This window comes from Sinohyriopsis cumingii, chromosome 15, assembly GCF_028554795.1.
Source record: "Sinohyriopsis cumingii isolate HCF-2022 chromosome 15, ASM2855479v2, whole genome shotgun sequence".
Taxonomy (NCBI): domain Eukaryota; kingdom Metazoa; phylum Mollusca; class Bivalvia; order Unionida; family Unionidae; genus Sinohyriopsis; species Sinohyriopsis cumingii.
The window spans coordinates 42,231,609-42,303,697 of NC_142975.1; the positions used below are offsets into that span (position 1 = coordinate 42,231,609).

General features: G+C 36.6%; 1 protein-coding gene across 1 annotated transcript; it reads left to right on the top strand.

Moving 5' to 3' along the window:
* Window positions 1-5,491: 5,491 nt before the first annotated feature.
* Window positions 5,492-36,470, top strand: LOC149781690 (actin-3-like). The gene is made up of 8 exons (XM_089935782.1): window positions 5,492-5,709; window positions 16,338-16,503; window positions 18,716-18,955; window positions 19,258-19,396; window positions 20,448-20,555; window positions 29,617-29,808; window positions 33,592-33,711; window positions 35,822-36,470. Exons 2-8 carry the CDS (start codon window positions 16,372-16,374, stop codon window positions 36,025-36,027), a joined length of 1,137 nt encoding a protein of 378 aa, XP_089791908.1. The 5' UTR covers window positions 5,492-5,709; window positions 16,338-16,371; the 3' UTR covers window positions 36,028-36,470.
* Window positions 36,471-72,089: the final 35,619 nt, after the last annotated feature.

Here is a 72,089-nt window from a genome sequence, read left to right on the forward strand (position 1 = left end):
AAACATGTTATAATCTAATTTTGTTAAGCATCTCCATTTTGCCCCAGTTGAATCAAAAATGTACCTATATTAACATTTAATGCCAAATAATGCACTTAACAGCCAGAAGGAATCATATATCCGTCAATACATTAATCCATAAGCATATTTCACGGTAGCACTTGCCATATTTCCAAGACAGAAAAATAAATGTTCAAAGAATCCGTGAACTTGAAAGTTTAGCACGTGGCTATCCGCCAGGGGCCGTATTTGGAGGGTCTTTTTTACACGGGGGTAATTTTACAATCAATATTAAGGACAACGCGAGCATGTCACAGTTTCACCTCCTCACAAGAAAAGGAGTTATATACGATAGTGACACAGATCACTAATTACCCGTGAATAACCCAAGCACGGACACTCATGCTACATGTAAAATTTCGTTATAATAATAGCCTATACACTACAACATAGGCGTGGGCATATTATCGTTTCATTATTTACAATGTAATTTTTTAAACTGGAACTTATGAAAATGAAACATTTTCTTGTAATAAATATTAACTATTCATTGTTAATTTCATATAACATCAATATATTAAATGTGATAATACCTCATTAATATGCAACGTTTTATCTTATTTTGTTTGGCTCACGCATAAAAACTGTGTACTTCGGATGACACGGTAACGCCACAGTCCTAATTATTGTATTAATGCACTGCATGTAAACATTGGCACGTGAACTATATCACAGAAGTGAGAAGTTCTGTTTGATTTTAAAAGAAATTATTAGGTGAGATAAAGAATCTACGTTAGGGTTTGGACCGAGACAAGGAAATCCCAGTCGCGGGGCTACATTATATGTCCCAATCCCCTCGGCAAGCCTCGTGGGGTGACAAATAATATAACCCCTTTACTGGGATTTCCTTGTCTCGGTCTAAACCCCAACATAGATTCTATATTGCGTTCTCATCTTGCCATTTTAAAAGATCATCTTTCAGTTTTATACTAGCACCAGCAATCAGAGCATATATTTTTGTGACGCGTATGCATATGTAAGCTATTTGTTTTCAAGTGCATATATGCCATTCTGTTTGTTGTGAAGGGTATGCATATATACGTCAGTCTATTTGTAGTGTATGCATATATGCGTCTACATCATTATATTGTGATGTGTATGCATATATACATCAGTCAATTTGTTGTGTATGCATATATACGTCTACATCATTCTATTTTGTTGTGATGTGTATGCATATGTATCAGTCTATTTGTTGTGTATGCATATATACGTCTACATCATTCTATTTTGTTGTGATGTGTATGCATATATATATCAGTCTGTTGTGTATGCATATATACGTCTCCATCAGTCTGTAGTTTGTGATGTGTATGCATATATACATGTCTATTTGTTGTGTATGCATATATACGTCTACATCAGTATGTTGTGATATGTATGCATATATACGTCTATATCAGTGTTTGTTGTGATGTATGCATATATACGTCTATATCAGTTTGTTGTGATGTATGCATAAATACGTCAGTATTTCTAATTACTTTGTTTCCCTTTTCAGTATAATAACTTCGTTTTAAACACTCTTCTTAAGAAATATTTTGAATGGCTTTCACTTCAGTTAAGGAAGAAGTCAATTAATTTTGGGGTAAAAATTGTCACTGAATGAATAAACGTGGTTTCTGTGAAAGAACTAGTTCTGCATCATGGACTTGGACTAGACTTTGTGGATGCCCCCCCCCCCCCGCCCCTAGTTGGTCACTGACTAAATAACGAAAAAGGTTTTTGCACAAAAATTTAATTTTTTTTGTGTGCAATATTTCTTCAAAGTTTATGGATTGATTACACTAAGAACAAGAAATGCCTGTTGGTTTTACGGCCAAAAGGTCAAATGACACCACCATGACGGAAAGAAAAAAAATGCATTAACTATCCTTTTCATTTAAATATTTTATGTGTTTTCATTTATTTTATTATTTTGTAGATGATACTCGTTCTTGAAATTTTTCACGATTAAGCAATGATAGTTCCCATTACATATTCTTTTTTTTTTTTTTACATTTGGGGCCTTTAATTAACGTACATAGAGGTCACGACCTTCTTGTTTATGTCAGTATGCTATGTATGTGTATGGAAACATAATACATAATCCGTTTTGTTCTGAATGCTTAATTTATTTAAATACTACTAATTTCATTGAAGTTGTTACATTTACATTTTGGAGGGAAAAATTAAACATTGATGTGTAGTCTATCTAAAGTACCATGGTTTTTGCGTCGCTTTGTTACTTTGTCGGAGCATAGCTTTTCTTTCAACCGAAAAGAAATGGGACTGACAGCCTAATTCATTCCCGCGTGTTTGATTATGGTTGTCTCGTGCCAGATTTTCAGAATATTTTGGTTTATAATCTCTACCAAGGTTTAGATTCCACTGATGCATCTCTTTAAATACGGAAACTGCCTTTTCCTCCTCTTTTTTCCTGTCTTTGTAAAAAGTGAACATTTTATTTATTTAGTATATTTTTTTAATACAGAATTCTTTCTTTCCACGTTGTTGCCGATTATGTGGTTCCATGTCGAAATGTGATCTGTATCAACTGGTGTTGACTAAACAGTGACTGTGACTTTCAAAAGAGAGAAAGAAAGGGGGCAGATAAGGGAACGAAAGTAAAAGGTGGACTATAATGATGTTATGATGCATCTTCGTACATTGGTTTAAAAGTACTAGGCCAATCCCATTGTTAATTTGGTGATAAAAATGCCACCTGATAAAATCATGCACTCTGATAGCAGCATCCAGCTCAATTTATATTGCATTTTATGCGACCTTTCCTCTTCAATTGTTTCAGAGCAGGATATTAGCTTTTTATCTAAGAAATGGAGAGATATAAGTCAGAAAATCTTATCTTGTAGGGATGAAGACATGACAAGGTAAAAGGCGGCAGACATAATACATGTCACTCATGGGTCCCAACTGAAACGTCATTAGCCGTTTCCTTCACATGCTATACAATATATATATATATATATATATATATATATATATATATATATATATATATATATATATATATATAATTGGGTGTAAATGATATCCATTTAAAATACCCTCGCTCCGTGGTTATTAAAATCATCATAACTTCATTGACGTCACAATCACTAGACACCGTGACTTCGGTGACAGCAACAAAAGCAATAGTTTTAGATTGTCAAAATAAAATGATTTTCTTTATTAAAAAGATTATTACACAGTTGCAGGAATGTCACTTACACGTACATGTAAGAATATGTTCTTCGCACATCAGACCGGATATTCACCCAGAAATTTGGCAGGAATCACCATGATTACACCCGAGCCTCTTTCAGAGAATACAAGTTAGTAGAGATGAATTGGAAAGAGACAAAGATGTTCGAAGTAAATGAAGCTCATTGGAGTTCCCTGGTACCGGTCTAATTGGCACGTCTCCCTTTAAGTTAGATCATTCTCATAACTGGTAGTTTGGATGCTCCCCTGAACTGCATTAATTAGTTAGGAGCTTCAGATCAGTGCATCATGGGAAAGAAAGTATAGATTTTCCATACATTTCATTCAGTAGGAGGATGATAGCTATCTGCAGCCTCACAATGTAGTGTGAAATGGGGATTTCAGAATTTAATTACTGGTCATGTTTTAACACCTCTTCCCCATGGCTGTATTCCGTGGAGATTTGTTTTCACAACAGGTGCATCTGTGGTTGTAGCCTGCGTGAGCTCCGCCGCAGGGATCTGAGACAGAGCTGTCTTATTAATATTCTCCTGCGAGAAACCTGATGCTTTTCGATCGCAACTCTGTTATCAACATCAATAGCATTATCTGGGTCATGAATTTGTCCTATTTTTGTATGGAGATTTCGTTTATGTCTGCCTCAAAAAAAAGAATCTGAAAATTTATATGACCGGGTCCACAACAGCCAAACTTCGCCACCGTCTTTTGTAATCTCAAATTTTTTATTGGTGGACGTGACGTTCGATAGTGTTTACATTTTTAGGGAGATCATATCTCTCTCTCTCTCATATATATATATATATATATATATATATATATATATATATATATATATATATATATATATATATAATTCAAGCCAAAACTAAATACAAACACTAATGTCATTCTCATATGCCTGCAAGGAGAGAGAGAGGAGAGCATTTACGAAAAGTTTAATCCCTTTATATATATATATATATATATATATATATATATATATATATATATATATATATATATATATATATATATATAAACAAGTATTCCGTGACGATGGATTCATATATATAATTTTAAACCAACTTGGAATATATAAAATCTTTGTTTCTTATATGTAGAAGAAGACAGATTTTTTAGTGAGGACCAAGCTCTCTAATGTATGATGGAGTGCAAACATTTTTATTTTCACTTTGACGAATATTTCATTTAGTAGTCTTTTCTCCAGCTTCAGCGAACTATTTAATTAATTTGTTTTGCAAGCTTACAGAATCGCTAAAGTACGATATATAAACAAATGATGAACAGATATGTGAGGAATTAAATTATGTGGCGCGTGTATATATATATATATATATATATATATATATATATATATATATATATATATATATATATATATATATCCCTAGATAACTACATGATATATTTCATTGTGTGGTACAAAAAGAAACAAATCTTAACGAGTTGCGAAGACGCGAATTAACATATATCGTTATTTTGATACCGCGAGATGTAATATATCCGGTATTGACGAGGGATTTTTAAAAAAATTATATGTCAGAATTGTCCCAGAATGGAAGCTTATAAGAATAAATCTACTTTTCAGTACAACACCATACCCGTACCTCCATTTTGTAAATTCACCTCACTGTCATCAAAGAGGATCGTATCGTTGCTTAAAATTGAACTGTCAGTCATACATGTAGGATAATTTATAATGATACTAACACATGTAAGACTGACAGACACATTGTAAGCTACGGTACGAACCCCTTTGACCTTCATAGGCTGCTCATCTTAATATAAGCGACTTTGGAGAACAGTTGGATTGGGCTGGCCTAATCTGTCTTAGAAAATTACATTTTTTGACATTCTGTACGCTATCTTACCCAAGTCCGATTCAGCAATGCATCGGAAGTGAAGGTAGTAAGGAGGAATAACTTAAGAGAAACTCGAACGGCGTCTAGTCAAATTTCTAGAGCAAAAACTAATTTCTATGTCTAAAAGATAATGCAGTTTCCATTTCTAGCTGAAATGCTCATTTTTCTTGCTAAGGTATATTTCACACTTAAGTATAAAATAAACCGCTACTTTCAATCTCAACTACACCCCCACCCCCCGTTATCGATCTCCAAAATAATACCCGAATACATAATACATTGATTTCGCATACCTGTATATTCATTTACAGCTAAAAATAGATTTACCGAAGCTTTCCACACGGGTGGTTTGTTTTCAAATTGAGTCACGATCAACGATTTCTTCTTTTCGCGGGACAAATTTATATGTTTTACAGTGCTTTCGATTTAGTACGCAGTGTAAGCTAAGTGTATAAACTGGCATTGACATGCGATCTAGGTGTATATATACACCAGCTTGAGCACTTAGGCAAAAGACCTAAAGGAAAGCGTCAGAAACACGCAGCCAGCAGATACAGGGAGAATTAAAACATTTGTCTTACAGGTGGGTAAGTTGCATGAATCGTAAATTTTATTTTATCTAGGATTTACACAAGTTCCTCTTTTTTTCTCTCCATAAAGCTCTTCTCTCGTTGAAGAGACTTAAGGACGTACTTTCTTATATACTGTATGTGCAAAATCAAACTATGTCCCATAATTAGCATATCGACTATGCTCCGCCCACCTCTAGTTACAAATAGGGATTGGGATCAGCATAATAAACCAGTCATCGGGCAGGTCAAATATGGCTACCGCGAACCGAGGTCATCGGGTGACTTCAAATATTTACCCAATTTTAAAAAATGATTGTTTATTGATTAATATCCATCCTATTTGCCATTTTAAAAAAAATTCACTTGCACTGAACAAAATTCAGTGGCAGTAAAGAATACTATAAATAAAATTATTCCAGGGCCAGATCAGGTCAAGTGTTTTTAAATCTTTTTGGTAAGTGTTTGGCGAGGGATAGTGGTGGTCCAAAATATCAAAAGGGACCTGCGTTTCCTCGAAAGGACACCAAAACAAAAGTCTGTGTCTATTTGCTCAAAGTATGCCTACTACCCAATAAACGTGCACAAGAATAAAACCATGGTCAAATTTCAAATGACTAATGACTACGTTTGTGTATGTGTACCTTTTCGTAGCCTTGGAGAGGGTCCGGAAAACCCAAACACTCCCACGACCCGGACCTGTTCTCTCACCCTAATCCAGTACAATCATAAGACACGTACACATATCACATGCAGTAACTATCATAGCTGTAGCTCACATGGTGTGCAAAATCAGGAATAGACTAAGCTGGTGATTCAGATACCAAACTTCATAAATATAAATAAGATGTAGAAATAGAAATCTCGTAGACAAGTATTCCTGCGTTGACAGGCTAAATTATCATGCATTATATTAATCGTTATATCTGTTTATTTGACATGGAACACACACACACACACACACACACACACACACATATATATATATATATATATATATATATATATATATATATATATATCACAAATCATATGGCGAATAACAATCCTTTCATGTGCACTGTATCTAACAAGAGATCACGTGTGTCAGGGATTGATTAAGATAAGTGCAATAAGCTGACAACGAACAGTGCGAAAACTAGTATCTAGCTAACACGAGTCTTTTTCAAAGGCAACTTACATATATAGACAAAACAAACAAGTAAAACAGAAAAGCGGCTATGTTTGCGAAACTTTACATGGCTGTTTCTACAGGAATTCAACCTTTTAGCTTTATTATGTTTCAACTAGTTCATTTCCGCTTGTTGCTGATACTGGAAAATATTGAATGTGTCTTTACTAACTCTTTTTGAAAAATCTTGCTCAGAAGTTCGGTGCCTATGTATATTTGCCATCGGAGAGGGTGACGACCACTTGTTTTCAAACAAGGTATAAAACTCGCACTACTTCTGAACTTGTTCTAGAAGTTAAAGGGACATACCCAAGCTGGTTTTGAAAACACGTCAATGACACAAGACAAGTAATTGTAACCACGACTGTATGCACTGCCAATGATGATCAGTATCTGTTACTTTTGTTTGACTTCTAGAAATTGCGCCACGTGCGTCGATTGTTCTTTAAACTATTGGCGTACCTCTGGCAAATATACATTTTTAGATTTGGTGTTAGCAGCACTATAAAATTCTGAACTCCTCTGTAACCAGCAGCATGAGTAGAATTATAGTACATGCTGGCTAAACATGTCTCCATGATTGGGTTGGTTGTGCTTACTGTTGTTCCTGCTCGTAAGTTACCCGCTGTTCGATACTGCTTTAGATTCGCGTGTTTTTTTTGTTTGTTTTTTTCGGGGGTGGGGGGGGGGTGGGTGGTTGTTTGGGGTGTGTGTGTGGGGGGGGGGGGGATTTCGATGAGGCCTAATGTGTCCAACGAGTAAAAGCAGTTGTTGTCAAGAGTCGGATTGTAAATTTTATTTTCTAAATTTTATTTTTTACTTTCATCTTCCCTATTTCTTTTTTTTTCTTTTGCTGAAGAAGATGTCGACATAGTTTTTTGACCCAAACTTTCATTTCATTTCGTCTGTGAGTAGAGGACAGTATCAACAAGCACGTGGAGGAGACGGAATTTGAAACAGTTTTATTCTCTCTTTTTCTTCCATCCCCAAGGCTGTGGCTGTCTTGGTGTTTTTTATTCGCTTTTCATGGTAGTCTCGAAATCTGTCAGAGCAGGTGTAGCTGTCGCGTTCAAAGCTCTTGGGTGAAATAGTTGAAGAAAGTTGCAATAACTATCCATACTGTTTTGATTTATCTGTTTCGATACGATCGACCAACAACTAATTCTTCTTGTAAACGTGCCGCCACTGTGAGATAAGGATTAGGAGGTAAATGAAATATCCATAGTTCGTAACAAAGATGGAGTTCCATCCATCATTTGAATGGAACTAAAGTGTTGTTTTAGACCTTCCATAAGACTATAAAGGTATCAATGGGATGTCTTTCCAGGACAAAATATACTTCTAGCTTCTTTTGTTCCTTTTTATTTCGTTACCCTTTCTGAAAGTGGTGCAGCAATTGACCCTAACAAAGGAGCAGCCACTTTTAACAAAGGTCTTATCAGCATAAATATCTACCATTATCTTTCAACGATTTTTTTTTCTTCTTTAGTTATGGGTATTTTCAGTTTCATCTTTTGGCAAAGAACGTTCTGATTGCTTCTTAATCGCTGTTTCTGTATCATGGACAAAATTACCGTGCCTCTTAGAACATTAAAACAACATTCATACACAGCATGGATGATTTCTTTTGGTGCCTTATGAATGATCTGGTTCGCATAAGAGAACTGGATTTGGTCAGAACTGATCAAGCATATTTATTTTTTCCCTCTTTCTTTGACCGTCTTGTACAATTTTTCTATGCTGAAAAGGACGGTTTGCACTTTTTCGTGACATTTCTTGTTTCAGGAACAAAACACTGAAGTGAAACTTATAATACATTTCTTTTTTATATTGGAATTCGCCTCCACTTATGGCTGGTACGGTGTATCAACTTCATTATTGGTACACTCGACGGTGAAGCGTTTAAACAGACGAAATCGTATACGTTCTTGTCTGAATAAATTTGGTATATTTTGTAACGTATCTTGTTCTGTCTTGGACTTATGTCTTTGTTGAGGCCACTTTTTTAGTTGCAGAATCAGTTGCTAAAGCAGCAGATGAAGACTTCATCGGAGTGGTAGAAGTTCCTATTGAAACGGGTTTCCATTTTTTTTTTATCAGACTATGAAACATGGTCTTAAATCAGGTTTTGCAGGCATGATCATGAGCGGCTAAGAAAAACAATAAGAAGTATCAAAAGGCTGGACTTGAACTGAGCGGCAAGGTTTTCTAGAGTTCGTACGCGTCCTAGCAACAGTGTCTCTCTTTTTGGCAGAATATCCTTTTCTTCTTCGCTTTATTGTCTCTTTTTGTGAGTATGATCTTGCTGCACCACTATCACCACTCACTCTTTTTGATCTGTCGTCTTTTAGGGGATTTGGGTTATGTCTTTTTAGCTTCGACATTAGGGCTCCATTTTAAAAGGGAACGAATAATGACATCACTCAAAATGCTACTTCCATCAGGTATAAAAATGATCTTTTTTAAATATGCGTATCTAATTTTGATCTGCTAGTTGTGACAACGCTGCTTTATGGTTCAAGAAAAACGTTTTGTTTGATGGCGTATGTAAAGTACGCTTTTAATTAATTGATGTGCTGTTAAAGTAAGCCATCGTAATACTTCTCTGAGACTGGCTTCTGACATATGTGACAGTACTTATGCTTTTATTTCGCGACTGATGGCACATTGTACGTATGGATTTGGCAGAAGGACGAGATTCAAAGCAAGTCATGTTAAGGTATTTGAGGGACATAGTGGTACGCATAATTCAGCATATACCCTACAATGTGCATCGAGACTGTTTGTGCGATTCGCTATATTGTGTTGAAATCAATTTTGAATAATGTAAATGATACTAACATTACGATGATGTCCTTAAAAACCAAAACTTAATTTCATCTTCGTTTTCTCCTAACATATCATTGAAGATTACAGGATGCGATTGACTGAAGTCAGACAAGATCCAATCGTCTTGGCTAGGAATGCCTTCCTAAAATGGAAGTGGATTCTATTTTTTCGTTCTTGAAGTAACTGTAAGCTGACCGCCACCTGCGATGTTATTTGTTATTGAAGAATAACTGTAGAAGGCGTTCAATACTATTTATTAAATACAAGACATCAATACAGATTGGAAGGAGAGTAAAGACTGCCTCGAGAGTATATTTCCCATGGAACTTAAACCCTAGTGAATGTATAACATAAGCCAGCTGTTGGTGTGTATCAGTTCTAGTCCAGTGTGGTATATCTGATTATTTTACTGTCAAGTAATATTTCAAAGCTAATTAGATTAAGGCTTACACAACACCACCCTTTGTAGCACCACACAATATGTTGTGGCGGACGATCGAACAGTTGTGATTTGTATAAAATCAAACGTTTGAAAAATTTGGTGTTTTTTTTTTTCTGTGCCACTCGGTCCAGCAATCTTCATGTTAAAGGGATGGTGAAGATAGTCGCTCCAAGCTTTGACGAACAATCAGTTCGTAAATCACTTGAGTACTACAGAGGAGGATGCAGCCATATTGAGAATGCTAAGATTAGTATCAAAGGCCCAATACATTTTATACATTTGGTACACGTCTAATGTTTTTCACAAAGTGTAACCACAAATGCATATTTACATTTCACAGTCCATATACAAGAATTTAAACACGAAATCGCGGAAAGTATAAATGACTCAGTACTGCACAAATTACAACATATAAGCAAGAAAGTGCACAAAATTCCCGATCTACTTGGGTCACATTGAATGTGCATACACGTTATTGTGTTCTTGTGGTATCTGTGGAATTCAATGTTTCTTATTTCATAAAATATTTCTTCCTGATTTTTATGTATCTGTACACTACTGTGTGCGTGGACTTATAGTATATCTTTCTCTGTTTCAGGTTCATCTACCAGTTTCTAAGCTTGTTTCTAATTTCATTTTCGCTTCTGACATTTCTTCTTTCACTGACTTTATGTCCACTTTTTTATCGGACTAGTGACAAACAATGTCTTTAGTATAATGAGCCCCTTCTTGTATCCAAGCATCGGAGTTACGACCTTTCCAATCATGAACGTAATTTGGTGTAATCATGGTGAGCATGAAGTGTGGTTAAATTTTACCAAACTGTCTTCCTCACACGGAGGTTAAACATGTCTCCATAACTATTCTCAAAGCTTTTAACACGATTTATCTTTCATGCAGAAATAAAGTGTTGGTGGTAAGGTCTTTTCTGCTAGTAGTGTTCATAAATAGTCTAGAACGAATTGTTGGTAAACGAAATCAGAGAAGAAAACTCTCTCACACACACACACACACACACACACACACAAACATCCTGATCTCAATGGAAACAGTTTTTGCAAAATGGCTTGGCAGTCCTCTAAGTCATGAACACTGTCATTGAATTCCACGGAATTTGCGGCAACTGAGGGCAAAAATTGCGGCGTGCTAAGCGTTTATATCAGTCCTTTACATGTATATCTTTGGACGAAGTATTCTCACGTTTAGGAACTGGAATCTAGTGGTAAAGGATATCGAAGAAATTCAGTTGTTACATCACCACATACCACACGCCGTAAATTATTGTAATGTTGAGGCGATTCTTCTTTTTATGTTTCGTTGTGGAAAACAGGTGGGGCATCCGTGGAAGAAAAAAAAAACATTCATGAAATTCGTAGACAATCTGATTTTTTCCTTCTAAATATCAGCCTTCCACAGAAGGGGTTCCCAGTATCTTTCCACCGTTTCTAGCATGTTGTTTCCATTTGTCTTCAGTTTTAAACAAGTAATGCAGCTATCGCAAAGCTTTGGTGGAGTATCGACGACTGACAAAGAGGTATGATTGAAGGTGTGTGGTAACTAGTTTGTTTTTTTGACATGGATATCAATAGCAGACCCACAGTCTATCAACATCTTTTTAAAGCTTGTGGAGTGAGTTTGTTACTAAGCATATTATACACCTCGTTATTCTATTTGCATACCACCAGTGTTGTAATAGCGAACATCAGGCAAATGCAGCAGCACAAGGAATTGATTCACTTCTGTATTGAAGACGTGTGTAAAATAATATTTGGCCAGTTCTTTCATTCTAAACGATTTAGGCATTCTCCTGTGAAGCATGACCAAATAAGCATGCGGAATCTTTAAACTGCACTTGTTTCACTTTCATGTAAATGAGCTTGGCTGCAATCATGGTAACTGTGGGACATTCGGTACCATGTTCTGAAAAATATTTCAAAAGAAATTGTACATAGTATCCTGGGATTGTTGAGCGTGTTGAAACTCGACCTTATAGGAAACTTCAACCGGCGGTGATTGAAGGAGAATCTTAAACGATCGTCGTCGTTAAATTTGCATTGTCGTTAAGTCTCTAATGAGAAATCTCACAAATATGTAATAACTTGCTGCTTTCTCTGGTGGCACTTGAGACTTGAAAATTGCACTGTATGGACGTATCTCGTCGTTCTAACTTTTCTGGAAGTTACTTCTTGCTTCTCTAATGTGAAAATAATCTTCGGGAGTTACTGAACGACTTTTGTATGGTTCACCTTGACTATCTTGTTGGGTGAGGTAGAGGTGTTGATTCCGACTCGCTCGTGTCATCTTCGAAATCACTAGTATGCACTTGGACTTACACTTCAGTATGAGGCAATACCCAAATGTTGTCGTTGTCTCTTCTTTTTTTCTTATGGTTTACAAATTTGCTCCATATAGACAGAAGGAGCTTCGCGTCATAAGTGTATGTATTCATTCAGCTTTCCGATTTGTAGAAGGTGGATGTGTCAAAACCGATCACCTTTCTCGTTGGAGATTTACAGAGAATCTTTAGAAAGTATACTTAATAAAAAAAAGAACTATGGCTACTCCACTCGAGGCACAAGTCAAGATACTTGCTATATCTGTCCATAAAAAAGACACTGCTTTCTAGAATGTTCACAACAACAAGGACATGGAAAGACAGGAGAAAGGAGGAACATGGATAAACATACCTGTTATTGAATCGTGACAAAGGGGTTTCAATTTTTCTTGATTTGGAAGTCTCTGAGCATTATCTCGTTTAAAAGAGATATAGGTGACCCTGAAAAGGACCGTTGGTGTTGTTTTGAATCATAGAATACCCCCACACCAAAACATAGACTTGATCTTTATCAACCTTAACTGTCTTAAACTTTCTTCACAAATTATTCCCACTCCTATGATTACAGCTTTGGTAGTAGTAACTGCTGCTGCTGCTGGCATCTCAGTATTTGTTAGATGGGATTTATCGAGTGACTGTTTATAAATCTAAGCACGTAAAGGTCTCCTTCTAGTGGGCTGAGTTAAAGAAGACTGATACATTTCTCTTAGGTGGTTTAACCCCTTCAAAATGTCCTGCAACAGGTTCATCGTTTTATTTTCACTCCCCTACCGACCGCTCTGGTGGTTTAGTACTTAGAGCGTCCGTCTCGGATGCGGGAGTCATGGGTTTGAACCCCGCCTGTGTCATAACAAAGACTTATTAAAAAAAGGTGACAGCTGCCTCGTTGGGCGCTCAGCATTATGAGGTCAGTGTTAGGACTGATCGGACTGGTATCAGGATAATGTGACTGGGTGGAACATCATGCTACCTGTCTGTGGCATGATGCCCCAGTACTAGACATCACAATAAACTGCCACACTGCAGACATCGTAGTGATATGATTGAAACATTATTAAAGCTACGTTAAAATACAATCACACTCACATACTCCCTTACTTCTGTTCTCTGCTAAAAGATTTCCTTTTTCTCTCCTTTGTCTTCTCGATTTCTTTTTTCCTTTATCTTTCTTCTTCTTGCTGTTGTTCAATCAATGCTTCATCTGCTTCTTTCTGCCGTTGCAATTATCACTCAAATTCTTCCATATGTTTCTTTACGAAGTGATCCACCAATGGTAACGATGGAACAGAAGGTGAATGTAGTTCTACCGTCACAAGTCAAATTCTTGTGGAGACGATTGGAAATCAGGTAAAGATAAATTGAAGTCATCAGTAGTAGTTGTAGTCGTGGTACTATCACTTCGATTACACAATGTATCCACAGCAGGCGTGCTCAAATAAATTGTATTTGTTTTTTTTAGCCATAGGCATGGCACTCAAATTTTTTTATACATGATAAACTTTAGGAACGCTAATGCGCCTATATATTGAAAGTGACGTCACTCGTCCTCTCTCTTCTGATTAGAAGAGAGACCCCATGGTCCGACTGAAATTGTTTAATCGCCTTTTGGTTTATGAAACATTTCAATCCGTTTCGATCCGCTCCTTTATAAAAGTGCATTGTCACATGGTTTTCAGCTGTTCTCATGACAACTCAAGCAAGATGTGGACACTGTATCTCCATCAACCAACGTTTTCCTGGATGCAATTCAACCCGCACTATCTATCGTGGGTCATTACCAGGATCACAGACACATCGATATTGAATAGAAGAATTAATGTGGGGTGACAAGGTTTCTGAAGCGGATCTTACCCGAGCCGAACTTTGAGCAGACCAGTGAAATAATAACCACTTATGTTAACTGACTTTGGTTAACAAGCACCAGCCGCCCTCGTCTCTAGAAATAAGAGATACTGATTGCATTATATATATATATATATATATATATATATATATATATATATATATATATATATATATATATATATATATATATATATATAAACCCATTTGTGGCGGGCTTTTTTTATCGCAATGAAAAAGTGGTCAATGGATAGTATATGTGGTGTGTGTTGGATTGTTTATATAAATTTTAACATTATATTTCCCTTATGCCGCATACCGTCTCATCTTATGTCAAATTCCCGTTATATCACATATAGGATTGCCCTTTTAAACCTATGGGCTAATGTTAATTCTCCATATGTCCCCATTGCGCTCATACAACAACCGACAACCTACGCTATATTTGATGAAATGACAACCGATTTAATATTTGACAAAATAAGACCCAGGTGATATTTGATGAAATGACAACTTAAACGATATTTAATGAAATGACAGCCATCGTGATATTTGATGAAATGAAACTCACACGATATTTGATGAAATGAAACTCACACGATATTTGATGAAATGAAAACCTATACGATATTTGACGAAATGAACACTGACATAATATTTGATGAAATAACAATCCATACCATATCTGATGAAATAACAAATCACAAATATTTGTTAAAGAGCTCTGTTCCCTCAAAAGAGTGACACACTCAAAGTCTGAATCACGAACATAAACTGATATGCCAGCATAATGTATATTTGCTGATTGTGCTAGGTATTTGACTCTTTAAAAACATGTTATCTTTTTTAAATGAACTGATTTGACGTCGACCTTAATTTCTAAAAGCCAGATTGTATCACAGTAGCTTTCCTTGTCAAACATTGAATTTTCCAGCTAAGACAGTCCCCGTCCGTGTCAAACGTTGAGTTTTCCTTCTAAACCAGTTACATTCTGTGTCAAATGTTGAATTTTCCAACTAAATCAGTCACCTTTCATGTCAAAGGTTGAATTTTCCAGCTAAGTCAGTCACATTCCATGTCAAACGTTGAATGTATCCAGCTAAATCAGTCGCCTTCTACGTCAAACGTTGAATTTTCCAACAAAACCAGTCACATTGCATGTCAAACGTTGAATTTTCCAGCTTAACCAGCCACCTTCGATGTCACACGTTGAATTTTCCAGTTAAACCAGTCACTTTCCATGTCAAACCTTGAATTTTCCAGCTACATCAATTACATTCCACGCCAAAAACATTTAATGTTCCTGCTAATCCAGTCATATTCCCGCCAAACGCTGAAAGTTAGTGGCTTTGATTGTCTCTTCCTATCCTCGTATTATTGAGCTTTGATCGTATTCCAGCAATTTTCAGGAGCAAGAACATGTTTTTTCTTAATCTAGTCTAATATATATATATATATATATATATATATATATATATATATATATATATATATATATATATATATATATATATATATATATATATATATATATATATATGTATGTATGTATGTATGTATGTATGTATGTATGTATGTATGCATGCATGCATGTATGTCTTACATCAACGTGTCAAAATGCTTCTTTCCATATTCTGTAACCTTTCATCAAGGTAGGATGCAAGTTAATCCGGGTTCTACCCACTAGAAGATGAAACTCTTTTAAAGTCTGATCATGTGGGTTTGGGTAGACGGTTTAGTTGGATACTCCATCGTTACTCTCGTCATCAGTAAAATTTCAAGTCTACATTTTCATTTCAAGTATTATAATAATAATAATAATAATAATAATAATAATAATAATAATAATAATAATATTGTTGTTGTTGTTATTATTATTATTATCATTGGGCTTATAAACATGATCACCAACAACGTTGATCGTACATATTTATTCTACGTTTGAAATGGATACACATATTCATATCCAGGAATAATATAATCATTACAGGATTAACATTGAATAATAATGTTTCTACTTCAGATATTAAATTTCTACACGTAGAAGAAACAGAACCATGTCTTCCTGTATAGACGAGTTTTCTGCTGTTGTGATTGACAACGGTTCGGGCATGTGCAAGGCTGGCTTTGCTGGAGACGATGTACCACGCGCTGTATTTCCCGCCATAACTGGACGGCCACGACACGATGCAAGTAATTAGATGTTAATTGTATGAAAACAATCTACTGTTAGACGTAACAAACAAGGGGTCACTCTACTGAGCCAGTCAAACACTCGTGTCAGTTTGGGCTGGAATTTCTTTGTTTCCCTATTTTCCAAGGACTACTGGACAACTGTCGCTGTCAGCTGGAATTTCACGTATTGTCCCAAGACTGCAAATAATTTTCCTCTAATCAATGACCACAAATATCATAAGTTCACAATTGCATCGCTTCTCCAAGCAGGGAACTACTTTCCAATTCCATCCCCGGAACACAATTCTGAACCATATTACACATTTGCCTCTCTACCAAACTGTCTTCACATCAACAATAAAAGGCGTTTCCAAATAAAGGAATACCCTCTCACTGATTCCATGGCACAAAATATCTGTCACGAGTATTTCACATGAAAAGGCACAATAAATCACCACCTTTAGATTACGATGGGGACTACTTGGCGACATGCCCATCGATGCGGATCTGACCTGATTTCAACGACGGAAATAATCCGTGCCATCATAACATCTCATAAATATTGTATATATTGATGTCTGTTTATAGAAATCGGTGCTAATTACATGGGCTGAGGAATATTTCCTCAGCACCGACTTCCCATAATCAAACAAGTAATCACTAAAATCTAACAAAGCTATAACCGGAGACTTAAATACAAATGGCACATACCCTAGATTTACTGTAATACTTGTATTTTTATGACAAAAGTTACAACCCATGACACGTGTATTTGTATTAAGTAAACTCACAGAACTAACTTCAGTTAAGACTATTACGATAAATCTATTGCAGAAATAGTTTAATTTTGTTGTTAGATAAATTTAAATTATTTTCGTATTAATATTAAATAATCTCGTGGCATCTAAAATAAATTTTAAAAATCTGCCTACAGGAAAAGAACAAAATATATACAGGTTTATATATTTATTGATTAAAATATTATCAGACAGTTAAACAATATCAAACGTTAGAGAAAATAACGATGGACTGAGCAGTGTACTCTTTTTGAATATTTGTTTCACATGCCGCATTGCAGTTTTTCCGATTCACAATTATTATAGAAATATATGCATGCAAATGCAAAGCTTTATCTAAAAACCATTGCACATATAATTCTTAAGATTTTATGTACCAACGTATGCTAGAAATACGCTCGCGCGCGCGTGTGTATGTGTGTGTGATTTAGATTTTTAATGTAGCTATAGCAATTTTAGTCATATTGATACATTGTCTTTAGTGTGACAGTTTATAATGATGTCTAGCACTGGGGCATCATGCCTCAGACATGTAGCATCAAGTTCTACCCAGTCACATTTTATCCTGGCCCCAAGTCGACCAGTCCTAACACTAACCTCTTAATGCTGAGCGCCAAGCGAAGCACCTGTTATTACCGTGTTTTTATAAGTCTTTGGTATGAATCGGCCGGGGTTGGAACCCGCGACCTGTCGCATCCGAGGAGGACGCTCTAACCAATTAGGCCTCTGGAGCGGTCTGCAAGAAATATAAGACAAGCTTTGATAATCCCATTACATACAGAATACTGTAAAAAAGCTTTGACCTCGTTAGATATAGAATATTGTAAACAAGCTTTGATAATCACATTGCTTACAGAATACTGTAAAGAAAGCTGTGATAATCCCGTTACATACATAATACTATAAAAAAAGCTTCAATAATGCCGTTACATACATAATACTTTGGAGGAAAAAAGCTGTGACAATCCCCGTACGTTGAGAATACATACATACTTTTTTTTAACTTTGAAAATTCCATTACTTAGAGAAAACTAAATTCTTTTTTAATAGGTATACATTTTTGTGGTTTTTAGAAAAATTCTATTTTTTTTAGGCCGCGGATTAGGAAAAACGTCCTATTGTTTCCACCTAAGAATAATTGTGGGTATCTTCGAATTAGTTGCTTTTAACAATCATGGGATCGGTTCATTCCGGAGTTTTCACGGTTCGTCCTCCACGACATATACTCGTCGTCTATCATATGCTGAAAATTGACGATAAACCCTCAAAAACAAGTAAACGAAACTGCTCGAGCTCTACCTAATCATAAAAGGTGCATACGTTATTGTTTTAACAAATGATGTACGGGAAATAATCTATTAAAATATGTTGTTGTTAAGTAAACTAATTTGCTTTTAGTTTGAAGAAATGTATGCTGTTTTTTTATTAGGTTGTAATGACCGGAATGGATAGGAAAGAATGTTATATTGGAGACGAGGCGTTTAATAAAAGGGGTATCCTTTCCCTAGAGTATCCAGTAGAACACGGAATTGTCACCAACTGGGACGACATGGAGAAAATCTGGTACTACACTTTCTATAACGTACTTCGTGTGGCTCCAGAAGAGTACCGAACCATGTTGACAGAAGCGCCGCTCAATCCCAAAGCCAACAGGGAGAAAATGACACAGGCAAGACATAGCTAACATCATCAGTACATAGTCTTCTTGTTCTTCGGAACATGTTCTATCGATCAACATATATATCTATCGCTCCAGCACTTAAGATAAAATGATATATATTCTCTCTCTCTCTCTCTCTCTCTCTCTCTCTCTCTCTCTCTCTCTATATATATATATATATATATATATATATATATATATATATATATATATATATATATATATATATATATATATATATATATCTTTGTGTGTGTGTGTGTGTACTGTTATCTACAAATACTGTTAACAACTAATAAACTCGTTCACAGATCATGTTTGAGAGGTTCAACACGAAGGCCTTTTACGTCGGGATTCAGGCTATATTGTCTCTGTACGCCTCAGGACAGACCACAGGAATTGTTTTTGACTCGGGCGATGGCGTGTCCCACGTGGTACCCATCTTTGAAGGTAAAAGAGATTTCCGTAAATCCGCTTGTTCTCTTCATCTCATATGCAAGCCATGGTTTGTTTCTGTATGAGTGTTTGTCTCTTCTGAAGCGTTTCATCTCGAGCAGTCCGTATGTCTGTAAGTATTATGTTTTGGTCTGTTTTTCTTGCGTTCGTGTATTTGCGCGCGCGTGTGTGTGCGAGCTTTAACAATTTTTAAGTCATATCGCTACGATATCTGCTGGTGACAGTTTATAGTGATCTTTAGCACTGGGGCATCATGCCGCAGACATGTTGCATGATGTCCCACCCAGTCACATTATCCTGATAGAAGGCCGACTAGTCCCAACACTAACTCTGAAAGCTGAGCGCCAAGCGAGGTTGCTGTTAGTACCATTTTTATAAATCGTTGGTATGACTCGACTATTGTTCGAACCGACGACCTCCCGCATCCGAAGCGGACGCTCTAACCACTAGACCAGCAGAACGATCTTTGTTTTTCTTAACTTTCATGTTAAAGCTTTCTTAGTCCAAAGGCAATAATTTCCTTGAAAATCCTGGCACGTAACAGGTATCCAGTCACCATTAATTTAAATTTAGGGTTTATATTGTGCATATAGGAGCATTCCCGTATACGTAAGTTCAACATTTTTGTGAAATGTGTTTGTGTAATTCAATCAAACTGTTCTACTCAACGATGCTAAATATTTGCAAATTTCGACCTGACCCCGATAGGCGTGAAATTAAACACGGAGATTTAATCATACATGGCATTACACAGGCATGACACTTGCTCATTATTCTATAACCAAAGAAAATGATTTGAATACAGTTTTAAGAACATAACGATGCAAGCATAGTTTTAATTTATTTAGCTTGTTCATTATAATAACATTCCCCTTATAAGAAGAAAACTTGGCTCATATTTTTCTAGTCAACTTTTACATACTTTTAAATCTCTTCTACTATCATAATATATTTCATTTGATGACAGGTATACGAACAGGCATGTATAATTTCAAATATATTGTTTCGAAAGTGTTTCAATACTCATTCACATTTAATTTTGCAGGATTTGCCACCCCTTGTGCAATCGAGAGAGTTGACCTCGGAGGAAGAGATTTGACAGCATACCTACAATGTATTTTACGTGAAAGGGGTTACAATTTCAGCACGTCTTGTAAGTTTTAACTTTAAGGATACTAGAGCTTCTAAAGATATTAGTTGACCAAGATGAGATGTCTGTGTTATTAGGCTATGGGATTTATTTGTATTTTTATATTTCACACAAGCGTTTTGGTTTGTGCTTCTTTTTGTTGCTTAGTTTAAGACCATAGAGTCGTAACATAAATTAGGGGCTCGTTCGGGATACGAATTTCTGAAATATATTTCAGAGAAATTAAAATTGCCTTTGAGAGTTAAATTCACGTTGTTTCGTAATTTCTTCTTTCCTGGTATTTTTGTTATTTCACAATGAAACGAACAAGCTTTCACAATGTCCTCTAGAGTGGAGAGATTTGGTTCTAATATGACAAAGGAGGGGGTGGTTTCTTTCGATAAAGGTGAGTTGCTGGAGCTTGCCAGCCGCCGTTCTATTTCGGATGTAAAGGCATCTTTGTTAAAACAGAAATAAATATATTTTGATGCAGTATTTGGTGGAATATAATATTTTTGATCCAAGTGCTTTGGATTTAATTTTTAAGTCTCTATCCGGATCTCAAATGAAATTAAAAGAATTGCAGTAAAACAGTCAGATGGAAATATAATTAAGAAAACTAAACTTCAACTTCGGAAGGAAATGATGGAATTCCAAGTTTAAAAAGAGCAAATGCAAAGAGAAAAATGAAAAGCCAATGCACATGCAAAGAGAAAAGGAGACAAATGCAAATGCAAATTTAAAAAAGAGAGACGATAGAGAAATGCAAATTCAAGAGAAAATGAAGAAAGAGAAATAAAAGTTAAATTAAAAGAATTAGAACTGGCAAGCAGAAAGCAATGCTAACCAAGTTCAGGTTTTGTTGTTATCAGAACAATTAAGTTAATATCCCCTTGTAGAGAAATAGTAGTATGGCTTATAGAGCACTGGTCTTTGTTATTATAAAGTATAGTTATTGTCAAAGCTGAAGTCATTACTTCACTGTAAGTAGATAAAGTGCTGATTATGACACGGTTAAGGAAAGTATCTTGAATGGATATGACTTGATACTTGAAGCATATCGACAGAGGTTCAGAAACTGTAGAAAATAAACTGAAGAAACCTAGGAATACTGGCTTTCAAGCTTCAAGACTGGACTTAACAGAATGATGCACACAGAACGGTTATAAGAAAATTATATCGCTCCTAAAGGGTACAATCCGATGATGTGATTTAGCGAGTAATCAAACTTAAACCAACAAATGGACTCTAACAAATGTGAATGATATATGCATGTATCATCGGGGATCATCAATGTATAACATTTTTTAAAAAAAATAATTGATATATCGATCTACCACAAGGGATTATAAATGTATGGAATTTATTCTCAAGCATGAAACATGTATTGCTCATCAATACGAAAGGTGTATGAACAATTGACTGTATAGCATCCAGCAGTATGTTCAAGTATATATTGATATTGATCTGTGTAAAGCAACTGGATTGAGAATATGTAACGATAGGCTTTTTAGGCATCATGAGAACGGTAAATTTACTTACACATGCCCTCGTGAACGTAGTGTCATAGATTATATTTTACCTTTTTATAGTACTGCTTCATTACTTTCCGATTTTTATGTCCCACGACATTACGGATCGTTCTGATCTTGTGCCATTATAGTTTGTATTTAAAATGTAGCGCCTTCACCTCTCATAGTAGAGCTAAAAATATCAGAACTTATTACAAATGGAATCCACAGTCTTCTGCCGCATTCCTTAAAGATTTAGGAAGTGATCAGGCCCAATTTGACAATTATATAGAAAATATGTATGTCCATGACCCCTGTTAGTAAAGATATAGCTGTAAGAGAGTTCACAGAAATCTTAAATGACGTTGAAAAACCTTATTTTAAGAAGTCATACAGTTAAAGTGTTCGTAGTGTTTCTTTTCCGATTTTATTGCCAAATCAAATAACATATGGTTTAGTAGCGAGTTTAGGGGAAGTCAAGCGCTATGTGGACCAATGCTCAATCTGTCGGAAAACGTTAGGAGAAACGGATATGTTGCTTTTGTTTGAAAAAAAGAAGATTTATAAGAAATGTGTATGAAAGGTAAAGTTTCAGTAATGAAAGAAATTATCACGTGATTTATCTAACAGGAACAAATCTAATCGAAAGTAATTCTGGCATTTCTATATAAAATAAATGTAGCTTCTGCTGAAAGTATTTCACCAGAACAATTTTTCCAATATTTTAGTATTTTGCACAATCAAAACGAATCATTTACAAATGAGGAAACAATGGATATTATACCAGATATATAGAAAATTACATACTGGCTCAAAGGACTATATGTGAAGAACAAGATAAACAAAAGGCTGAAGATGAAACGCTAAAAGCAATACAAAATCTCAAAACATTGAAACAACATGGCAATGATTATCTTCTGAATGGGTATTTTAGAAAGGGAATGGATATACTTATACCCTACATATGTAAAATATTCAATGCAATAATCGATAGTTGTCATTTGTCTACACAATATGACGAGGGAAACATTGTACCTACAAGTGATGCTTGCAATACTGGAAATTGTAGAGATGATATTTTACTAAGTTGCTTTTCAAAATTATTTTCCATAATTTGAAATGAAAGACTGTTGAATTGGGCTAGAGAAAATAGCAAACTATCGGATGCACATTTTGGTTTCAAGAAAGGAATGGGAGTTATTGACGCTATTTTTGTTCTTCATGGTTTGAATAATAAGTATTTAGGTCAAGGTAAAATGTTTTATGAAGTGTTTGTTGATTTTAAAAAGGTATTTGGTAGTTTTTACAGAAGTAATTTGTGGTGGAATAGTTTTGGTGAAGGTGCAAATAGCAAAATGTTATATGTTCTTTCTTCTTTGAACAGTGTAGTTAACTCCTGTATTTTACATTCGGGTATACGTAGTGCCTTTTTAGTATGGAGTAGGTTTGATACAAGGTGAAGTGTTATCGCCGATACTATTTCCATTCTTTACTGAAGATCTGGAAACATTATTAGTCTTCAGTATATGTCGGTAAAACGAGCACAACAATATTACAATTCTATCCTTACTATGTAGTCATTTTATGTTTTGAAATTCGTTTTTTTTAAAATGTGGACTGTTAAGACCATTCTTGACAATTTAGGCAATGCTGCTTTTGATTCCGTGCTGTTTCTAAGAGTATGAGGTTGTAAAAGGTTATTCGTTACATTTTCACTCCATCCATTTTTTTTGGAAATTACAGAAACTGTTTAAATTGCTTGTACCACTATCGACGCCCCGGGTTTTCGTCGTCAGATTTAGGCTTTTGTCAAAATGTATTTAAGAGAGCTGTTCCAAGAAATAACATGAATCAGATCAGACATCTTACTCTATCCATTTGTTACATCAAGTAATGTTCTGGTTTACATTGTATTTGATTCACATTTAATTTAAGATTCTTTCATAGCTCTCTTCGTGCTAAAGCTAGAACATTGTGTAACTGGACGGTGTCGGATCTAGACACAGGAAAAGCACTCCAGTAATATGAATCTTTATATTGCAAGTTGTTGATGATTGCATCTCTGACACCCACATCTCACAAAGCTTAAGCAAACAAAACCTGTACTCTACACGTGCACACAAAGTTGCATTGCTTAGGCGCATTCTGGTAATAAACAGTCCAAAGTGCTACGTCTTGGGAATGCTATAGGGTTAGGCACCGTCTGGCCGTAAACAGTTTACGGTACTACGTCTTGGGTTGCTATTTGGCTAGGCACTGTCTGGTCATAAACAGTTCACAGTGCTATGTCTTGGGTTGCTGTATTTTTAGGCACTGTCTGGTCACAAACAGTCCTCAGTGATACGTATTGGGTTGCTGTACGAGTAGGCACAGCCTGGTCATACACATTTCACAGTCCTACGTCTTGGGTTCCTGTATGATTAAACACAGTCCGGTAATAAACAGTCCATGGTTCTCCGTCTTGGGCTCCTGTACGGTTATGTACAGTCTGGTAATAAACAGTCCACGGTGATACGTCTATGGTTGATGTATGGTTAGGCACAGTCTGGTAATAAACAATCCACGGTGTTACGTTTTGAGTCGTTGTACGGTTATGCACAGTCTGGTAATAAACAGTCCATGGTTCTACGTCTTGGGTTGCTGTATGGTTAGGCTCATTCTGATCATAAACAGTCCAATGTGCTGCGTTTTGGGCTGCTGTAGGGTTAGGCACAGTCTGCTAATAAAATGTACACGGTACTTTGTCTTGGGTTGCGGTATGAGTAGGCACAGTCTGGTAATAAAGAGTCCATGGTGCTATGTCTTGGATTTATGTATGGTTAGGTACATCCCGGTCATAAAATGTCCACGGTGCTATGACTTGGGTTGCTGTTTGGTTAGGCACAGTCTGGTCATAAACAGTCCACTTTGCTACGTCTTGTATTGCTGTTTGGTTAGGCGCAGTCTGGTCATAAACAGTCCACTTTGCTACGTCTTGGGTTGCTGTTTGGTTAGGCCCAGTTTGGTAATAATAACACATCAAACTAAATTGTCAGATAGTACATATTCATTTATTTACTTTATTTGAATAATACAGACAAAACTTGCAATTATCGTTAAATTCATATATTCTCTTATGTACCTAAATAGAAAGACAAATATCAATTAACACATATCATTAAAAAATAATTAATAGTACAGTTAATAAACGTAATAATATGTTACTTACTTCATCAACAGTCCACGTTATGTCTGTGAATAATTGATGGATCTCAACACATTCACACGTTAGCCACAATCCACATTGATAAGTTTAAACGTTCATTTAACAATACCTAAGGCACGTAAGGTCTTTCTTATTTAAATAACCAGATTAACCATTGAGGAAAACCTGCGAAAGTTTGTTGAAAAATTAGTAAAGCTCAAAACTGGAGCAAAAACTCTATTATTACAAACACATTCACGCAATAGACACTGTCCATGTCTTTTTTGTTGTTGTGGTTGCTGTATGGTTACAGTTATATTCATACATTATGCTAAATCCACGTTGCTATGTTGTTTTGGTTGCTGCATGGTTACAAACCCATTCACATGTCAGGCGCAGACCAGGTCGATATGCTATTGATTGCTGTATAATTACAAATATATAATCATGATAGGTACAGTCAACGTTACCCTGATTTTGGTTGTATAATTACAAATATATAATCATGATAGGTACAGTCAACGTTACCCTGATTTTGGTTGTATAATTACAAACATATAATCATGATAGGTACAGTCAACGTTACCCTGATTTTGGTTGTATAATTACAAATATATAATCATGATAGGTACAGTCAACGTTACCCTGATTTTTGGTTGTTGTATAATTACAAACATATAATCATGATAGGTACAGTCAACGTTACCCTGATGTTGGTTGCTGCATAATTACAAACATATAATCATGGTAGGTACAGTCAACGTTACCCTGATTTTGGTTGTATAATTACAAATATATAATCATGATAGGTACAGTCAACGTTACCCTGATTTTGGTTGTATAATTACAAACATATAATCATGATAGGTACAGTCAACGTTACCCTGATTTTGGTTGTATAATTACAAATATATAATCATGATAGGTACAGTCAACGTTACCCTGATTTTGGTTGTATAATTACAAACATATAATCATGATAGGTACAGTCAACGTTACCCTGATTTTGGTTGTTGTATAATTACAAACATATAATCACGATAGGTACAGTCAACGTTACCCTGATGTTGGTTGCTGCATAATTACAAACATATAATCATGGTAGGTACAGTCAACGTTACCCTGATTTTGGTTGTATAATTACAAATATATAATCATGATAGGTACAGTCAACGTTACCCTGATTTTGGTTGTATAATTACAAATATATAATCATGATAGGTACAGTCAACGTTACCCTGATTTTTGGTTGTTGTATAATTACAAACATATAATCATGATAGGTACAGTCAACGTTACCCTGATGTTGGTTGCTGCATAATTACAAACATATAATCATGGTAGGTACAGTCAACGTTACCCTGATTTTGGTTGTATAATTACAAATATATAATCATGATAGGTACAGTCAACGTTACCCTGATTTTGGTTGTATAATTACAAACATATAATCATGATAGGTACAGTCAACGTTACCCTGATTTTGGTTGTATAATTACAAATATATAATCATGATAGGTACAGTCAACGTTACCCTGATTTTGGTTGTATAATTACAAACATATAATCACGATAGGTACAGTCAACGTTACCCTGATTTTGGTTGTTGTATAATTACAAACATATAATCACGATAGGTACAGTCAACGATACCCTGATTTTGGTTGTTGTATAATTACAAACATATAATCATGATAGGTACAGTCAACGTTACCCTGATTTTGGTTGTATAATTACAAACATATAATCATGATAGGTACAGTCAACGTTACCCTGATTTTGGTTGCTGTATAATTACAAACATATAATCATGATAGGTACAGTCAACGTTACCCTGATTTTGGTTGTTGTATAATTACAAACATATAATCATGATAGGTACAGTCAACGTTACCCTGATTTTGGTTGTTGTATAATTACAAACATATAATCATGATAGGTACAGTCAACGTTACCCTGATTTTGGTTGTTGTATAATTACAAACATATAATCATGATAGGTACAGTCAACGTTACCCTGATTTTGGTTGCTGTATAATTACAAACATATAATCATGATAGGTACAGTCAACGTTACCCTGATTTTGGTTGTTGTATAATTACAAACATATAATCATGATAGGTACAGTCAACGTTACCCTGATTTTTGGTTGTTGTATAATTACAAACATATAATCATGATAGGTACAGTCAACGTCACCCTGATTTTGGTTGTTGTATAATTACAAACATATAATCATGATAGGTACAGTCAACGTCACCCTGATTTTTGGTTGTTGTATAATTACAAACATATAATCATGATAGGTACAGTCAACGTTACCCTGATTTTGGTTGTTGTATAATTACAAACATATAATCATGGTAGGTACAGTCAACGTTACCCTGATTTTGGTTGTTGTATAATTACAAACATATAATCACGATAGGTACAGTCAACGTTACCCTGATGTTGGTTGCTGCATAATTACAAACATATAATCATGATAGGCACATTCAACGCTACCCTGATTTTGGTTGCTATATAATTTTACATTCGCAAGTCAGGCACACTCTGTGCTGATACGCTCTTGGTTGCTATGTACACATTCACGTCATGCTCAGCCCAGTTCGATATGCTTTCGATTGCTATATAAATACAAACACATTATCTTAAAAGGCACATACAATGTTACTATGCTTTGTCATTTTGCTATATAATTGCTAATACATTCGCACCTTAGACACAGTCCATATTCTTGTGTTTATAGTTGCTACAAAGTTGCAGACACAGTCACACGATATGCAATGTTCAAGTTATGTTTTGGTTGCTTTGTAGTTACAAACATATTCACATGTTACGCACGGTCAACGTTTTCATGTTTTTGATTGTTATATAGTTACAAACTCATGCACAGATTAGGCACATTCCGCACTGTTATTTTTGTTTTTGGTTGCTATATGGTTGCAAGCACAATATCTGATGTTGTACGACAAACTACTCCCCAATTTGTTATTTATATCTACTGCGTTACCTCTGGAGTTATTTTTCTTCTTTGTTTAGATCCTCTGGTTGCTGGTGTTACTTTTCATAGCTCACTGAAGCCTCCTTTTAAGTACTTAAAGCTGTTTCTTTGAAATTGAATAATTCCTTTCCTGTTTATTCCAGGTAGGATCATGTGAAAGGTTCTATTGCAATCCATGTTCACCCATCCTCTAAAAATCCATGTCAGATCCGCTTGATACGTATTCTAAGGTGCTCAGTGTTCCACAAATTGCATTATCGTAAGACATCTCAATCTCATGGTGAACTGTTATCAGTATTAATTGGTATATTACAAAAAGTATTGAGCCATTTTGAGTGAGAAGTAAATACATGTCATTTGATAGGCACAGCCTCTTCCAATTTATCGCACAGTTATTTTCATATGCATTGATATACATCCTGATTTGTTTACACCAAAACTGATAAACTGCTGAAGAAGTAAATACCGACATTAGTGCCTCTTTTGTACAGCCTGCATGCATTGGAATTGAAAGCTGGCCGTGTTCGTAATTCCGCTTACGTAGAAAATGTTAATATAGATAAATACAGTATTAGTCTAGACATAGCATATTTGTTTTTCTTTGCACTATTAAATTTTATAAATTTGGAAATATAAAAAGGGTATTTTGACATTTTATCATCTATTTCTTTAGCGGGGGTGTTTTAGCCCAATGAACACCTAAAGCAATGAGGTATTGGCGCTTACGCACAGTCGTTATGCTTCTCTTAAGTGTCAATGCCATGTCTTACTGATTTACGCTGTCATTGTTATAACCTCAGAACTCGGCTCATTGTTTTACTAAATTTTGTTTCACAGGTGTAGAGTCTTGATTTATAAAATATATGGTGATCTATGGCGGGGCTAGTAATCATAATGTTTATAAAATGTATCAATGAGGTTTTTGATAACAAAAATTGTTTGTGGGCATGGGGGTTAGATTTGGATGTCACTTTTCGCATATTATAATAAGGTTGTCTATGGCCTGATGTAATACGAATCTGTTATATACTACTGATGATCTTAGCATCCATCTGCAATGCGCTGAACGATGGGATTTTCATTATGTTCAATTTCTCCCACCCCATGATCACTTCCATAACATGACCACAAAAAAGAATATCATAATATACCTGCATTTATGATAAAATGAATTTTAGGAATAGTTAGGAAAGATGAAATGCAGAATGATGTCAGATTCATAATTGTCCAACGTACGCTGTTTTGGAAAGATCTCCTACAAAATGACAAGTTAAGGGTTAGGTAAGTAGATGGACTGTTCCGTTCACACTTTTCATTAATTATTTATATTTCAGTTACGAAAAATTATGAAGATCTGATTTTGTTAGTTACAAATTTTATTTTAGCGGAATTTGAAATCGTCAGGGATATAAAAGAGAAGCTGTGCTACTGTGCAATTGACTTTGACAAAGAAAACTCGACTGCAGCATCTTCTTCTACGGTAGAAAAATCGTACGAACTTCCGGATGGAGGGGTCATCACTATTGGCAACGAGCGCTTCCGGTGTCCAGAGGTCTTGTTCCAGCCGGCATTTATTGGTATCTATCCTACTTACAACTGGAATTTAAAAAATTGTTATAATATTTCAAGTTGGATGATCACAGTATTGCAATAATGTTGTTTGCATTTCTGTATTTTGTTTCAAAAGGATACACAACAGTGCCTTCAAAACGCGGACGAAAAGTATCCTGCATCTAATGTATAATAAATACGAATTGATTAGACAAAACAGTAACATTATTTGTCAACAAGTTACAAATTAAAAAGAGAACAAAAATAATATGGAGAGGGATTACCGCCAAAATTATATGCCTGTATTTTCTTTTTTCTTCCTGAATGCATTATTGTAAAGTCTGCTTGCGAGTACTACTTTCATAATTCTATCCATGTATAGTGTATTCGTCATTGATGCAAAGTGTACGTGGCAGTTTACAAGTGTTACTTTTCTGCTGCATTATTGTAAATGACTGCATGCAGATGCTACATTCATAATTCTAGTCATGAATTTTCTGTTCTTCACTGATGCAAGCTGTAAATGGCTGCTTGCAAGTGCTTAGATTTACTTCCCTTCTGCGTCATTGTATCTTGCAGTTTGCCAGCTACGGAATTGCTTCTAAAGTTTGTCGTATGACAAGTGCTATATCAGTTATTACAAGTTTTAATATTCTATTTATAAACTTTATATATAACACGAGTTAAATTGTTCCAACTGTTCATTTTATTTTGCATTACATACATTTTGCCTTTGCAACACAGTTACTTCAAAATGTTTTCATAGTCCATTCTTTATGACAGATTGCATCTTCTAAAGCATGATTATAATGTATCATCTAGCATGTTGCACGTTAGCATCAGGGAAGTTAGCATAACCTAATGCCTTATTATAACAACAGATGGCGCTGTGACACATCAATTTCTTAAAACACGACTACTCCCCTGACCCTAGCAATAAGAGGTTATACCACTTTATGGCATGTTTATGCGCCTTATTTTAAAATATCGTTTGAATTATATTGTTGCATTAAGGTCAGCTGGTTTCCCCAGAGTATTTACATTCGGAAATGAGGTGGCCTGCAAGAGACATAAAATAAATTAAATATATCAAAGTGTATACAGTTAGAAGTATACACAATGTAACATTTCCGCTCAAACTTCCCACCACTTTTTTATTTGGACATTTTGTGGATGTAAATTACCGTTTCCGCATGATGTTAGAATAGGATGATCGCTTACAAGCAAGGTTTAAGGTCCTAATTTGTTTATATATTTTCATTCACAATTTTATCAATTTAGAAATGTTTATTATTTTATAGCAATTCAGTGCAAATTCTACATTTTATATCAGTAGAGACCTCATAAGCTCTGAGCAAATTGCAAATAATTGCACCTCAAGACCGTACTTTATCTTTCTTGTCTATTCGCGAGAGAGATTCATAAGTAAGGTTCTTCACAGAATAATAGAAACCACTAGCCAATTTCTGACGACTGCAGTTGTGAGATATTTGAATAGAACGTAACAGATACTTTATAAGTAAGCAATACATTTTAATGAGAGTTATAGGCCTCCAAGTAATATTCCTCAGAGAAGACACAAGGCTAGGTTTCAGAAAGTGAAGCTGCACAAGTACCAGTTTGCTTCATTGTGAAAAATGGGGTCATTATGAGAAAATGTAGACCACCTGATGTACCTGTTGGTGATGAGTGGTCAGTGAGCAATCAAGCTGATCAATTAGGTCTCAATAAGACTTATCACAAGATTCTGAATCTTTTTAATGGCATAAAATTAAAGTGAAGTTCATAAGTACTGTAGATCTGGTCACACCTGTCAAATGGTAGGAAATCTCAACCAGAACATGCCTATGGCACATCACTCATCTGCAACCTATTCTTCAATTGACCATTTGACAAACCGTTTAGCCGATAAATGGTAAACTGTCGGTTCCTTACTTAATACAAAATCAAGCAACCAATAGTTGTTGACCATAATGTGTGCGCCCACAAAATTTCCATAGGCTATTCCTGTGAAGACTATTAAAGCGAAAACTGTTCTAAAAGTTTTGGCAGTGTTTTCAAGGGTAAAATGATAATATTTTCAAACAACTTGTGCATGAATTAGAAATCCAACAGTTTAATATTTCTCCCTATCACCCTGAAAGTCAGTAGCTTACCACAAGGCTCTTAGAAGACGCTCTCGCCTACCCAGGACACGTGCATACAATTATATTGAATCCAACCTATATAAAAAAGTGCGGCCGAGTCATACCAAAGACTTACAAAAATGGTACTAACAGCTGCCCCGCTTGGCGCTCAGCATTAAGAGGTTAGTGTCAGGATAATGTGACTGTGTGGGACATCATGCTACATGTCTGCGGCATGATGCCCCAGTGCTAGACATCACTATAAACTGTCACACTGCAGACATCGTAGAGTTTTTTCCCTTGTTGGTACTTGCTGAAGGAAAGACAATAAGACTGTCCTAGAACACGCTCATCAACCCAAGATACATGTATATAATTACAATAACTTAATAAAATATTCAAGTTTTGGTGCATTCTCTCTCTCTCTCTCTCTCTCTCTCTCTCTCTCTCTGTGTGTGTCTCTCTCTCTCTGATCAATGATAATTCTGACGTAACTACTTTTATATGATAAAGTGCAGCACACAGTAAGTTGGAATCATGAGTAGCTATATTAATATTTCTAAACTTATTTTAAAGATGTTTTTACAAATCTTTAATGTGACAACGAGCCGCAGAAGGATTAGAATTTAAGAGTGCTATATGTATATGTTTTACATTCTTGAACCATTTTTTAAATTTTAATTGATTTGATAATGGTAAGAATTGCAAATAATAAAAGCAAGCTCTCCTGTAACATTATGTCTTTTATATCTGATTACTTACAATTTAGAGACAAAAGTTTTAAAGGCTGCAAAAAATACATTCAAAGGCTGAGGTTACGTATATTAACAATTCAAATTAAGTATTGGAAAACAATCGTACACTAAATCTAATACTTCTAACCATAAATACCATTCTTATCATGACATGAACATGATTTTCCATAATTTGATTATTTCGGCTTTTGCGACAAAATATGTTCCACAATGAAGATGATGGCAAGAATAAGAGAACCTTTAGGAACGCTTGTTTTTTAATGTCATTTTACCTATAAACGTTTTGGTGTTATTGATGTTTTGAACTATATTATTTACGTCAGAGCTTTTGTACAACAGAATCACAGGGAAAGATGGACATCTGTGATGTGCGTCAAAATTGGTGACGTACTGTACGATCTTTACAACCAGGGGTCGTCTAATAAAAGCTCGTTGAGAAGAGTACGGGGGAATGTATCATTGTCATTTCTGATCCGTACTTTTCTAAATTGAATAATGTTTCCAAAGTAAAGAGAGATATCACTAAGAATTAGATTTCTTAAAAGGTGAAAATAAATACTTAAAGTGCGTCAAAACTGGATTCAAGAAGATGGACCAACTTCCTGTGGTGTATGTGTTTTTATTTTCGTAAGGTGCTATAAGTCCCTTAGATCTGCGAGAAAGCAGATGGGTTTAGAGAACGAATAAAACTTTGTCGTTAACTTTCACCTAAAAAAAATGAAATGGAAAGAGTTACAATATGTATTTGAAAATGAAAAGTAACATATTGATACTGGCCTTATCGTGCCACACTACACATCAATCCATGCATCCGTTAATTAAATTGCACATAAGTGGGGAGGAAAATGTACAATTTTATGAACTAATAAACAAGGATCCACCTCATTTCTAGCATCACGTCATTCAACAACTACCTTCTTTATTTCAGGTAGGGAATTACGTGGAGCACACGAGCTCATTCACAGCTCTATTATGAAGTGTGGTATTGACATCAGAAGGGATCTCTATAGCAACATTGTATTGTCAGGGGGATCCACCATGATTCCTGGTATGTACCATAGCATCTATTTGGATTTCATTTTCTTTTGTAAAGAAAAATATGTTCTTTCTTTCTCTATACATACGTACATATATATATATATATATATATATATATATATATATATATATATATATATATATATATATAATGGATTGCTTATGTATGTTTGTGTATTTTGTCACTTAAACGTACTAGGATTAGTTCACATATGGAAACCATTTAACTAATTTAACTATCGATTTCATACAAACCTTTATTACCAAATCTTCTTGCACCTTTTTTAGACATCATAACATTTTAATTTGTGTGCTTGATTATTGTAAAAAACATACTAGGGTAAAGACTCCTGTCATTATAAAGTGCATATATTTGTATTGTTGGGTAAAGTTTCCTGTCGATATATATATATATATATATATATATATATATATATATATATATATATATTTGTATTCTTGGGTTAAGACTCCTGTCACAGTATTATATATATATATATATATATATATATATATATATATATATATATATATATATATATATATATATATATATATATATATTAATTTGTATTCTTGGGTAAAGACTACTGCTAATATAAAGTGTATATTATTATGACTTTATAACAAAGTAACAGAAAAGAGAGAAAGCCAGCCAGTTTTGTAACGAATATTTTTACCAATGAATGCGAAGTGAAAATGTTCATAAAAAAACTTTAAGGTATTGCAAAAACTAAATCCCGAAATAATCATAGAATTTTTTTACAAATGTCCCAAAGAGTAATGTACTGAATAGCTGGAGTGGTATTCCAAAATAGATATAACGCTGAACGTGTTGATGTGCCTTTGATGTCCTCAGTAGTAATCATGTTCCAACAGTCTTTTATTGAATCACAATAATAATTTCCAAGAATATAGCCTTATTTGAATTTCACTGAAAATCCAAGTCTCTATTGCCGAGAATATTATTTTACACGAGCACTTTGTATTTACAGGGAATAAATAATTTGAATAAATGAATTCAAGCCCAAATGAAATACTGGACAAAACAATAAGACTGATTTCTGCTTCAGATGTTATTGCAATATTGCATGAATGAATAATTTGTCAGTAAACAAACTTTTATACTCCTCTACCTGACCTAGGTCAGAATTAGAATTTTCTAAAAATAAAAAACCCCACCTTAGTACTGTACCTAATGGAAAATTTTATTCTAGAAAGTTCCAAATTTGCAAGATCTTAGTTATAATTAAAAGGTCTGTTACTGTAAAAAATAAAATAAAAAACATAGTAAACACAATGTCATTGACTCAGGTCAAGATAATAATCCTAATATGTATCCTTTAGTCAAGAAAGGTAAACAATGTTGTTTAAAAAACTGACTATTTTGGACAAGGTCAGCTACAAAAATACATTTTTACATACCGCACAGCATATCACGAAATAATAAAACCTGAATTACAAATAATGCAAATTAAATATACATAACAATGTTTTTGTATTCTTGTGTAAAGACTCCTGTCAGGATAAAATGTGTATATTTTTATTTATGGGTGAAGACTCCTGTCAGTATATAATATAAATCTGTGTAATCTTAGGGAGATATGTTAATGTATTACCTATTTCTTAAACATATAGATATTTTCACCTCATAGTGAATACTTGATACTTAGATTTCCAAAATGCAATGGAAAACAGGATTGAAAAAAGTTGGACCTAGAGATAATGGGAAGAATGGAGGCAATAAAATATACACATTGGAACTCTCCAAAATATGCAGTCTATAATAATATTAATATAAATAATATGCACTCTGGAAATCTATAAACGAATACACTGTCTAGAACAATGTTAATATCCAATATACACATTGGAACCCTAGGAAAAGTACATTGTCTAGAATATTATTTATATTCAATATACATATCGGAACTCTATAAAACAAATACACTGCCTAGAATAATAGTAAGTGCATTTTGAACACGAGTGAATGAAAAAGGATTCTGGATCAGTTAAAACATCTACATGTACTATAGGAAGTACGACCCTTCTGGAATTAGTGCTCTGCAATTATATATCATGTTATGATGAGATATGTAACCTTTAACTTCTTTTATCAGGTCTAGCTGACAGAATGCAAAAGGAGATGGCTGCAGTTGCACCAAGCCGAATGAAAGTCAAGACTATAGTGCCACCCAATCGACAATATTCCGTGTGGATAGGGGGTTCAATCCTGGCCTCGCTTTCGAATTATGCACAGATGTGGATTTCCAAGCAAGAATATAATGAGTACGGTCCAGACATTGTTCACAGGAAATGTTTTTAAGATGACTTTTGTACTTATTGATTATGAATATTATCAACAACCAACCATTTAAACAGATGTGTTATATCTTCTTGGAATTATGCCAGACATGAATTATGCCAGATGTGATATATCTGGAATTATGCCAGACGTGAGATATATATCTGGAATTATAACAAACATGATATATTTACCTGGACAAATTATGACAGATGTGATATATTTACCTGGAATTGCAAACAGTTGCCACTGTATGGGTATGATGTCTTATCATCCAAAGTATTATTTTTTACTGTACATAAAATGGTTTAATGCACCTTCTTCTAGATAGCTAGAAGCAGTGATGATTTTGTGGGCCTGGTGCGAAATAAAGACAATGGGCCCCCAAAATCTAATTTTTATTTCACTAAAGAAATTCTGTGAAATATTCATAGAATATTAAAGTTTTTTTTAAAAAAACTATGCTTTATTTATAATCTGTTTTAAACAAACTCCAAAAGTTTTGGATTATCCACATTTGCTCATGGGCCTGGTGTAACCACACCTTTCGCACCCTGCTAAGGCTGGTAGTGGTTAGAAGATAATACATCTGTCCTCAGTTTCTCTCTGATTAGAAAAACAAAATGGAAACTGTACACACTTTGGGTTAAACTATTAATGTATGACATATCTTACTAAATACTGCAAACTGTACACCATTTGGGTTAAAATATTAATGTATGACATATCCGACCAAATATTGCAAACTGTACACCATTTGGGTTAAAATATTAATGTATGACATATCCTACCAAATATTGATGAACTAAGGCTTATGATCAAAATGCATTCAACCTTGCTGGAACTGGACTGTGTGAAACGTTTCCCTATTGTAATGTACCTTACTGATATTTCCAGTAACATATTTTCATTGTATAGATGTGATCGATGTCAAAGCATAAGAGAAGGGGTTTATCATGTTTTAGACAACCTAAGCTATCGGAGAAGAACAGATTTTAAACTATCCACTGTGTAATCAATATGGGTCGAATTAACATTCTGTATTAGAGACTGTTATTATCTGCTCTGCTTATCAGCCTCCAAACTCTCTCTCTCTCTCTCTCTCTCACACACACAAACACACACACACACACATGAGTGTCATGTACCAATCAAGTTGAATGCAAGCTAGAGGCTGCTTTAGCTTTGAATAATGAAGACATTATCTTGGGTGACTGCAAAATTGATTTCACCTCCAATACTAACACTAGAGCAACAGGTAGATCTCCATTATTTCTCTGACATTTCCGCTATCAGAAATTTCAGAAAAAAAGCTCAGATCTACTTGTTGATATAATACTAACACTAAATGACTTCACGTGATATAACTGTACCATCTTACACAGGTATTCGATGTTCCAAAAAGAATAACCATCAGTTCTGTTGTCTTAAAAACATTTGCTGAATATGAATTTTTCTGAACTATATGAAGATCTAGCTCATTGAATTTGTAAAACAGACTGGGACTATTTGGTCTATCTGGAACCAGTTTTCTTACTATCCCAGACAAGCATGTTCCCACAGAAGTTCAAAGAAGTATACCTTTAAAACAAACACAATGGTATACTAAACAAATTGCAGTGACTCAGCTTAAATAAACGAAACTACAACCATAATTTAAGGAGTTTACCAGTTATCAAGCCGACAACGCCATTGGTCTGAGACTGTTAGGGCATCAATCTTGAATGCGGAAGATCGAAGGTTCAAAAAATGTCTGAGTTATACCAAAGACTTACAAAAATGGTACTAGCAGCTGCTTCATTTGGCACTCAGCATTAAGAGGTTCGTGTCATGACTGGTCAGCCTGGTGTCAGGATAATGTGACTGGGTGGGACACAATGCTACATGTCTGAGGCATGGTGCCCAAGTCCTAGACATCACTATAAACTACCACACTGCAGACATCATAGCAGTATAATTTATTAAAGCTACATTAACAATTCCAAATCTCTCTCTCTCTCTCTCTCTCTCTCTCTCTCTCTCTCACACACACACACACACACACACACACACAGAGTTAGCATTTATGGTGGAACAAGGCGAAATCCCTCACCATCAAACATAAACGTCCCTTTTTCAAGAAGTCATTGCTCCAAACTTTTTAACCATTGCCTATAACAGATCCATCTGAAATCGCTTGAAAGATTTAACCTCTACAAAAGCAGTACTTCTAAGTCAATGTGAAATTACAGGACATTCCACTAGTTACACCAATGATAATGATATTAAAAACCATCTGCACCTCCATCTTTTGCTATGTTCTCCAAAGGCTTGAGACGATTACTGTCCATGTTTTCTGATAAAACGAAACCAAGTGCAAAGTGCACAGCCCATGATCTGCCATCAACAAATTAGCCCGCATATCTGGATCTTTGCAGTTTGTTAAGAGTAACCTGTATAACAAATTACTTAGACCCTGCTTTGCAGGCGTATTAGGTGATGTCAGATCAGGATCTTTGTTGTTTATCTCAACTTGTAAGCTAGTACTTGAAAGTACTTTTACAACCCTAACATAAAAAAATCTACTGCCTTCATGAATGAAAGGGTACATGATCTTGCTGGTTTCACTATCCTGTAATTACATTACTGATACTGTTGATAGTAGGATTACATTAACAAATAGGAAAACCTCGATATAATTCAATCCAAAACTCTGAAAATGTTGGCTAAAATTTATTGAAAAAATGTATTAACTGTAGTATCACTTCCGCTAACTTAAATTAGGTATTCAAAAATTCATTAAGGAAACAAAAAAATGAGCCATCTAACTATCAAGCCATATATGTTATATCTCTACTTTGAAAATCTACTGAAAAGCATGTCAGGGAGCATCTTTCCAGGAAGCACAAGAAGAACAAACTTCTCCATATATCACATGTAAGGATATCAGATAGTAAGGATATCAGATAGTAAAGATATCAGATAGTAAGGATAGTAAGGATATCAGATAGAAAGGATATCTTCAGATAGTAAGGATATACTCAGATCCATCATAAATAATGAACTCCAGATTCTGAGATGAAGAACTAACCATTTGAAGAAAACAAAAACATTTATCCCATCTGCATCTATCTTTGGGAGTGCATGTGCAAGCATGCTTGAGTGTGTATAAGTGATTTTAATATAAAAATAACTTGTCAATACACTAAGGACCATGTGGCAGTTGGATTTATCAAGGCCAAATTTGTTACCCTCTTTATATTATTATTATCATTATTATTATTATTATTATTATTCGACTACACTCCTAATTTAGCATTTTAAAAAACGTCATCTACAAATGCTAAATTTAGTGCAAGAATGCTTGATTAATTGTGGTTTTATGGTGATACACCAGCACTATGAGGCTATTGAGTGCCATTGAAAGATCGCAAGATTAGTTACAAATGATAAAAAGATTATCATTTACCAGTGACAATAAAATCAAACAATAAATACAAAATGATGAGATGATGATGATGATGATATATGAATTTTCTCAGTTTCCCAATCAATGGTTAATGTCAATGGTGTATGTCAATGGTTAATGTCAATGGTGTGTGTCAGTGGTTAATGTCAATGGTGTGTGTCAATGGGTAATGTCAATGGTGTGTGCCAATGGGTAATGTCAATGGTGTGTGTCAATGGGTAATGTCAATGGTGTGTGCCAATGAGTAATGTCAATGGAGTGTGTCAATGGAAAATTAGATTTGTTTTTAAAAAAAGGTATTAAAGATGAACGACTACATATTTTATGCAAAAATGGTCCGTGATAGCAGTTATGTAAAAACATTATTAAATGATAGCATAAAAATTACAATTCAGAATCGATACTTATTTCCTTTAAAAAATGACTATATTTGGGACATGAGATACAACAGAGTGAAAAAACAAATATAATATTCAATCAGTATATTTATAAGCCAAAATGAGTGAACCACACTGAACTGGAACCAGTCTCTATATTTATAAACCAGAATTATTCAGTTAACTGCACTGAACTGGAATCAGTCAGTATATTTATAAACCAGAATGAGTGAACCACACAGAACTGGAAGCAATCAGTATATTTATAAACCAGAATGACTGAGTTAAATGCACTGAAATGGAATCAATCAGTATATTTATAAACCAGAATGATTGGTTGATAGCATAAAGGTTATATTTTAGAATAGCTATTTACTTCCCTTAAATAATGAATATATTTGGGATATGAGATAAAACACTGAGTGGAAAAACAAATACGATATTCAATCAGTATATTTTTAAACCAGAATGAATGAGTCAACCGCACTGAACTGGAACCAGTTGGCATATTTATAAGCCATGATGAGTAAGTGAACCACACAGAACTGGAACCATTCGGTATGTTTATAATACAGAATGGGTAAGTGAACAACACTGAACTTGAAGCAACCAGTTTATTTATAAACCAGAATGACTGCGTTAACTGCACTGAACTGGAAGCAATCGGTATATTTATAAACCAAAATGATTAATTGAACCACACTGAACTGGAAGAAATCGGTATATGTATAAACCAGAATTAATGAGTTAACTGAACTGGAAACAATCGGTATATTTATAAAAGAGAATGACTGAGTAAACCACATTTAACAGGAAGCAATCAGTACTTTTATAAACCAGGATGAGTTAGTGAACCACACAGAACTGGAACCATTCGGTATATTTAAAACAGAATGGGTAAGTGAACGACACTGCATTTGAAGCAATTGGTATATTTATAAAAGAGAATGATTGAGGTAACTGCACTGAACTGGAAGCAGTTATAAGGTACATTTTTAAACCAGAATCATTGTGTTAACTGCAGTGAACTGGAATCAATCAGTATATTTATAAACCAGAATGGGGAAATGAATCAGACAGATCTGGAAGCAATCGTTGTATTTATAAACCAGAATTGTAGAATTAAATGCACTGAACTGGAAGCAATCAGTATATTAATAAATCAGAATGAATAAGTGAATCACACAAAACCTGGAAGGAATCGGTACATTTATAAACCAGAATGATTGAGTTAACTGCACTGAAATGGAAACACTCGGTATACTTGTAAACCAGAATGAGCAAAAGACCCACACATAGCTGGACGCAATTGGTATATTTATAAACCAGAATAATTGAGTTAACTGCATGGAGGCAATCTGTATCTTTATAAACCAGAATGAGTAAGAGACGCACATAGAACTGGAAGCAATCGGAATATTAATCAAACAGAATGATTGAGTTAACTGCACTGAATTGGAAGCAATCTTTATATTTATAATCTAGAATAACGGAGTTAACTGCACTGAACTGGAAACAATTAGTATATACATAAACAAGAATGAGTAAGTGGAACCCACTGAACTGGAGGCAATCTTTAAATCTATAAACCAGAATGACTGAGTTAGCTGCGCTACACTGGAAGCAGTCGGTGTATCTATAAACCAAACTGATCAAGTTAACTGCACATAACTGGAAGCAATCAGAATATTTGTAAACCAGAATGAATAAGTGAACCACACTGAACTGGAAGCAATCGGTATATGTATAAACCAGAATAACTGAGTTAACTGCATTGAACTGGAAGCAATCGGTATACTTATAAAACATAATGAGTTAGTGAACCAGACCGAACTGGAAGCAATTGGTATTATCATAAACCAAAATGACTGAGTTAACTGCACTGAACAGGAAGCAATCAGAATATTTATAAACCTTAATGAGTAAGAGACCCACACAGACCTGTAAGCATTCGGTATATTTATAAACCAGAATGATTGAGTTAACTGCACTAAACTGGAAGCAATCTTTATATTTAGAAACGAGAATGATTGTGTTAACTGAACTGAATTGGAAGTAATCAGTATATTTATGAAACAGACTGAATAAGTGAAACACACAAAACTGGAATTAATCTGAATATTTATAACTAATAATGAATAAGTAAACTACACTCTACTGGAAGCAATCTGTCTATTTATAAACCAGAATCAATGAGCTAACTGAACTAAACTGGAACCTATTAGTATAATTATAAACCAGAAAAATTAAGTGAACCAACCAGAACTGGAAGCATTTGGCATATTTATAAACTAGAATGATGATGTGAACCACACTGAACTGGAAGCAATAGGTATATTTATAAACCAGAATGACTGTGTTAACTGCACTGCTCTGGAGCAATCAGTATATTTATAAACCAGAATGAGGGAAATGAATCACACATAACTGGAATCATTGGTTGTATTTATAAACCAGAATGGCTGAGTTAGATGCACTGAAATGAAAGCAATGAGTATATTTTTTTAAAATCAGAATGAATAAGTGAACCACACAGAACTGAAAGCAATCGGTTCATTTATAAACAAGAATGAGTAAGTAAACAACACTGAAATGGAAGTAATCTGTATATTTATAAACCAGAATGACTGAGTTAAATGCACCGAAATGGAAACACCTGGTACACTTATAAACCAGAATGAGTGAGTGAGCCACACAGAACTGGAAGCAATCGGTATAATAAAAAACAGAAATATTGAGTTGAATGCACTGAGTTGGAAGCAATCTGTATATGTATAAACCAGAATGAGTGAGAGTCTCACATAGAACTGGAAGCAATATGTATATTTATAAACCATAATGGGTGTGTGATTTGCACTGAACTGGGAATAATCTGTATATTTATAAACAAGAATGATTGAGTTAATTGCATAGACCTGGAAAACATTTGTATAATATTAACCAGATTGATTGAATTAACTGCACTGAACTGAATGCAGTCTGTATCTGTATAAACCAGAACGAGCAACAGACCCACCCAGAACTGGAAGCAATCGGAATAATAATAAACCAAAAACAGTATGTGAACCACACTGAACTGGAAACAATCTGTATATTTATAAACCAGAATGAGTGAGTGAACTACACCTACTGGAAGCAATCAGTATAATTATAAACCAGAATGACTGAGTTAACTGCACTGAACTGGAAGCAATCTGTATATTTATAAACCAGAATGAGTAATAGACGCACACAGAACTGGAAGCAATCTGTATATTTATAAACCAAAATGGTGAGTTTAGTTCCACTGAACTGGAAACAATCTTTATATTTAGTAACGAGAATGATTGTGTTAACTGAACTGAATAGGAAGTAATCAATATATTTATGAACCAGAAGGAATAAGTGAAATACACAAAACTGGATGTAATCTGCATATTTATAACCAATAATGAGTAAGTGAACTACAATGTACTGGAAACAATCTTTATATTTATAAACCAGAATCAGTGAGTTAACAGAACTAAACTGGAACCTATTAGTATAATTATAACACAGAAATATTAAGTGAACCAACCAGAACTGGAAGCAATTGGCATATTTATAAACTAAAATGAGACAGTGAACCACACTTAATTCGAAGTAATAGGTATATTTATAAACCAGAATGAGTAAGTAAACCACACTGACCTGGAATCATTTGGTATATTTATAAACCAGAATTATATAATTAAAAGCACAGAACTGGAAGCAATCAGTATACATATAAACCAGAATTAGTATTTGAACCACACTGATTTGGAAGCAATCGGTATATTTATAAACGAGAGTGACTGAGTTAACTACACCGAACTGGAATGACTTGGTATATTTACAAACCAGACTGAGGGAACTGCACCGAACTGGAAGCATACAGAGTATTTATAAACCACAGTGAGTGAGTGACCCACACTGAACTGGAAGCGATCGGTATGTCTATAAACCAGAATAAGTGAGTGACTCGCTTAATTGGAAGCGATCGGTATATTTATAAACCAGACTGAATGAGTATACTGCATTGACAGTGAACCAATTGCTATATTTACAAGATTAAGACTGTTGCTTTAGACAATTATCAAAGATGACGAAGGAGTAACGATGTAACACATTATTATGGCATGTAACAAATTGTAATGGCATGTAACAAAGAGTAATAGCATGTAACAACGTGTAACGGTGTGGGAAGTTTGTTATGTGAAAAGTATGAAACTGTAGAGCTGAACTGATACAAGCTTGGGGGTTGCATCTTAAATCTTTAACAACCTCTGAATAGTTTTCATAAGGACTCAATAAATTTAATTCATGAATAATTCAATTATGGCTGAATTACATTTTTTGGCTGCAATGGGCACTAAAAATTATTCTTTCTCCCGAACTTGTAAATTTTCCAGAAGTGAAGTAACTTTCCGGTTCAGTTGAGTCCCGAGTCTCTAAGAGGGGCGACGGAAGTGAGACTAGCAGAGCAGCCAGAGTCGACAAGCCTAGTCGGTGGAGAGAGTCGAAGAGGAGGAAAGGAGTCGAGGAGGATAAAGTGGAGAAGGAGGAGGAGTATAGAAAAGTCGAGGTGGAGATGGAATTTGGAGGAAGAGGAGAAGGAATTGGAGGAATAGGAGGGAAGAATACACAGATGAATAGAATACAAGGACAGGTGGGAAGCTATCTCACACTAGTAATCAAACGGTACAATATGGTATTGCAGAGGCGAGCGGAAGGAGAGTACTTGGGAAATTTGAAGCACGTGATTACCGAATTATTATTAAATTGTTATTCTTTGAACTTCACTTTTCTGTATATTCACTCATTTAACCGTCGGCATTGCTGACTGGGGGCTCGGAGCTTTACATCTATCTTTCACTAATTTAACTTCTAACCAAAATCGAGTTTGGGTGGGACTTGTATACTAATTCAAATACAATATCGGGAGCACCCATCCCCAACCATAACATACCTACCACAGTGTCGGCATAACAATCCGTCACGCAACAATGCTCTTCTTTCTCAAATTTGTACATTGTTTTGATCAGTCAGTATAAATTAGATAGTCAATGTTTGGTCACAATTCAAGCATAATCAAGGACATGAAAATGGATTTCGAAACCCAAGGCCATATCTGATCTCCAAAGCCTGAAAGCATGGAATATGAGATAAAAAATATATTTAGTCTATGAACCAGTTTGTTTCAGGTGTTAAGCTGATATTGCTTTGCAGTCAAAATGACATTAGTTAATTGATAACGATGGCCATATGCCCATAATACTAAAGCTATGTGACAGTGGCAATACAGACCATAAGCCCATATTACTAAAGCTGCATGACAGTGATAATGTACGCCAAATGCACATAATACTAATGCTACATGATGCCGGCAATGTTGGCCATATGGCCATAATACTAAAGCTATGTGACAGTGGCAATACAGGCCATAAGCCCATATTACTAAAGCTGCATGACAGTGATATGTACGCCAAATGCCCATAATACTAATGATACATGAAAGGGGCAATGTAAGCATTGTTCTCATATAACTAAAGCTACTTGATGGTGATGGTGTAGGTCACACACTCATGATGCTACAGTAACATGACAGTGGCATTGTAATTCATAGGTTGCTAATACCACAGCTGCACGAAATTGTCAGTGTAATTCCCAGATCGATAATACTACAACTACAACCCAAATGCATACGCTTGGGTATGGGGTGGGTCTACTGATAATATACGTATGCATAGGATCCGGGGTTGGGGTGAGGGTAAAATCTCGATAGTTTTTCTAATACGTAACCTATTTGAGTGGGTTCAGTCAGCATTTGAATTTTAGCGGACACAAGACAAACTTTTTAAAGTTACGCAGCTTATTTCTTTGATGCAGCCAGACATTCGGCGTCAATGGACTAACTGTTTTATTAAACACGTTAATATTATTAATCCTTGATCGTTTCTGCGTGGATTAAATATAGGTCATTCTATAGAATTCGGGAGGGGGGCGTCAAGAATACATACGCATGTGGGGGTGGGTGTAAAATAAAGTAGGCATGTGTAAAGGGAGGAGGAGGAGTCAAGCTATGCCAGACTTTTGCGTACATACTAAATGGATGGCCCCATGGTCCATGATGCTACAATTACATGACAGTGTTAATGTAATCCCTAAATTCATGATAATACAGTTATGTGACTGAGGCAATGTAATCCATAGGTCCTTAACACTACAGTTACATGAAATTCCTAGGTCCATAACACTACAGTTACAAGACATTTGTAATGTAGGCCATAGACCCATAATGCTACAGTTATATGACACACAAAAAAACTCCAAAAACAAATAGAAGATCAATATCATTTTGTGTTACAATCTTCGTTTTTTTTTTTTAAACCTCAGGAACAGGCTTGTATAAAGGATTTGTTAAGTAAATAACACACATGTGAGCAAGTCTTTCTTCCTATATAATAATAATAATAATAATAATAATGACCCAGATTGTTACAAATGAAATCTAACCTACCCTTGAGGACCTCTATACTGTACATATAATCTACAAACTAATAATAATATGTTCACACACACAAATCCACATGCACGCAAATACACGGTATACAAACAACTATTCACACAAATGATACATTGCTGCAGAAATGAAAATGAGCACAGGAGGTGGGGGGTGCAAAAAGTATTTTAATAAGTGCACTTTGAAAAAAATGAATTCATTCATCTAACCTCATCTATTGTTGAGTAAATAGATGCTTAGATCAACTCCAATCAACTCTTTCCTCAACAATAGGTGAGATTAGATGAATCAACTTTCATATCATGTGGAATGTTATTCTATACACCAGAAAGTTGAAAGCTATTTTTAAATAGCTCCTTTTTTGGCTTGGGTACTTTGAAATTTTTGCCCTGTGAATGATCTTAGATTTGGGGTACCAGTGTATGAGTTATGGATTTTTAACATAACTTTAACAATTTTTTCAGTCATATTGCTAATATGTCTACAGTGTAGCAGTTTATAGTGATTCATAGCACTGGGACATCATCCCGCAGACATATAGCATGATGTTCAACCCAGTCACATTATTCTGACACCAGGCTGACCTAACACAAACCTCTTTCTGCTGAATGCCAAGTGAGGCAACTGTTAGTGCCATTTTCATGAACTTTTTGGTATGACTCGACTGGGTTCGAACCTACGATCTCCCGCATCTGAGGCGAATGCACTAACCACTAAGCCACCGGAGCGTTTTGGGGGTTCCAGTAGATTCTCTTTCCTGGAAAATGGCCTTTCACAAAACTATTCTTTCTTGTATTGGTAATACTTTACATGTAAGCATTGCCGTTTGAACATTGTCTGTTTCCTGATCAAGAATTATGTTACATGCCCTTTCCTGGAGTCGGAAAATATCTCATATTTGTAGCATTTGTGTTCCCACAAATTATTTTACAGTAGTCAAGATGTGGTCGAATGTAACTTTTGTAAAAAGTAACTTTGTAATGTAATGGAATAAATACCGTGAATTTCTTTAGGAGCAAAATATAAGAGTTATTTTCTTTGAAATATAATTTATATGATGAGACCAGACCATTGCAAGTTATTATCTACAAATAGTCCAAGAATTATATCTAAAGATTTCATTTTCAGATCTGTGTTATCACAGAGAACATGTAGCGTATCAGTTACTATCTTGCTCTTTTCTGCCATGAAGTCATCAACAAGACTTTTGTTTTGTCCGTATTACGGATAATACTATTTTCTTTGTACCATATTGGAAGTCTACTATTTTAGGGGTTGGTCATTCATGAGCAGAACAAAAAACAATGGCCCCGAGATAGAACCTTGTGGCAATCAACCACTTATCATTTTAGTTTCCATTTAATGTTACCTTTTGAGACCTATTTCTCAAGCAGGATGTGAAAACCTGAGAATATCTTCACTATATTCATAGATTTTTTAACTTTTCAAGAAGAATTGCATGATCTACTAGGTTGAAAGCCTTTTGAAAATCAATCAATTTGACAAGACTGATCTTTTCGAAAGATTTACGAACATTCTTTCTTCCCACGATATGTTTTCTGTTGATAATTTTTTTTTAAAATTATGGCTTAAACCCTGTTGAAACATTTTATTTGAATAGGATGTTACCTTGTGGGTTCATTGACTAACTGTGAAATCTCCAAAGGTTCAACAAAGTCCTGTCAGTGTTTCTTTCTTTATTTATTTAGGAGGTCCTTATTTACGTCACTTAATATGATAAAATTATTTCTCTTCATTTGTAACCTTCTCTATTTGAAATTCAAAATCTTCATTCCAGGAAACTAGGATGGACGTCTATACATGAATCCCACTAGACAGGGTCTGGCAGTTTCTGGGTTGGTCTTTACTGGATTCAAGATCCGTTCTCCTTTTGCAAGCTGTACCATCTTTTGACATATGCTGTGAGTTCCCCACATTCCGTCGTTCTGTCTCTGTTAACAGGTATGTCATATCCATCAGCGAAAAATTATCAGTTTGACTATCAGTCAGATTTATTTCTGATACGCCAAGGAAAAGTACATTGTTACAGTGTATCTAGAGAAGGTAACACGAGTTAAACTTGATCTATTTTCCTCCGATACCTTGAATATTTATATGACCTCTATTGAAACCTTTTCCTGAAATTCCTAAATTCATAACTGTAACATTAACTGGATTGCAATGAATAATTTGGGCAATCATGGGGACATAACTATTTCTGCAGGCATATTTGTTTTGTTTCGACATACATTTACATTGTTTGCATTGCTGTCATTTTTATCCTATCTTTAGATCCATTCTCATGCAAAGTTCATATCATTGTCCTATTTAATATTTAATTTACAGTATTTACAATTTGCTTATTCCTGCTATAAATGCTGGATGTATTGTCATCTTTAACACAAGATAAATTACTACATCTTCAGGTAGATTAATTTTGTTGTTCACAACATAGGTGAGTTAAGATGCTGAATTCGTTTACATACGTGCCACCACAGGGTACTATGGCCAGACATCAGCATAAGCCGATAATGATATAACAATGCCGTGTTAGGGTGGTTTGTCAATATCAACAAAGAATTTGTTGATGTAACTGTAGATTCCAGTGTAATTTATATCCAAGTTTGCAACTTCCTGTCATGGTGCCTTTGAATTTCTCAACACCAAACCCAAGACTGTATATTTTTTAACAGCCAAAAATGTTATCGCCAAAAAGATTGTCAGTTGGTACATTTTGTCGCAATAAGGAAACAAAATCGCAATCTGCGACATTGACGAAGCCCAGCGAAATCCCTGAGTGGGGTTTGGATTTATCAGACATCCTTCAGGATTTTTAAGTTGACAAGAGTCTGGAATAAAGGTAACTTTATAACACTTACGGAAACAACAGTAATGGCGTCATTGTCACTGTCCTATTAAAAAGAGCAATGCGCTTTGGCGTTGTGGCCTATCTCATACCCACTATTTAAATTCATTAACCCTACGCCTACAATCAGCAACATCATGGTTTATATAGAAAACTGCAAGTGGATATGTAATTAAATTATAAATTAATAATATTTGTTTACACCATGTCTCTTCCACCTATCTATCTATCTATCTATCTATATATATATATATATATATATATATATATATATATATATATATATATATATATATATATATATATATATATATATATGACAGGTTTTGAATTGTATTCTCTATCCATCTTATTCTATTACTACTATCATAGTTCCTTGTTTGTTGTTTGTTTTTGTTTGTCTTTTCATTTCATTCTTAGTGTTTTAATTTTATGGTAATATGGTACTCTAAAATATTTCAGTACTTGTAAATAACTAGCATCATGGACAGATAATTTCAACATGTTAAATAGTATTACGGGTTGGTAATTTCAACAGTTAAGGAACTATATTATGGGCAAATAATTTCAATACAGTTGACTAGTATTATGGGCAGATAATTTCAAAATAGCAGTCAGTACTCTTGACAAAATAAAGGCATATGCTTGAAGTTGTGCTTTTTGGTGTTTTTTTTGGCGATACTGTTCTGTTGGGCCTTCCAATTTCCCAATTCGAGGTTTTATGTACTTTTGCAACTTCGAAGGGGGCCCCGAGTGGCCGAGTGGTCTAAAGTGCTCTCCGTCACGGATCACTGCCATCTCACCTCTGTCTGCGTGGGTTCGAGTCTCGGGCTCGGCCAGTGTGGATATGTGAGAAAGCTTGCCGGTAGCTTCTCGTGGGTCGGTGGTTCTTTCCGGGGTTTTCCAGGGTTCTTCCTCCACCATTAATACTGTCCGCCATGTATAGCCTATCTTGTGCTGAAAAATGGCGTTAAACCCTATAACAACAACAACAACAGCAACTTCGAAAAGAGCTTTCAAGACGATTTTGTTTAGTATCAATTATAGAAAAGATATAACTACTGCATACCTTATTTATGCCATTGATTACACAATAATATGCCATTATTGCATACCCAGGGTTCATATAGAATTCTGAATGATAATTCAAAGACTTTTCCCCAAACTTCCAAAGACCACAAACAGATTTCCAAGACCTACTTTCGCTAACATTTTGTATACAAGTTATGTTATATGACAAAACAACGAATACAAAATACTACAATATTGTTTAATGATGAAATGCAAACTATATTTAATGTCCTAAAATTGCTTTATAATGATCTGGAAACTAGGTTAACTTTCATTGTTATTTCAGAAATATGTAACTTATGTATTAGATTTAATGCAAAATAAATTGTTCCTTTAACAGACATCAACACTGCTTTAAATGCATTATTATAGTTGATGTATTTTTCTCTTCAATCAATTTGGAAAGAGAAGCCACCATTGTGAGTTTGGAAAGAAATTAAAATGTTTGGGTTTATTTCAACTTTCAAAGACTTTTAAAGAACTCAGGGTAATCTGCTTGATTTTCCCAAACCTTTAAGGCCTCAAAAATGCTACCTCATTTTTCCCAAACTGGCAAAGACATTTAAAGACCGTAAGAACCCTGATACCGTATGCATACATGTACATGTATCGTTGATTACACAATCTCGTACGATTACTGCATACCTTATGTGCACATGTGTATTTAATCAGCTTCCAAAACGGCAAAATATCTGACACCCATTCAATTCCGAAACTTTAAACATCTGACAGTGATTAATTTTCTCTTTGAACTCACATGCCCCCTCTTTTATGCAGATCAGTTTTGACCTATATTTACTCATTTTATAATATGTTAAATGTTTTAAGTACAACTATCAAATCTAAATTTATGGAGAAAGACATATTGTTGCCTTTCAATGAGATCATATTCTTTATCCCATTCCAGTCTTTGTAAGTACAGTCTGCCTATTTGCGGTACATAACAATGATAAATTGCACAACATCGGCGAGCACACAAGATAAAAACATGATTAAAATTACATCGAAAATAGAAAAAGACCATTTTAGAAGGGGCCCCGAGTGGCCGAGTGGTCTAGAGCGCTCTCCGTTACGGATCACTGCCATCTCACCTCTGTCTGCGTGGGTTCGAGTCTAGGATTCGACCAATGTGGGTATGTGAGAAAGCTTGCCAGTAGCTTCTCGTGGGTCGGTGGTTCTTCCCGGGGTTTTCCCGGGTTCTTCCTCCACCATTAATACTGGCCGCCATACATAGCCTATCATGTGCTGAAAAATGGCGTTAAACCCTACAACAACAACAACCACCATTTTAGAATGATTCATAAATGCTTTCATTTTATTTGTATTCTAAAATGTGTCCGGTATACCTTTCTTTGAATCAAACATATCAACTAAGCAAGGCTGCCACTGAATCAGATGCAACTATTTGTAAAACAAAAATCTAGACTCAAAACATGTCAATTATGACACTAATTCTAGACTCAAAACATGTCAATTATGACACTAATTCTAGACTCAAAACATGTCAATTATGACACTAATGAGACAGAAATTTTGGTCATATGGGATTGTAGACATATAAAGTGTACTCTACCATTTTTTCTGACATTACTGGTGGTGGAGACCTACCGCGTGAGGTAGATTTGTGCTGAAGCATCATAAATTTAAATTGCTAATGCATCCGCGGAAAGCAACATCAACCCAATGTAAGAGTAATGCATGTAAACCGTCAGCAAGGACGACATCACTAGGAACGTACTAATACTTAGGGCAGAGCTGATGTTATTCTTACCTAGGGACGATGCTGCCTTCTAAGCATGCATCAGCAATTTCAATTTTGAGTCAATACATGGATGTTTTGTTCTGAAAGGGATTAATACTGAAGTAGTGTTCTGAAGGATTTAATGTCATGGCTCAAAAGAAGAGGGAATTTCTTTTCATCCGCATACAAAGGTCAGTTGAAATAAATTAATTACCAGGGAGCATCCCTATAGTCCACAGGCACAGAACAACCTGTTGGTCTAATTGGATTGATAATTTATATATGGCTTGCGTCACTGACGGAAAAATGTTTTGCAGTATTTGCAAACCAATTCCAACTTGGCACATGTTTCAAATTCAGCTAGTGCATTTATCAATATAAGTGACAGAAGGACTGAGTCAATTAAGTTTCATTACAGCTTTGGACAGCATAAGGCCTGGACAGCATAAGCAGCATAAGGCCTGGACAGCATAAGGCCTGTGCAGCACAGTTATATGAATGACACTAGCCAGCATGTGCAGAAAGTCGCTGACGCTAGTTGCTTGCACTCTACTAGGAAAGGGCATTTTAAAACCAAATATAAAATTAGGTGACAAAAATGACAGTTCTCTTTATCACAGCCTAAACTCTACCCCGCTATGGAAAACCAATGTCTGATTTGGGAATGATGTTTGCACTCCTAAAGAACTTGGGGTTAAATAGAAGAATTAGCTCTCGGCTTGAGACCTTTCTGTCATTTGATCAAGTCTTTAGAGAATACGCTGGGTAAAGTCTGAATTCCAGTAAATTCATTTCCATTCTGTAATTACTGACTACTGTATCAGATCAAGATATAGTTAATATAAGATACCTTAACAATCAACAGGTGAAAAATCAGGCCCTTTGAGAAACACATGTATAATCTTTTGCTCTTTCTATGGATTAAAGTGCATATATGCCATTAAGCAAGTTATTGCAATTTTGGGACAAGTGAACGAGAGAGAAAACAAAACTGAATGAAATTTGATACTAGATGATAATTTGCAATATGTAGGAAATGCCCATCTCAGTCTTGGTCCACTTAAGTCATTCAATATATCAATAGGTTATGCTATATCTACAAATGAAACATATTACATATTCAATCATTTCATCTTTCTAAATCAAACTCGTTTTCGTTTCTAAGAAAATCTGCACACATTACTCTCTAACAAGAGTCCCTCATACAGCTCAGCTGAAATATTACTACCGAAAATTTAAAAAATGCATGCCTGCCATTGCAAAATCTCAACAAGTGTAGATAATCAATGAAAATGCTAAATTTAAAAGACAGTTAGCAGGGATGGCGCCGGCTTTAAAAACGTCGCCCAAAAAATCGCCAACCTCAATATCTTGTCGCCAATTTTAAAAAATATGTCGTTATCATAATACAGTACTATCCATTTATCTCAACATCCTTGGGGCCAAGGTGATATTGTCGACGTAAGCGGATGTTTGGATAAGTAAGGGGGGGGGGGCTGAAAATAAATTGAAATTTCGCATACAAGTAATATTTTTAAGAGATGACCTGTTGTGAGTGGCTAGGATTTCGGCAGAAAAAAATTGGAAATTTTGATTAAATGAAGAGAACTAGTTTGAAATGCACTTGTATATTTACAACTTCCATGAATTCGAGTATTCAATCATGTTAGAAAATTCATGTATCAGTCAAATCCGTTAGAAAACAACTAAAACATATATGTAAAAAAAAACGTTAGTCCTCGTTTGATCTATATCCCATTGTCAACAAACATGTTTCCCGAAACAATTCACTCTGCTTATTTTTTATCCTAGTAGCACATGGCTGTATATTTGCTTATATTCTACATGTACATGTACTTAAATTGGCCTTTGTTTGGGTCAGCAAGAGACAACCACCATGATGCCGAGGCTACCAAAGGGATGAGGCTATTCATAGGGAAATGAAAACATATAAATAAATTAAAAAGTTTCATATTCTTGCAAGATGTCCCACCTTCATTTAACTCGACGGCCTGATATCTATTCTTTCAAAATATTGGAACTTTAATATTGCCTTTAGTAGCGATCTTAAGCTTGAACTTTTCTTTGCAAACAGGAAAACTGCACGGCACAATAAATATGTTCCAGTTATTATGAAAAATGAAACAATTCGTTTATTTAAGTTTTGTTGCCGACTTTCTTTGATTCGAGGTCGTCGGCTTGCTTTGATGACGGTTCATGTGTTATTGAAGGCGCTTCTAAAGGAGCTCTTTCAAGGACCAAATGAATGCCCATTTGTTATTGCAGCGGCAACCTCAAATAACTGCACAACATTGACGGAGACATCATTCTTTTTTTCATTTGCTTAGTATATATACAGAACGATCAATACATCAAAAATAATCAGTTTCAGCAAAACCAGTTTTTCTGGTACATTTTTCAAAAAAGAAACAAGATGCCATCGTTAGGTAGATTGTAGTCATTCACATGGCTCACGCTTTTCTAAAGATAAATTTCATGGTCATTTCCAGGGTTTTATCAGGATAAAATTACTTTTTTCAAGGTTAACATCTAACCAGTACTGAATGGAATTAAAGAACATTTTTGATTATAAAATATGCATTTTCTAAATCTAAATGTTTCTCTTTCAAGACTCTAAAAAAGCATCGAAGTAAAACAAGAAAATGATCATATACAAAACCACAAAACGAATCACACGAATCAAGTTTGATTATATTCCTATAAAGTGGCATGCAACGTCATGTCAATGTACAGAATAAAAATTCTGACTTTATTTTGCTGCATTATGTTGCTAAGTGGGAACAACATAATAAACATAAATTATTTTTTGTTTCCATTCAAACCTTTAATTTTAAAGAATTCTATAGCAATTATATATAAATGTCATCGAAAGTAACATTTCCCATTACAGTATATACAAAAGAACAATAATCGCAAATACTTCGAATCTTGTCTTGTAACGAAGAGAATTTAACCGTGAATTTATTGGTGCCAATAAAATCCCAAACAAGGTTTTTCAAACAACCTAATCTCCTTAAGACGATCTGGTTAAAAATCCATCATTTACAAAATATTTTCAAAAGGTCTGATTTAAATGTTGAAAAAAAAAACAACTTCAAAATTATAAATTTTTGTATAAACAAAGACTGGATATTCTGTAAAATCAGCTTGTCTTCTTGTAATTCAATAAACCAGTCCGCAAACCTGTATTGATACAGGGGCTCGTATCGTTTTTTAACATATAATACAAGGGACGAAGATTTCTCATTTCAGCTCTGAGATTCAACAATTTGGACTACAATCTGGACTACACATTTGGCTTAAAACGAATAGCAGTTCGTTTTCTAATCCGAGTTTCCTCCGAATATCCCCACCCCATTTTTCATATTTGGACATTTAGGTTGGAGTTGGGGTCGATGCAACTGCTTATCAAAAATTTGGAATTTTCCGCCACCTTGCGGTAGCGACATATGGAAGGCGCTTACCAGCGGGCTTAGAATATTTAAACTTATGTTATATCGACTTCTACCTGCTGAAATGGATAGGAAAATGATTTATTTTCTTAGAAATAGAAAGTATTATAATCGTTATGTCGTTATTCCGCTGACAGACAAGACGAAACTACGGCGTAGATGAAACCGGACCCAGTACTCGCCATTTACATTCCTAGTCACATGACTTTCCAAATCTCAAATGACGACATCAAAAGTCCTATAGTCACGTGATAATAACAATAATCTCCTTTATGATGTTGTTGTACAACAATTCAATTATATTAAATGAAAGTTTGACGTTTTTGGTAAAAACCAGCAATCAGGCCAGTCTGATATATCAAGCAGAGAGCACATATCAACGTGGTAGTCACGTGATAGAACAAAACTCCAGAAATTGTTATCGAAATACATAAATATGGTGAATTTTGTGTTCTTTCGTTTTTGTATTTTTATTACACCAGTATACAACTTTCATTTAATTTTTTTTTTAAATTTATTTTCTCTACAACATTTAAAACTGTAGGTTGATAGATTTGTGTACTCATGCGACTAGCAATGCAAATCGCGAGTATCAGGTCAGATTTTATCAACGACGTAGTTTTATCTTGTCTGTGCGATTTTAATACACACAATTTCTGAGTAAATAAGTAATTTTCATGTCGATTTCATGCATGTTTCACTCGATCTAACAACGTTTAAAGTTTGCTTGGCCATCCAGTAAGTGGCTAGCTTTGCCACCACTATGTTGGCCTCTTGTGATGCTAGACTGGTTTTCATACCTTCCATGTAAGGAAAGATACGGATATCGAGCTGACTTTGAAAATAAAAGTCTACTACACGAATCTAATTCATTGGGAGTTTGGATTGATTCAGAGTATATGTTTATTGCAAGCAACCAAATGATCCATACTGCACTCTCCGAAGATTCTGGGTAGATCTCGATAAATGTAACTCACAATCAGTTTAGTTACGACTCAATTGCGTGATTGTTTCGGACGCCATGTGGTGGCGGAAAATGTTCTGGTTTTCCCCCGACTTTCATCAATATTTGCGAAATTCAAGGATGTTTCACGGTCGGGGATTTTTTTTAAAAAAATCATTTCTCCCGACTTTTTCCCGATAGCTTGGGAACCCGGCATTCAGTTCCCGCCTTTAGAGGCGATGGATTGTAGCTAGTCAGGTAACATGACTATTTGGGTTATATTACAGCACAGGGTACTACGGTCAGACATCAGCATAAGCGGATTATGAAATAACATTGTCGCCAATAAGAAAAACAAATCGCAATCTGCACCGGTGGCGAAGCCTAGCGCGATCCCAGACTTATTAAGTGAGTGCTTACAAGTACTGATCTCAAAGTCACACTCTTTAAATATGGTGAACAGCTGATATTAATAAATGTTACTGGTTTTGCTATGCTTATGCCAAAATGACTTTGTGCACATTTTTTGAAAAAAAGTGATTTTCGTTCAGTTTTGCTGGAAATCACAGAATCATAGATGCATCTTAAGAGTTCTGTCGGCCGCTCCACAGTGCGTTAGAAATGCTCATCCCCGAGCTTGTCCATTTCATGTAGACTTTGAATGTTATTATGTTTTTGGGTATTGTTACTTTACCTCATGGAATCTTTTCATATGTCTTTTCACACTTTGATTTAGTGTAAACTGTTTGCCACATATGGCACACTTGTATATATTTTCTCTTGTGTGTATATTCACGTGACATTTTAAACTGCCTTTCTGACTAAATTCTTTCTTACATATGTCACATTTGTACTGTTTTTCTCCTGAGTGCATTACGTTGTGTTTCTTGAGGCTTTGATGCCAGAAAAAGGTTTTATTACATAAGTTACAATGATAGCTTTTTTCTCCACTGTGGTTTCTCATATGGACTTGTAAGTTGCTGCTGTAACTAAAGAGTTTGTTACATACTTCACATTTGTATGGTTTAATTCGACTATGTACATTATCATGCTTTTTTAATTTGTCACTAGAGGTAAATGTTTTTTCACACACTTTACATTTATATGGTTTTTGAATCATGTGTGTTCTGTTGTGTCTCTTCAAACTTGTCAGGTAGCCAAACATTTTACCACAAACCTCACATGTGTACGGTTTGTCCTCATTGTGAACCTGCATGTGGCAAATTAAAAAGTCTTTTAGACGAAAGGTTTTGCTACATGCGGTACATTTAAATGGCAGATCTCCTGTGTGAATACTCATATGTTTTCTAAGTATTTCACTTTGGGCAAACCGTTTATGACATACTTCACATTTGTATGGTTTCACACCAGTATGTATTCTAATGTGCTTTGCCAAACTGCCGTAATTTCTAAACGCTGCATCACACTGTTCACACTTGCATGGTTTGTCCGCAGCATGAACTTTTATGTGCTGATGCAAGCTTCTTCTTTGACCAAATGATTTGTCACATTGGCTACATTGGAATGGCTTCAATCCTGTATGCATCTTCAGATGAACTTTTAGAATTTCTCTGTCAACAAACATTTTTAAACAAATTTCACATTTGTATAGTACTGTTCCTCCGTGTAATTTCATATGATGTGCTAAATTTGCACGGAATGGAAAACTGGCATCACATACTCCACATTTGTACTGTTCGTCGCCAATGTGGGACTTCAGACGTTTTCTTGGAGACGCCTCGAGACCAAATATTTGGTTGCACGGTTTACATTCTTGTGGTTTCTCTGTTGTGTGAATATTTGTATGTTCCTTAAGGCTGTCGTTCAAATTAAATGTTTTACTGCAAACTGTACATTGGAAAGATTCCGATGCATGCATTCTCAAACGGTCTTCCTAAACGCAGTAATGGACAGTAATACCTGAAGAGACGTCCGTGCAATATAAACCAGTTAACCATGCAGCACAGTTGACGGTTTATGCTTATTATGGCACAAACGCTAGCCTACGTTCAGTCGAGACGATTACAGGCCGGGACGTTAAGGCTGTTGAAATTAAATATTTTACTACAAACTGCATATTGTAACGATTCCGTTGCATTCATTCGTAAATGTTTCAAAAGATACCCATGTGAAGTAAATCCTGCAGACCAGTGTATGCCTTATTGTTATTTCGCACTGAAACCAGTTCGTTTCGGGTAGATTCTGCCTAAACTCTACTTTTGGCCGGAACCATTCGGCCGGGACGTTTTGGCCGAGATATACTAGCATATACGGCGCTACATACGTTTTCATTTAAATAGTGTAACAACAAAGTGCTAGCAGTAGTGAATGGGGTCACTTTAGCGACAATGGGAATTAGCATTAAAAACCACCCTGGGTCACTTTGGCGACAATGGGAAATTTAACATTACGAAAACCCCTGGGTCACTTTAGCGACAATGGGAAATTAACATGGGAATATATTTTGGGTCTGTTGAGCGACAAGGGAAATTAACATGGGGAATAAATCGTGGGTTTGTTGAGCGACAAGGGAAATTTAACATGGGAGAAAAAAGCAATTCTAGGGACAAGGGGAATTTAACATGGGATTTTTTTTTTGTTTTTTTTTAAAAAATAAAAAAATACAAAAAGGTTAAAGCAATTGAAAGTCTATCTCTTTTCGAGAGATGTGGGTGGCCCTGAAAAGGGCCTTTGGGTTTCTTCTTCTTCTAACTCCGCAACTTCTTCCACCAAGTCTTCACTTTTTCCATTATTCCTTTCTTCTTCCTCTTTTCAGTTTCTGTTATCCAGTCAGGATGACCCATATCTCTGAATTTCTGTTGGATCTTCATCCAGTTGTTATTCAATCTTTCAAACTCTAATTTCTTCTTCTTATTCTCTTCTTCCTTTCTCTCTTTGCTCCATTTTTCTTTTATCTTCATCACTTCTACTTTCATTACCTCTCTAATTAGTTCTTCTGCTTTTATCAACTGGTTAAAACCCCACTTTACGTACCACCAGTCAGTCCAATAAAAGCTATTTTCTAGGAAGCTCCTGACTTCTATGACATGATCCAAGGCTTCCTTTAAAGTACCTACTCGCACGTAAGGTGGGTCAATGAATTCTTTCTACTTCTTCCTCAATCATTCCACCTATTAGATTTTTTGCTACTCCAAGACTCTTCACATTGTTCAGGCAACCTTGAAATCTTCCTTCCTTATTCAATCTTTCTACTACATAAGTCCCATCCATTATCCAAAAATAGCTATGTCTCAAATCGTTAAATAATTTTGTCACCTCCATCTTCTTTGTTTATTCCTTACAATGGTGCGAACGACTAACACTGTGGGTTCTTACACGAAAAGCGCGGACGTGAAGGAAAACATCACCTACTTTTCTCATCTCATATTATATACTATTCACATACGTGAAACAGCAATAAACTAACCCCAAATCTACTATCCACACACGCAAAGTATTAAAATGAAATCCTAATCTACTATCACACAAACCAACCTAAGCTCTTACATAACCCAATAATCTACTATCCACACAAACGTACGTGATCGCTTACAAACACACACACACACACACACACACACACACACACATAAAAAAGAGTCAGTGTTTATAATCACACTACTCTACATACACACACATTGGCAAATCGATTACTATTTCTTTTCTAAAGGTTTGGGTAGCCCTGAAAAGGGCTGTTTGTTTTTGAACTCCATGGCACCTGGTTAATGATGGCACCTTCCAGGCCTGGCACCACACACACATCTTCTTCTCCACTCTTTTCACTCTTTTTGGTGGGAGAGCAGAGGTGGGATAAGTGGCTTCAGAATCCCAATCTTCTGTCTCTGGGATTCTGAAATTTCATTCTTGTGGGTTTGGTACAGCCATTCCTTTCTTCTTTTCCTCCTCTTCTTTTTTTCTTCTCTCCTCCTCTTCTTTGTTTCTTCTCTTCTCCTCTTCTTTCTTTCTTCTCTCCTCCTCTTTTATCCTTCCCTCTTCTACGAGGGCCTCCGCGGCCAGTTCATTTAAAATGAGTCTGGCATACTCCAGGTGCACATGAACTTGCAACAGTTTCGCTAGCCTTCTGCTCATTCTGGTGTTGATCAATCAACAAGGGTAGCTGGACTGCCAAGTGAGTTTCAATTTATACTAAAAGCGCGGACGTGATGGAAAACATCCCCTATAACAAAATTTAACTTACCTAGATCACAACCGAACAACACGCGGACCTAAAAGAAACACTCACTCACTTTTTATACTACCCATTACGAATTTAAAAATTTTCATTAATCATTTCAATATACTATCCACATACGCAAAGCAATCAAACCCCAAATCTACTCTCCACGCACGTCAAACAGCAAAAAAAACATGATCATGATCTACTATCCACACAATCACATACACTCACACCACAAAAGAGTCAGTGTTTATAATGACACTACTCTACTTACACACATTGGCAAATCTATTGTTATTTCTTTTCTAGAGTATTGGGTAGCCCTGAAAAGGGCTGCTTTTTTGTGTGCAAAGTTGAAGCTAGGGCGATCTTTTAGTTTCTAAGAATGCGACGTCCTCTGACGATAGACTTTCTGACGATAGGTCTGCTTCTTCGGAAAGAGAAGAAGAACTCTTTGGTGTCGATACGACAATCGACAAAGCCTCTGTCAGGTTCAGGTTCCTGCTGCTACTGTTGTTGCTGTTGCTGCTCTCTCTCTGCTGTTTCTGAAGTCTGTACTTCTCTGTCCATTCTTCTTTCTCCCTGTTCACTTCTTCTCTGAAGAGCTCTTCTCTTCAGTGACTTTCAACATTCTCACATTCTCTATCTCTTCAGCTTCGGTATCAGACTGTGTCTGACCCTATGCAAATTCACGTAGGCTTCGTTTAGCTTAGCTAGTTTGGAGCACATCTTCGTAGGAGGATGAGTCGACAATGGATGGTTAGACTGGAAACTACCCCGGCTTTAAAGTCAAAGCGCGGACGTGAAGGAAAACATCCCTATACGGTTTTCGAGCCGGAACGTTCAGTGAGTGTCATGAGAGGGATAGTAAGAAGTCAAAGAGCATGAATCAAGATTTCTATAGTCAAATAAACCACAAAGGCATTTCTTTTCAAAACACAACATTTTTTATTCAAAATCACTTAACACTAACAAACAACTCTAACATTTTTAACAATAATTAAACAGTATAACATCAACCATTTTGTTTCAAATGACAAGCATTTTTTCCAACTCACACATTATTTTCGACAAGGCTGACAACGTTGTGAATGAAATTGTGATTTCCACTGTTGGAAGTCATTAGGCCATTGATGGACACTACGTTTCCTAGCTTGAGACAAAAGATAAGCATAATGGTCACAAAACCATTCATCTACTTTCACATCGTTTCTAGAAGAAGAACGAGGATCAAAATGAGTTACTAAATGTTCTAAGGAATAACCCAGGCTGCGATGATGCAGAAAATACACACAATATTGTCCACACACCAAGGAATCTGTGCCTTGTAATTTCACATTATTGAATCGGGTGGTCTGAGCATTTCTTCTCATAAAGTCAATGATATCGTCTTCCAAAGGAGGCAATCCATATGAATCGAAATATTCCACACATCCTTCTTGAGGAAAGTAGACGGCTACCCAGTGGGTTCTTGGGAGATGACTTTCGTCCGTGTTGATCACATAAGCTAGATGGTCTTGAGGTTTACGATGAGGGAGTTCATCTTTAGCACAGACGACAGGATTCCAAGAAGCCGCGTACGAGCTGTCGTTCAAAAGGTAATAAAGTTCCCAGGTATCCATGTTTTGTGTGTTTTTTTTCTTCACAGGTAATGATAAGTGATCAATTCGATCCTGACCTTTTGCTTGAAAATATCTGACAAGTAAAAGGCGTTTAGCTCCGACTTCTTACTCTGGTCCAAGAGAGATTCGATGCGACGGCACTCCAGAGACGTTAATGGAGGTGAAGAATGTTTATCCAAGCCTTTATACCACTCGTTCAACACGAATTCTATTTCGATGTGATCCCAAGCTTTGTCCAGATATTCGTCCAATTTTTCTTCTTGACTTAACATCAGACATTTGTCGTGTTGAATTTGACTGGGATGATCGTTGTGACATCCATAGCACTCTTCCTTGATCAATTCTTTCATTATATCTGCCAGGAATGTAGCAAAACAGGAAACTAAATGGGCTTCTTGTTCTGGCCATCTTGACTTCATCATGATAACTTCTTCGTCTTGGTATTCTTCGTCTTCTTCTTCTTCCACGGTCTCCTCACATTCCATGTCCAAAGTTTCTCCACTAGGTAAAGAGGGATAACAGTCTTCCATGGCTTCTAATAATCTAGAATGACTTCTCTCAAACTGTTGATTTCTATGGTATTGTCAAATTCTGCATACAGGATGACGTTCACTGTGTGATCTGGAGGTGGATTTGCAAACTGAAGTTCCACACGAATCTGACCCAATTTTATAGGGTGGAAATGTCCCTCGTCGCTGCCTTGGTCTGAAGTGAAATCAAAACCCCACAAAGCATAGCCTCCTGCATAATCGTCGCACGAAATACCGTGACTGGTGTTGGTTCCTAACTGTCCCGTGGCTTCGTACAGGGACAAGTACGATCTCAAATAATTCTTCGCGACACCAAAGTTAGGCTCAAAGGGTCGGGTACACAAGGTCTTGCCGTCGCGACTGACTTCGATCTTGGACACATTGTAATGTTGAAACTCAAAAGGATTTTGATCGTGGGTTCCGTTGAAGGCTGAATTCCTGACGATACCAACAATCAAACGCTTGGGTAACTGTCCTTGGAACAGATGATCTTCGATCATAGATCGTTGTCCAGCGGGAATGGTGTACGTTTTCACTTCTACGCGTCCTATCGGATACTTGGCGGTCGTTCTGCTCAACGTCTGACTGACGTCGTTTCCCACTTTAGGTAACACTTCCACACGACGCACGTAAAGTCGGGCTTCTTGAGTGATAGTTTTGTATTCATTGGCATGGGCCATCAAATGGAAAGCGGCAATGCTACGATTCAGTCTCAGACGGATATCCACCCCGTTGAGCAAATACTTTTCTTGTAACCACATGTCCAAATGCAAACGATCCATCAGTTCTAAACTTCGCCCTTGCAGAATTTTCTTACGACGGTCGTTAAACCCCACATTGTGAGGATTGTCATCTTCTGTCAGGACTGTGTCGCTAAACGTGGCTACACCTGCCGTGTCAGGTTTCCATACTACGCAAGCATCCAGATGAGTATTCTTGGCTTCTTTTCCGTACGTCAAGAGATTTTCCAGGTAGGCACGATATGGGTAAGTATCCATGCTGCTGCTGACCAGTTTGTTATTCAAGTACAAGTCCACTTCGCTGAACAAGGAATGCATGAAATTGTTGACAGGAGCTACTCTAGCATCTCCTCCTGGATTGGTGTTGTCCGCTTTGATCACTTTCACTTTCAAGTACAGGTAACTGCTATTCAGATCGATGTAATCTTCGGGTTGTCCTTTGATTTCAAACTCGATGGGAGCGGAATCCGTCAAAGAGGAGACGGGATCAAATTCCACCCACTGGGATTCTTGCATGGTCATCATGGTGGGGGGCGTGGCAAACAGATCCAGTTCCGACTTGGAACAAGCGCAAGACTCTCGGTGCATCATTTTTTCTCTTTCTCAATAATCGAAAACGTTTAAGTCTCGAACGGTTCTTCTTTTCTTTGCCTTTCTAGCTTTAGACGTGTGAAGTCTGGTGAAAGGGTGTTTTCTTCGTCGTCTCTTTCTGCCTTGTTCCTGCTGAATGCCTGACTCGGTAGCGTGCAGAGCATTTATAGGTGTTTCTCGTCGGCCCAAATGGTTTTTGCCCGTTTGCAGCAAGACATTTTTGCCTGCCCTCATGAAGGCTTCTTTAGGATTTTGTTTGTCGATGATGACATTTCGGAGAAATTCTTTGCCTTGTGTCAGTGCGCCATCTTTCAAGGCGTGCAATCCTCGTGTCACCATCGGTTTCAACACCGGGGCCACCGAACGAAAGGCCGATTTTAACATATGTCCTAAACCGTGTCCTCGCTGTCGAGCAACCCCTCGGTACACTGGATACATGACTTACGAGTCGTGAAAGAACCGTTTTCGAAAATGGAGTTTCACCGTGACTTTTCCTTTGGTGAATGGAATATTTTGTCCCAGATCTCCTTTTATAGCAATGTTCACCGTGTCCAAATACCACTTGCTGACAGGCAAATAGTGAGGATGTACAAATTCGCGGTGAACGTGGTAAGTGTTTCCACCTTCCTCGTCAGCGAGCGTGGCAGAATCCACTTTGAAAGGAATGACATGCAGTAACGGCACAGAGGTGTGTCCCACCACGTTATACTCCACCACATCGGAGTACACAAAGATCAAATTCAGTCCTTGGTTCAGTTCTACCGGGGCACGAAATAACTTGCTAAAAGACTCGTTGTCGTAAATGACTGGCAATTCGTTTTTCTTGAGCATGGCCATTCTCATGTCCATGTCTCCACCCAACATGTCAAACAATTCAGGACAAAATAAAATGGACACGATTTTACTCCCGTCAAATTTCATCAAGAAGCGACGAGCTACTTTGTGGTATTCCATGGTGACACTTTTTTGACACTTTCCAAAGCTTTCAGAAACACGACATTAAACCTGGAGGTTATGGTGCTCACCAAATGCTGACCACTAAAATAATAGCCTGGGGGAACGAACAAGTGATAGGTGGTGTACTTTTGATATTTTGTGCCAGGGGTTTTCTTGTCATATTTGCCATGGGTATCCAAGTACTGTTGCAATTGTTCGTCATGAACTTCCACATCAAAAAAATTTTCATTCGGAAGGACATTGAGGACTTGAGTCGGGTGAATGATTTCTACTAAAGCCACTTCCCAATGGGCTTCGTGATCTAATGGGATGGTCTGAGGTAATTTGGCACAACGTGTTCTTGGGAAACACCTCCATGGAACTGTCACTGGGTAAGGTTAAGTAAAATTGGTTTTGGTGACTAATAATTCCAGAGTTCTGTGGCTGTCCGAGGGGTTACTGGACGTCAGAGGCGTGTCTCCGCCCAAAATAGGGTTGTTGTTGTTGTTATTGGAGTGGTGACTGACACTGGCACTGGACACAAGGTTCCCGTTGTTCCCGTTCGAGGAGAATTTCAGGGAGGGATTGGGAAGCAGGTAACCGATGCAGCTGCTCAATAAAATGGTCCACAATTGTTTGTCTCCTTGTTGCAAACTTAAATTGGCGATGGCTGCCCCGATGACACAATACACCACGAAGATTTGGCAGAAAAAGACAATTTGCGTTTTAGGCACACGTTCTCCACACCACACCCACAAGGGTTGTTTTTGTAAATCTTGCACAGAAGAACTGGGTGAAGGAGTGGTCGACGTAGCTGCGTCTCTGTGAAAGGGCATGATGGTCACTTCTTTTTATAGTCGATGACTTGCGAAGCGTCGATCCAAGAATCAAAACTGGGTGGATATCCTTTCCAACGTACTTTGACTTCTCTGACACGTCGTTTACCCACTTTACGGGTTCTGCGTTCGAGAATGCTTTCGATGTCGTACACGTCGTCTTCTTTTTTGGTGACACGTTGTAACTCGGGCAAGTAAAACGTTCCTTTGAGCACTTCTCCGTTCATGTCTTCCAATTTATAGACGGCAGGATGACGGCCATGCACTCGTCCAGTGACGCGAAACAATTCGGTCGTCCAGTTAGGTAAGTAACCTTTGTCGAAAGTGCGTTTGGTTTTGCCAATGCGCACCCAATCTCCTACGGCCAACACTCCACTTTTCTTGGGGACAACCCTCGTCGGGGACGTACCAAACAGGCGCTCAAACACCAGCACTTCGTTCTCGGGAGTCACTTCTTGCGGGGCACGTCCGATGCTTCGATGGTAAGATTGGTTGTACGCTTGCACCAGGTGCGGTAAGATGTCGATATACTTCAGAGTGTGGTGATGCGTAAAATATTTCCACATACGTTCTTTCAAAGTGCGTTGAAAACGTTCCACGATGCTGGCTTTGGTTTCGGGATTCTCGGTGGGAAAAAAATGAATGTCACGTTTCTTTAATTCTTTTTGGAAAGCTTGGTTCAGAAATTCGGTGCCTTTGTCCGTTTGCCATCGAAGAGGGTGACGACCGCTTTGTTTCAACACTCGTTGCAGGGCTCGCACTAACTCGCTGCTCGATTTGGAAGTCAAGGGTACGACCCAGGCAAATTTGGAAAAGACGTCGATGACACAAAACAAATATTTGTAGCCGCGATTGTAGCTGGCCAAATGAGAGACATCGGCTAAATCGGCTTGCCATTGATGATCGATGCCTTCCACTCGGGTGCGACTTCTGGAAAACTTGCGTCGAAAGGGTTTGTGTAAAGTGTAAGTAGCTTGTTCTTGTAACCATCGTTGCACTTGAGGTAAACGGAGACTTTTCAGTCGCGTTTTGGCAGCACGATACAATTTTTGAACTCCTGCGTAACCTGCAGGATGGGAGGGATCGTAGTAAATACTGGCTAACACTTTTTCCATTTGTTGGTTTGTGTGTTAATAAGGCACCCACTCTTGGAAGATGCTACTCTTTTTCTCTTGGGGTACTTTCTTGGATTGCAATGCTTTGCGTGTGCGACCGGCAATAGGTGTCGAAGAGGAGGATGTCAGAACAGGGGATATCGGTTCTTGTTTCACTTCTGTCTTCACTTCTGTCTTCACTTTCTTTTTCTCTTGTGATGAAGAAGGGGTTGTCATCATCTTTTTAATCCATTGAATTCTGGAGGTAGGTGGTGTTGTTAACTTGCGTACTTTTTCTGGTGGAGTTTGAAACCCTTCTTCTTCTTCTCCTTTTTCTGTCTTGGTCACTGGTAGTGGTGGTACTGGTGATGGTACTGGACTTTTCATCAAGGTCTTAAAATCTTTCAGAGTTGGAAGAGCTGTTTCGTCTAAAGCTTTCTGGTGAAAGAGTTGCAGTTGTTGCAAGAGTTGACCGTACTTTTGCGATTTTTCTGTTTCGGACAAATCTTGGCGATCCATCAAGGACTGCAATTCGTGTTGTAACTGGGACATCTCGCTCAAATTGGGATTGGGAGGTAAAGGCGGGGTGCGTTGTTCTTGCCAACGATGGTATTCCATCCATCGTTTGTAAGGCACTAAAGCTAGTTTTCGTCCTTCCATGGGGTTGTCAAGGGTCGATTCTGAGATCTTGGGACTTCCGAGGGCCTTTTTATCTTGCTCCCACCAGTCCTCCCAACATGGTTCCCAAGACTCCTTTCAGCAAAGGGCCTAACAAGAGGGGTAAAATACCACCACGTTGGACCAACATCTTCTTCTTTTGACGAAGGGGTATTTTCTTTTGAACCATTTGGCGAAGAACGTAACGATGTTTGCCTAAGCATTGTTTCTGGTGTTTGGACAAAGGGATCGTACATTTCAAGACGTTCAAACAACATTCGCACACGCTATCGATGACCTCTTTGGAAGCTGATTGAATGAGTTTTTCTCGTAGGGGTGGAAAAGCTTTGGACAGGACAGATAACATGTCCCCATGTTTGACTAAACGTGGTGGCAGTCCTTTCCTTTTCTTTTCTTGGAGTTGTTTAGAAGAGGGATGTTTTCTGGAGGGTGACATCTTCAGGAGCACCAAGACAATGATACCCTACTTAGTCACACACCTTTTTTATACTGGAACGCGTCGCCACTGATTGTCTTTACGTCGTATCAACTTCAGGACAGGCATGACACGTAAACTTTGTAACATGCCCGATCTTTCTTGGATTTTGATTTTGGGAGAAGGTACTTTGTGAGAAGCAGCCACTGCCACTAAATTGGAGGGTCCTGCCACTGGGGAAGTTCTTGGGGTCATCAACGGAGAAGTTCTTGGTGTGATCAACGTCTCCAGGTACTCTTCAGTTCTTGGTGTCATCAACGGAGAAGTGGATGAATTTGAGGCTGCCGAAGACGCAGTCACCGCCGTTGCATGTCGTGGTTTGCGAGTGTAAGGTTGCGTCCTGGCCGAAGTGCCTCTCTTGCGACTAGATTTCTTCTGTGGACTTTTCTTTTTCTGGGGACTTTTTCTCTGTTTCTTTTTCTGGGGGCTTCTTTTCTTTTTCCGGGGTGGTGTCTGGTAAGAGGAGGGTCCCGCCACTGGAGAAGTTCTCCTTGGGGACCTGGTCTTTTTCTTCTTCTTGGAGCTTCGTTTGACTTTTTTCTTGGGGAGAACTTTGGGGGCATTAGGATCCCATCTTAAGAGAGAGCGAATGATGACCCCTCCTAGAGTATCTTTCCCTCCAGGTTTCAAAATGATTTGTTTTTTGGTTTGAGTGTCGATGCGGGGATCGGCCAGTTGGGTCAAAGCGACTTTATTTCGATCAAAAAAGCGTTTGGTTTGATGAGGAATCTGAATGATCCCTTGTAGTAATTGACGTGCTGTCACCGTGAACCATCGTAAGACTTCTTTGAGACTAGCTTCTAAGACACGAGTTCGTGTTTGTGGATTTTTTTCTCGACTGATGCCATACAAGGCACGAATCAATTTGACGGGAAGATGCGACTGAAGGGACGTCATGTTGACGTTGTGTGAGACAGACGAAAAGTGTCTGAGGTTTTTATAGATTTTTTTGTGGAATGAAGTTAAGTCGAGGACGGAGACGTGCACAGGACAGGCCCTCCGTCTTGGCCCCAGTGGTGAAACAAGTGGGTACGAAATCGCAAATCATCGGGGGTCGTAGGTTTCAAATCGACGAGTAAATAGGCGTGTGGAGTTTGAGTGGCATCGTCGTACGCCTGAGTCAGCCAAGGCGTTCCTAACTGTTTGGCTAAGACTTGCACTTGCGATTTATCTCGAGGGCTTTTAAACAAGACCACGTAATGCGCATTGAGACTGATGGTGCGATGGGCTTTACTTTGTTGAAACAAATTTTGAGTGATGTAAACGACACTGGCATTACGATGATGCCCTTTGCGCGTGAACCACAGTTTAATTTCTTCTTCGTCTTTTCCTAACATGTCGTCGAAAATGACCAAATGGGTTTGACGGGAGTCAGAGACGATGCCGTCGTCTTCTTTAGGAATGCCTTCCACAAACACGATGGAATCGCCTTGACTTTCTCGCAAGAGGCTGTACGCCGATTGCCACACTTTGTAACACCACACGATGCGCTGAGGTGGTCGATCGATCAAATGATGTTTATGTTCGATCAAACGTTTGACGAATTCGGTTTTGCCTGAACCGCTAGGTCGAGCAATGAGCATGTTAAAGGTTTGGCGAAGATACAAAGCCTCCCAACTGGCACGATCTAAGTGTTCGTCGATGACTTTGACAGTGGAGGAGGAGGGAGCAGAGACAGCAGAGGTAGCCATAGTGTTAGGAATGTCACTTGTGACACGAAAACAGACAAGACAAGAGTTTATATACTTTTTTCAGGACACGTTTATTGAATGTTTTAAACATATACACGAAAGACAAAAATGCATAAAAGCCAAAGGCTTAAGTACAACGATAAAAGGCACATGATAACCATCAACGTGGAATAGAAACAAGTGTCTGTACAACATGTTTTGGGTAATGTTCTGACCAGTTCTATAGGGGGTAAGGTCACACAAGTGTCCTCCCGAAAGGGTCTTTCAGGTATATCCACGACAGTCCTGTCCTGGGTGACGGGTTCTTCTGGCACCGTCACTAACACTAGTTGAAAAGTGACTTTTTTCCTTGAACAACTCTCGTGCATACTGGGCCACTTCTTGGGTCCAAGCCTCAAAATCCCATTCTTTCCAGGCACGGACATCTGTCCAATAGGGGTGTAAGTCACAAGCTACACACACATCGTCGTGCACGTCTTGGGTAGCTAAAAGTTGACGAATCTTTTTTTCCCGTAGAGGTCGAGAAGTATCCAAATGAAAACGCAAGGCTTTGAGCAAAAGGAGTCTTTCATGACCATTTAAGGCCATTGGGGTGGTAAGTACTGATCGTAAAGAGCCCACAAGGAATCGGCTGGTAAACGAAATCCTAGAAAACAAGTCACTAAGACACACACCACTTGTCGACCCAAATTGAATGGATACAGTTCTTCTAATAATCGATGGTAATGATCCACGGTTTGAATATGGTCATTGAGTTCCTTCCACGGAATCTGTTCAATTACATGTGACATAAGTCGTGGTATGGCAGCCTGTTTTTATAGTCTCTTTGTTTCGGAAACAATACACGTACTTTCTATCCAGAGATCTTCGTTCTCCAGTGGGGAATCTAAATCTTGCATACTGTTACCGAAATGTCAGAGTTTGTTTAGAAGTTTCCTCTTCCGCTAAGTAGATTCCACGTAAAATATATTGGTAATCCTTTAACTTGTCTTCCTCAATGCGTTGCACTAGGTGAGTCTCGAAGTAACCAAAATGATGAACACGTGGATCATCGGGGCCCTGGAAGTATTGAACAAGGTCTGACCACTGAAACAATTTCTGACGAATCAGTTCTCTTATACCATTCAGGTGCCAGTGGTTAAAGATCTGGTGACGGAACGGATGCAACTGTTCTTTACGTTTGACTTGTATTTTGACCAGCTCTCGGTAAATGTGTTCTCTCAACTCCACAGGCAAAGCACAAATGTTCTCTTGTAAAGTATCCATGAATAGGTCATACTAAATCATTTTTTGTCTGACACAATAAATGTACTGTTTGCACAGACATGGTTTTAATTCATTGTCGAATTTAAATCGTTTAATCACTAATTTACACATTACAATTCGTTCAGAAGATTCCTCTTTCACTAAGTCGACATTGCGTAAAAGATGTCGGTAGTTCGTTAACTCTTCCTCTGGAATTGAAGCCAGTAAGTTTACAATGTAGTACATAGATTTATCAATACCAAACCAATTCTTTTTAAAACCAGGAGGTCGTTGATCAATGTCTATCCAATGGAACACTTTGAACTCAATCAGTCCTTGTATAGCATTCAGGTACCAGTGGTTCAAACACCGGTGACGTAACGGATGCAATTGTTCTTTACGTTTCACTTGTATTTTGACCACCTCTCGGTAAATCCTGTCTCTCAACTCCACAGGGAAAGCGGGAATGTTCTCTTGTAAAGTATCCATAAACAGATTATGGTAAGTTACTTCAGTGTCTCGGTCCCACTAAGGGTAAGTAATGACAATTCGGTGACCATCGAGCATGTTCTACGTAGGCCGAATCTTGTGGTTCCCAGTGGTGAAGTAACACACCGCAACTGAAGCACTTGACTTTATCCCCTTCGCCCAAGTAGAACAATCCGGCTCTGACTAATTCTTCGGGGGTTGGTCCTCCCAGATACTTTGGCCATTTTCCTTTGAACGATTGAAGACGATTTTCAAAGTCGCAGTATTCCGAGAAACGCACAGGAAACGAATATTCGTCTTTCACAGGTTCGTTTCCATGAGGGTTGGGTGACATGGACAGGAGTTTGCTCAGGGCTGGATGACATCCATAGGGGGGTAGACGTGAAGGTGAACATCCACCTTTAAAACGAAACCCAGTAAAGTGTCCAAGAGAACGAGCAGCATCGCTTTCGCATCCCTCAGGTTTGACACGCACAGCATCACTTTCCATGATAGGGGTAGTGAGAACAAAGTTCCCGTGATGCTTTACGGCATCGCTAA

Bases quoted from the DNA above. Each gene is read 5' to 3' on its own strand.
- LOC149781690 (XM_089935782.1), top strand. From the start codon at position 16,372: ATGTCTTCCTGTATAGACGAGTTTTCTGCTGTTGTGATTGACAACGGT. The intron at 16,504-18,715 runs GCAAGTAATTAG...TTTTTTTATTAG, and splicing joins CTGGACGGCCACGACACGAT to GTTGTAATGACCGGAATGGA. The intron at 20,556-29,616 runs GTAAGTTTTAAC...ATTTTATTTTAG, and splicing joins TTACAATTTCAGCACGTCTT to CGGAATTTGAAATCGTCAGG.